General features: G+C 44.0%; 1 protein-coding gene and 2 long non-coding RNA genes across 9 annotated transcripts; 1 reads left to right on the top strand and 2 right to left on the bottom strand.

Annotated features, from left to right (window-relative positions):
* Positions 1-21,229: 21,229 nt before the first annotated feature.
* On the top strand, positions 21,230-21,969 carry LOC119349305. Its single transcript, XM_037617324.1, has 2 exons — positions 21,230-21,427; positions 21,612-21,969. The coding sequence occupies exons 1-2, from the start codon at positions 21,337-21,339 to the stop codon at positions 21,941-21,943; spliced, it is 423 nt and encodes a 140-aa protein (XP_037473221.1). The 5' UTR covers positions 21,230-21,336; the 3' UTR covers positions 21,944-21,969.
* Positions 21,970-22,066: 97 nt separating this feature from the next.
* LOC119349306 lies at positions 22,067-26,536 on the bottom strand. Of its 6 annotated transcripts, none has more exons than XR_005169343.1 (4): positions 24,747-26,536; positions 23,425-24,066; positions 22,502-22,904; positions 22,067-22,399 (listed from the first exon to the last, which is right to left on the bottom strand). It is a non-coding gene; the product is annotated as an uncharacterized LOC119349306 (long non-coding RNA). The 6 variants fall into 6 exon arrangements; XR_005169344.1 differs by having other exon boundaries at positions 22,502-23,461; positions 24,010-24,066; XR_005169345.1 differs by having other exon boundaries at positions 24,010-24,066.
* Positions 26,537-52,559: 26,023 nt separating this feature from the next.
* On the bottom strand, positions 52,560-54,284 carry LOC119349304. Of its 2 annotated transcripts, none has more exons than XR_005169338.1 (2): positions 53,376-54,284; positions 52,560-52,994 (listed from the first exon to the last, which is right to left on the bottom strand). It is a non-coding gene; the product is annotated as an uncharacterized LOC119349304 (long non-coding RNA). The 2 variants fall into 2 exon arrangements; XR_005169339.1 differs by having other exon boundaries at positions 53,534-54,284.
* Between the last annotated feature and the right edge of the window lie 17,805 nt (positions 54,285-72,089).

The raw sequence follows: 72,089 nt of genomic DNA, 5'->3' as shown, positions 1-72,089 counted from the left end.
AACTAACAATTTTTAAGCTTTTCTTTAACAATTTAAACCTTGCAACAAAATAGGTTGTCTAGATATGCAACTATGTGGACAACCTATATGATGCAATGACAACTAGCACACAAGCAAGCAATAGATGCAACACAAGTAAGATTGCAAAAGTAAAGGCACAAAATAACCAAGAGTGGAGCCGGTGGAGACGAGGATGTGTTACCGAAGTTCCTTCCTTTTAAGGGAAAGTACGTCTCCGTTAGAGCGGTGTGGAGGCACAATGCTCCCCAAGAAGCCACTAGGGCCACCGTAATCTCCTCACGCCCTCACACAATGCGAGATGTCGTGATTCCACTATTGGTGCCCTTGAAGGCAGCGATCGAACCTTTACAAACAAGGTTGGGGCTATCTCCACAACACTTGGAGGCTCCCAACAACACCACGAAGCTTCACCACAATGGAGTATGGCTTCGAGGTGACCTCAACCGTCTAGGGTGATCAAACACCCAAGAGTAACAAGATCCGCTAGGGATTAGTGGGGGAATCAAATTTATCTTGGTGGAAGTGTAGATCGGGGCCTTCTCAACCAATCCCGAGCAAATCAACAAGTTTGATTGGCTAGGGAGAGAGATCGGGTGAAAATGGAGCTTGGAGCAACAATGGAGCTTTTGGGGGAACATGTAAGTCAACTTTGGGGAAGAAGACACCTTTATATAGTGGGGGAAACAATCCAACGTTACCCCCCCCCCGCGCAAACAGCCACGCACAGAGCGGTACTACCGCTTGGGCAGGACGGTACTACCACTGATAAGCGGTACTACCGCTTCCTCCCAGCGGTACTGCCGCTCCGACGAGGGATGCAGGGTCCTGGCCCCAGAGCGGTACTACCGCGGAAGTATTGGCGGTACTACCACTTGGAGCGGTACTACCGCCACTACTGCCGCTACTAGTACCGTAAAACCCGACAAGAAAAACAACGGTCGAGAATCGAGGCGGTAGTAGCCCGGAACCACTGCGGTACTACGGCCGAAGACCGCAAGCGGTACTACCGCTCGGGGAGCGGTACTACCGCTTTGACGTGCTTCGGTGGTACTATCGATGAGGACCGCGGCACTACCGCTGGGACAGGACAGGCAGGCACAGATAGGAAAGATAGCTCCAATGAAGCGGAAAGAAGCATCGGGTGTGATAAGGATGTGTACGTGTTGAATCCACCCTAGCCTTACCAAAGCGGATCCCCTCTTGATAGTACGGTGACTCCTATGAAACTAGACCACCAGCAGAGAAACGAAGGAGCTACACCGTCTTGAATAAAACACCGAGGGGAAGTAATCGTCTCGTGCCAAAGGATGAATCTCTGAAAGAACTCAACGCACACGATTAGTCCGCAAAAGCATTGTCATCAATCACCAAAACATCTTGGGGATAAATATGCCCTTACAATCTCCCCCTTTTTGGTGGATTGATGACAATACGGGATTTGCACAAACAGGAAAGATATAGGATAGGCGCAAAGCCCCACCGTCCTAAAATGTAGATGGGCTCCCCCTGGATGTGTGCTGTCTAGATAAGTGCTTTGGACTGCACGGCATGACACAGATACCAGGATCAACGCTCCCCCTACATTTTAGAGACCAACTACCTAAGCAGGATATATGAGAGCAACATAGATAACAGGATAAGCATGCAACTCATAAGCTAGATAGCCATAGATGATGATACTCGAAAGATAAGGTAGCATATGTCTCACACCATATGACTGGAACTTAGGTCTCACTAACACAAACCAGACACAAACCAAACAAGGCAAACGGCGAGAAAACACAGAAGACGAAAGACACAACACAAATCCCTAAACTCTCTCCCCCTTTGGCATCGAGACACCAAAAAGGAGAGGGAGTGTTGCTACGGCTCCAGGTGATAGCAAGAGAGGGACTCAAATATCAGGTCTCAGCGGGATCGTCTGCGCCACCATCGTCGGTCGGGAAGTGCTCGGCATCAGAATCGGTCCACGGGCAGTGCTGCTGAATCCACTCCTCCTCCTCAGTAAGCTGGTCCTCAGATCCACTGTTAACGATGGCACCCAACTGACGCATGAGCTCCTTGTGACGACTACGGGCCTTCTTCTTAGCCACATGAGCCATGTACTGACCGTGAGACTCCATGCAGAACAACTTCTTCATCTTGAGCTTGAGCTTCTTTGCCCAAGAGGGCTCTGCCGCAGAAGGCACATAGTCATCATCATCCTCAGCCTCAGCCTCAGCCTCCTCCTCGGTCTCCATGGCAGTAGCAGACGAAGGACCTCCAGATTTAGGGACCTGAGTGCCCCAGTTGTCCTTCTTCCTCAGACGCTTGACGTCGTGAGAAACCAACTCTCCGGTATCTAGCATCACCTTGGGATAGACACGTTCCCAGGCCTTCTCAATAAGCAGCATGATGAACGGACCATAAATCGGGCACTTGCGCTCAGAGATAGCAGATAAAAGCTCAGACCACATAACATGAGATATATCCAGGGACTCTCCGGTGTTTTGTTCCTTCTCACGCTGGCAGAAGAGAATCATGTCCACGAGATAAGAATGAACCATATCCAGATTCCCGATGCGAGGGAAAAGAGTCTCACGGAAGACACGGTGAAGAATGTCCAGAAAGGCAGGCAGCTCATACGTTTCCTTCTTCATCTGAGGGTTGATCTTCAAAGTGCAGTAGGGCCATAGAGCTTGCTTGTGAGTGTAGGTGGTGTTGCGGTGTGGGCGAAAGCCAAAAAGAGACGCAAGCCCTTGATCTTCCACCCCAATCAATTCCATGAACGCCTTCCACTTGACTGAAAGCAACTTGCCATTGGTCATCCAAGTCAGTGTCCTGTCCTCATCAGTCCCGAGATGAACCGTGGCATAGAATTGGGCCACAATATCAACATCACAATCTTTGTTGAATTGCATGACACCAAGAATGTTCAGTTGAGTGCACATCTAAAGAGCTTCACCAAAGTATTCAGGATCCTTCTCCATATGGTCGGTGTCGATGGAGTGCACGTTAACAAAGAGGTTCTTCTTGGCCTTGAGTACACCAAAGAAATGGCAAACTGAAACCTGTTCCAGAAAGGACGGTTGACCAAAGTGGGATCTTGGTCTGCCTCATAGGGGTTGCGGCGACGTCTTGCCCAGAACTCCTTGGCTTGCATTTCTGGCACAGTTTGCCAGATTGCTTCGGCTTGACACCAGACTTCTTCTGGAGTTGGGGTGGAGGAGGAGCACTTGAGGAACCTCCTGCAGACTCAGTTGTGCGGTAACGCTTTGACGTGGCATGACCGGGGTTGATACGCTGAGCCTGATGCTCAGGAAGCTCATCACCTGGAACCACACACAAGAACACGCAAACAACTAGAAAGAACGAGCATAAGCCACCAAACACAACCAAAAAGGATCACTGATTAGTAAGAGTATGGTGGAACCTGGTAGGGAGCGGTAGTACCGCGACCTGTGAGCGGCAGTACCGCTCCAAGCGGTAGTACCGCTCTAGAGGGAGCGGTAGTACCGCTCGAGACGGGGAAACAACAGTTTCCTACTGCCGTGGTCAGATCCGGCACTACCGTCCTACCAAAATCAAAAATACTTCTACCAAACACCAATCCAAACTGCCTAGATGCCTTCTCCATCCTACTCAAGCCTAGATTTGGCCAAAAATCTAGAGATGCAACTACTATTGCCCCTAAGATGCTAGATTGGAAATCTAGACAAGAAGAGAGAGGGAACGGGGGCAATACCGGCATCCATGGCAAGAGGACAAGGTGGGGACCGTCTCCACCGAAGGAAATGGAGAGGAGCGCCCCGGAGAGGGAGATCCGCCGGAGCCCTCCCGCGGCGCCGGTTGCTAGAGAGACGAACAGAGTGTGGGGGCGAGCGAATGGGTATGGGGGAGAAGAAAACTCCCCCTGCCCCCGATATAACCCCCTGCCCCCCGCCTCGCGGCGGTAGTACCGCGCTAGTGGGCGGTAGTACCGCTTAGAGCAGTAGTACCGCACACCACCGGCGGTAGTACCGCTCAGCAACCAACAGGCCTCTAGACACACGGCTCAAGCTCAAAAAGGAACGGAAAAACACAGCCAAGAAGGAGGAAAGACCAACACGGCCACAAACACACTAACAACGGACCAGAACACACCTCTTCAAGAGAGGGCGGTGGCCGAGGCCACCTATGTTTGAGTCAAGAGGTATGGCGTCGCGGAGATTTTAACCTTGGACCCATGACCAAAACTCGTCCTTGAAGCACTAGTACCATAAAAATATGGTTAAAGTGAAAGACTAGATCAATTTATGCATAATGGGGGGAGGGAGAGTTCATTGAGAGAGCAACACTCCCCCTATGTCCATGCCTACATCTAGACTAGACAACAAGTAGAGTGAGGAGGGGTGTGCACGGGCTCAAGTCACATTGCTCGAATCAATGATATTTAGCTCATGCCTTAACTCGCAAAATCTTGCTTCATCCAAGGGCTTCGTGAAAATATCTGCAAGGTTATCATGAGTGTTGACATACTTGAGCTCGATCTCCCCTCGCCTAATATGATCCCGGATGAAGTGATACCGAATCTCAATATGCTTCGTCTTGAAATGTTGCACCGGGTTGAGAGAAATCTTGATGGCACTTTCATTGTCACACCAAAGAGGCACTTTGTCACAAATGACACCGTATGCCTTTAAAGTTTGCCTCATCCATAAGATTTGTGCACAACAACTACCGGCCGCCACATATTCCGCTTCGGTGGATGAGAGAGACACACAACTTTGCTTCTTGGAAGACCAACTCACCAAAGAGCAACCAAGAAATTGGCACCCTCCGGAAGTGGGCTTCCTATCCACATTGTCTCCCGCCCAATCAGAATTCATAAATCCTTCAAGCTTGAAGGTTGCTCCTCTTGGGTACCAAAGGCCAAAGTTTGGGGTATGAGCCAAATATCGAAAGATTCGCTTGACCGCCACAAAATGGCTTTCCTTTGGTGCGGCTTGAAACCGTGCACACATACCCACACTCAACATGATATCCGGTCTAGATGCACAAAGGTAAAGCAAGGATCCAATCATAGAGCGATATACCTTTTGATCCACCGCTTTACCATTGGGATCAATGTCAAGTTGGCACTTGGTAGGCATTGGAGTAGAAGCCGGCTTGACATCACTTAGCTTGAATCTCTTAAGCATGTCTTGAGTGTATTTGGCTTGGTTGATGAAGGTACCTTCTCTTCTTTGTTTGATATCAAAACCAAGGAAGAACTTCAACTCTCCCATCGAAGACATCTTGAACTTAGAGGTCATGAGAGCGGCAAATTCTTCATTGAAAGCTTTGTTAGGGGAACCAAAGATAATGTCATCAACATATAGTTGGCACACAAACAACTCCCCTTTGACCTTCTTAGTAAAAAAGTGGGATCTATTTGCCCAACTTCAAATCCACGATCTTGTAACAACTCAGTAAGGTGGTCATACCACGCACGTGGGGCTTGTTTAAGGCCATAGAGTGTCTTATGAGTTGATACACATGATCCGGGAAGTAAGGATCCTCGAACCCGGGGGGTTGCTTGACATAAACCAACTCATTAATAGGACCATTAAGAAAAGCACTTTTCACATCCATTTCTTGTAGCTTAAAGTTATGATGGGAAGCATAAGCAATCAACAAATGAATGGATTCAAGGTGAGCAAAGGGAGCAAAGGTTTCACCGTAGTCGACACCCTCGACTTGGGAGTAGCCTTGTGCTACCAATCTTGCCTTGTTGCGAATGATGTTCCCATGAGCATCTTGCTTGTTCTTGAAAATCCACTTGGTTCCAATGACGTTGTGGTTCCCTGATGGCCTTGGCACCAATCTCCAAACCATGTTGTACTCGAAGTTGTTGAGTTCTTCGTGCATGGCATTGAGCCAATCCGAGTCTTCGAGCGCCTCATAGACCTTGTGGGGTTCAACACAAGAGACAAACGCGTGATGTTCACAATAGTTTGCTAATTGTCTACGAGTGCTTACCCCCTTTCTTAGGCTTCCAACCACATTTCCATGAGGTGGCCTTTGGTGGTGAGCTTGGAAGCAATCTTTGCGACACGACGCTCTAATTCCTCCTCGGATGTGGAAGGAGGAGGGTTAACTTGATTATCTTGAGCGCCGTCTTGAGCTTGTTCTTGATCTTGAACTTGCTCAAGATCTTGAACTTGCTCGAGGGGGAGAACTTGACCTTGGGCATCATTTGGAGGTTCACCACCATCTTGAGATTGATCTCGCCCTTGGTCTTGTTCACGAGGTTGAGGGCCTATACTTTGTTCTTCGGAAGCGTGTGGGTCTTGAGTAGGTGAAGGCTCCACTTGAGTGGAGCATTGTCCTTCTCCTTCGGCCACAAGGGGTTCCTCAATGGGTAGAATATGACCAATACCCATTCTTCTTATGGCTTGGAGAGGAATTTCATCACCTACATCACAAGTACCACTTTGCTCCACTTGGGAGCCGTTATTTTCGTCAAACTCCATGTTACACGTCTCCTCAATGAGTCCGGTGAACTTGTTGAGAACACGGTAAGCATGAGAGTTTGTAGCATAACCAACAAATATGCCCTCATAAGCTCTAGCCTCAAATTTAGACAAATGAACACCTTTCTTGAGAATGAAACACTTACACCCGAACACCCGGAAGTACTTGAGATTGGGCTTGTTTCCGGTGAATATCTCATAAGGAGTCTTGTTCAAGCCTTTGCGGAGATAGAGCCGATTGGATGCATGACATGCAGTGTTGATGGCTTCGGCCCAAAAGTTGTATGGAGACTTGAACTCCGCCATCATGGTCCTTGCCGCATCCATCAACGTCCGGTTCTTCCTCTCCGCAACACCATTTTGTTGAGGGGTATATGGTGCGGAATATTGATGCTTGATCCCCTCATCACTAAGAAACTCATCCAAGGTGTAGTTCTTGAACTCGGTGCCGTTGTCACTTCTTATTGTCAAGATCTTTGCATTATGTTGACGTTGAGCTTCATTTGCAAAGTCGATGACGGTTTGTTGAGTCTCACCCTTCCTCTTGAAGAAGTATACCCAAGTGTATCTTGAATAATCATCCACAATCACCAAGCAATACTTTCTACCCCCAAGACTATCAAAGGATGGAGGTCCAAAGAGGTCCATGTGAAGGAGCTCCAAGGGTCTCTTCGAGTAGATGATAGTCGTGGGAGGGTGAGCCGTCTCATGTAGCTTTCCTTCGATACAAGCACTGCAAGAACGATCTTTGGCAAAACTAACATTTGTTAGTCCACGGACATGGTCCCCCTTGAGAAGACTTTGCAAAGATCTCATATTGATGTGGGCTAAACGGCAATGCCAAAGCCATCCCACATCAACTTTAGCCATTAGGCATGTCGCGGTCTTAGTGGGTTGCTCCGAAAAGTTAATCACATAGAGACCATTCTCGACATGGCCAACAAAGGCTACTTTAAGAGTGTTGCTCCACAAGAGGGCCATGGTATGAATATCAAAGAAGGTGGCAAAGTCCATGAGTGCAAGTTGATGAACAAAAAGTAAATTGAACATAAGGGACTCAACAAGCATGACTTTCTCGATCGTTAGATCATGAGAAATGGCAACCTTGCCAAGACCCAATACCTTAGAATGTGAGGCATCACCCCACTCGACATTGGTGGGCATAGATGGGATCTTTTGCACGTCCACCACCAAGTCCTTGCTCCCGGTCATATGATTTGTTGCTCCACTATCGAGCAACCATGATCCCCCACCGGAAGCAAACACCTACAAGAGATCAATACTTGGTTTTAGGTACCCATTTAGTAATGGGTCCTTTGATGTTAGTAACAAGGGTCTTAGGCACCCAAATAGACCATTCAATGTACTCATAAGAAGAACCAACAAATTTAGCATAAACATGCCCATCACTAGCACGGCACAACACATAAGAGGGGTTAAAGTCGCCGGCTTTGCTGGGAGATATGGCTTTGCCCTTTTTGGCATCACCACTCTTCGCATTGTTCTTCTTCTCCTTAGGAGCACCCTCTCCCTCCTTCACAAAAGTTTGCTTAAGCGGGGGAGGTCGTTTGGTCTTGTTCTTCTTCTTCTCGTTCTTGGACTTGGGTGAGAACCCAACTCCCTCCTTGCCCACAACTTCCTTTTGATTGCTCAAAAGGTCATTTAGGTTCTTCTCACCTTGTATGCATGACACAAGACCTTTCTCGAGTTGTTCCTTCAACTTGGCATTATCCTCCACAAGATGCACATGCTCACAACACGGGTTAGTAGCATTTGCATTATCAATTAAGACCATGTGAGGAAAAGTTGCCTTTTCCTTGGTTAGCTTAACTTGGAGTTGAGCATGAGACTCCTTGAGGTTTGCATGAGCACCTTTCAAGACCTTATGGGACTTGTCAAGTACATCAAACTCCTCCTTGAGTCTAGCATGATCAACCCCAAGTTTAGCCTTCTCGGAAGTTAGCACACGAGACACAACAAGAGCATGATCAATATCTTTCTTTAATTTGGCATGGTCATCGTTGTGTGACTCCTCAAGAGCCAAACGATGCCCACGCTCTTCCTCAAGAGCATTAGAGAGATCCGATATCTCATCGGCATAGTCACGACTATGACCTTCCATCTTAGAGATGGTTTCTTCGTGAGCCTCGATCATGTCATTGGCTTTACCAAGTTGTTCCAAGAGAGCAACGAAGTGCTTCTTGGATTTGCCCTTGAGCTTACTCATGAAGGACTCAAATTCATTTACCTCCTCATTAGACCCCTTACCACCATCAAAGCCAACGGTCAAAGAAGGATTAGGAATAATGGTGGTTTTGATGTTGGGGGTTACCTTGTTGGTGGCTTTGGCCATGAGGCACTTGGCGGTGATGTTCTCGTTGGGTGAGTCGAAGAGAGACACCCGGGGAGTTGTGGCAATGGCAACGGATGCCATAACCATTGCTTCACAATCTTCATCATCATCGTCATCCTCACGGTATTCTTCTTGAACCACCAACCCGCGAGTAGGAGTCTTCTTGGTGAAGTTGTTCTTGTTGGGGAAGGACTTGGCTTTGTCTTTTCGGATGAACTTGCCACCATTGTCTTCCCGCTTCTCGTAAGGACAATCTACAACGAAATGGCTCACATTGCCACAGTTGAAACAAGTTCTAACTCGTTGCTTGCCCTTGAGGCCACTTGAGTTGTTCTTGTTGAAGTTGGGTCTTGTATTCTTCTTGCTCCAAAATTGTCTTGAGGCAAGAGCCATGTGCTCATGATAATCATATTTTGTGTCTTCGGGGTTGCTCTCCTCATCTTCCTCTTCTTCATCTTCTTCCACACTAACCTTGGCCTTCAAAGCAAGGTTGGGCTTCTTTGCCCTCTGAGAATGGAGCACCGCATTGTCGGCGGTCTTGTCCAAGATGCTCATTGCAACGAACTCATCCAACACTTCACTTGAGGTCATGGAGTGGAAGTCCGGTCTTTGACGAATGACGGAGGACATGGCCTTGTTGTAGGGCATCATGGCCTTGAGGAACTTGCACTTGATCCAATTGTCATCCGTGTCCTTGCTCCCATGATCTCGAAGTGCGACCGCGAGTTTGGTCACTCTTCGAAAGAGCTCACAAGGTTCTTCATCTTCTTTCATTGCAAACTCATCGGCTTCATCTTGCACCACTTCATAGTTGGAGCGTTGAATGCTAGCACTTCCTCGATAGAGAGACACAACACATTGCCATGCGTCTTTAGCCATGGCATGAGGTCGAAGATGAGGGAGGTCTTCAGGAAGGATTGCATCTTGGATGATGAAGAGAGCACTCTCATTGAATTGATTATCCACGGCTTCTCGAGGGGTGAAGTTGCTTGGGTCATGTGGATAGAAACCTTCTTCTATAATTCTCCAAAGATTAGTATTCACATGTTTTAAATGATGCTTGAAACGATAAACCCAAGCATCAAAATCCTCATTTTTCACAATCTTAGGAGGAGGACCGACATGATTTAAATGAGTAGAGGGAATCGGTCCACCATAAGTAGGAGGTTCCACATGGGCAAAGATGCCGGTGCCATTTCTACGACTAGTAGGACCCTTTTCACTATTAGCTTCCCCCTTGTCGGAGTTGGCATCCGTCACCTTGTTAGTGGGATCACCCACTTTCATCGGCGAGGTGGATAGTTTAAGTCCTTCTAGGAAATCAGTAAACATGCTTTTAACCTCGGTCGTCATGGAGGTTTTCAATGTGTCTAAAGCCAAATTGAATTCCTCACGTGAGACCGAGGTTCCCCCATCGGCCGTAGACGAGATAGGATTCACACCGGAGTGCTCCTCCGCACCGTCGTTGGTGTCAACCATACTCTTCGGATGGCAAAGTCCTTAATAAAGAGACGAGGCTCTGATACCAATTGAAAGGATCGATATGGTTGACTAGATGGGGGGGGTGAATAGGCAACTAACATTTTTTAAGCTTTTCTTTAACAATTTAAACCTTGCAACAAAATAGGTTGTCTAGATATGCAACTATGTGGACAACCTATATGATGCAATGACAACTAGCACACAAGCAAGCAATAGATGCAACACAAGTAAGCTTGCAAAAGTAAAGGCACGAAATAACCAAGAGTGGAGCCGGTGGAGACGAGGATGTGTTACCGAAGTTCCTTCCTTTTAAGGGGAAGTACGTCTCTGTTAGAGCGGTGTGGAGGCACAATGCTCCCCAAGAAGCCACTAGGGCCACCGTAATCTCCTCACACCCTCACACAATGTGAGACGCCGTGATTCCACTATTGGTGCCCTTGAAGGCGGCGACCGAACCTTTACAAACAAGGTTGGGGCTATCTCCACAACACTTGGAGGCTCCCAACAACACCACGAAGCTTCACCACAATGGAGTATGGCTTCGAGGTGACCTCAACCGTCTAGGGTGCTCAAACACCCAAGAGTAAGAAGATCCGCTAGGGATTAGTGGGGGAAATCAAATTTCTCTTGGTGGAAGTGTAGATCGGGGCCTTCTCAACCAATTCCGAGCAAATCAACAAGTTTGATTGGCTAGGGAGAGAGATCGGGCAAAAATGGAGCTTGGAGAAACAATGGAGCTTTTGGGGGAAGAGGTAAGTCAACTTTGGGAAAGAAGACACCTTTATATAGTGGGGGAAACAATCCAACCATTACCCCCCCAAACAGCCACGCACAGAGCGGTACTACCGCTTGGGCAGGACGGTACTACCGCTCCCTCCCAGCGGTACTGCCGCTCTGACGAGGGATGCAGGGTCCTGGCCCCAGAGCGGTACTACCGTGGAAGTATTGGCAGTACTACCGCTTGGAGCGATACTACCGCCACCACTGCCGCTACTAGTACCGTAAAACCCGACACGAAAAACAGCGGTCGAGAATCGAGATGGTAGTAGCCCGGAACCACTACGGTACTACGGCCGAAGACCGCAAGCGGTACTACCGCTCGGGGAGTGGTACTACCGCTTTGACGTGCTTCGGTGGTACTACCGCTGAGGACCATGGTACTACAGCTGGGACAAGACAGGCAGGCACAGATAGGAAAGATAGCTCCAATGAAGTGGAAAGAAGCATCGGGTGTGATAAGGATGTGTAAGTGTTGAATCCACCCTAGCCTTACCAAAGCGGATCCTCTCTTGATAGTACGGTGACTCCTACGAAACTAGACCACCAGCAGAGAAACGAAGGAGCTACACCGTCTTGAATAAAACACCGAGGGGAAGTAATCGTCTCATGCCAAAGGATGAATCTCTGAAAGAACTCAACGCACACGATTAGTCCGCAAAAGCACTGTCATCAATCACCAAAACATCTTGGGGATAAATATGCCCTTACACTTAGGGTGTGGCCCACCCTACCCTACACCCTACTGGATCCGCCCCGACCAAAAGTGAGAGAAGCCTTTCTTTGGGCACCTACAAATCAGAAAATGCAAAGGCATTACAAGAAGTTATACTGAAATTATAGTCCTGAAAAGAGGAATGTGCCACATATTTATTACTCCCCCTATTCACTATTATAAGATGTTCTAACTTTTTATGATTCATATGTATATAGATGCATATTTGTGTGTTTGTTACCTCGTTCCAGTCCATATGTAGAGGGAGTACATTTTCATATATTCCACTAGTTTGTGAAGCTCTCAATAGAACATCCTCCATTCCTCTTACTTTATCAAGATTTGACCAAATCTATAAGGAAGACTGCCAAGAACTCATATATTTTAAACTACATGTTCCCCTTCAATTCCACCACTTTAAAGAGAACTAGGTAATTTACAGTGCGTTGCAAAGGGGACATAATCTGTACATTACTGGTGCTAAAATTTTAGTGAGTCTTTTATGTAGTCAATGTGATTTATGTGTCATTTACTGTTAAAGTGGTTGTGATTTATGGTAATCAAACCAATACCTATTGTTTTTTGCAACAAAATCAATACCTATTGACTAACCAAAGAAAACATGATTTTATTTAGTATAAGAAAATAAGACATGGGGTAGTTGATGTGATCCAATCCCCCCTCCTATTGGGCCTCTTAGGCCCATTAACTTCCCCTAATAGGCCTCTATCTATTTTATTTAGCCCATAGACCCTAAATAAATCCTAGAGGCCTCTCAGTCAATATAGAGCCCTCTATTATTTATATTAGGTCTTCGGAAACTTTTTCCGCCTATATATCATTACCTTGTATTCTCCAAAACCCTTCCGGTAACCCGAAAACGCTTGTGGTTTCTCTCAAAACTATTTATTTGATTCCCAAAACTATTCTGGTAATATTTTCTCATATTCCTCACTCCAATAGAACTCAACATATCATAATTTACTGAATCACAGTAAGGCATAGCCTAGTGGTGGAAAGGAGTTGATGCCTTCCCATTCACCCGGGTTCAAGGCATGGTACTTGTAATTTGGGTCTGTTACACAAAATATACTATAGGGGCCTCCCTTTACAGTCTTTCTGTCAAAAAAATCCTTAAGCGTGTTACCCTGCAGGTTCTTTAAAATATATACATGAACGAAAAACACCTTTCATTCAACGATCAACAATAGAACCATGCACATCCATATTGATCCCTATACTTACGCGAATATTCAAGTGAATTGTTGGTTATCATATATTGTCCCTTTCCCTTTGTGATACTTTACAAAACCTGAGGTGAGATGTACTCGTATCCCTATGAGATCAACACATGCTCACTATACTGGTCTTCCTCGTTATTGGTCTGGTTCCCTTTTCTCATTCTCATGTCCTTGCATCCCCATGATCAATTCACGGTTTGTTTGTCCAGACGATGATGGATGTTGTCACACCGAGAGGGCCCTAAGAATATCTCTCCATTGTCGAATGAGCAAATCCCAGTCTCAAACTATCTAGTCCGTCGTCATACATTTCTGGTGAACGTCACCCTATTACGGATGTCGTTGGAATAACCCCAAAGTGCAACGTCCGATGTGGGGTGACTCGATATTCTTATGGCCTAAGGAAACATACATATGTTAACTCCTGTGTTATGAATTATAGACTTCAGACGATATAATCTCAAAGTATAACAAACAAGTTGGCTCAATTCAACACGAGTGTTCTACCAACATCGTGCTCTAAATGTTGCTATTATTAAATTTATGCCCATGATCAAGAAAACAAAATCATCAAATTAACACTTGGGCTAGTCCTAGAGGAAAATACTAGGAATCTAGTTTTACAATTTATATCTCTACATGTGCTAATTAGTTTTTCTTCGAGTTGCATATTCAAGAACTATAGTAGTTATAGCATAGAATGTAAAGATTAACTGTAAACTTTGAAATAAATTGTCTCTGAGCATATTTCCAACATGTAGGGATGTTGGACAAAGAAAGGGCAAAAGAGGGGATATTGTTCCTTTTAAGTAGGGGGAGAAAGAGGGGGGCATTGTTCTTTTTTCAAGTAGGAGGGCGAGATAGTTACAATTAGCGTCATATTTATTTCAATAATGTACTACCAACAAGGAAACTACTTGCATAACCGCACATTTTTTTCTAAAACACTTGAAGGTTCCAAATTGTCTAGTGGTGGGTTGTTAAGTGACCTATCCCGTTAAGAAAAGCATGAACTTTGGCGCAATTTATTTTGTTGTAAATAATTTAAACCATTAATATAAATGTCATTAACATCATAGATAACCACTTTCCCAACCTACGACCCTCCCACTCTCTCCACATTTTCCCCTCACGATAACTTCCCTTCTTACCCTTAGGGATTTCTTTTCACTCCTCCAATGTCTAGGGTTTTCACAATCGCCACCGTTCTGGTCCATGTTGTTAGCCAACCGCCAACCTAATTGATGTCACAGAGAAGGTAACACCTATGTGGAATAGTCTAACACTACACAGTGATGACGTTATCGTCACTAGTGTCGCCTGTTCTTACTTCTGTTGCTCTGTCCTCCACCTCTTTGCGATTTTCACTCTGCTCGGTCCACTCCAGCATGATTGACATGATGGTTGAAGCTAATATGTCCACGGTAAAAGCCACACATGTTCCCAATAGGGGTGCAACAAAAAGCAGGTGCATGCCCACTGCCAGTATGCAAAGAACCCAAGTTTGGCCCCTATTTCCGAGAAGAGGGAGAATCATTATTTGTACTAAACTTTTTTACATTTTAAATACTCATCTTATCCCAAATGTATATTTATTATTTTATATACATAGTTCTATATATTATCGTCAATATGTTTTTAGATATAACTATCAGAATCAATGTTACAAACAAGTTCATACATATGAGGATACATATTTGCCATAGTGTTTTCATATTTGTACATTTTATAATGCTAAACAAAAACTCCTATCATTGCAATTGTTATTTCTTGAGTAAACAATGTTTATGAAACTTGCCTTTTATAGTAGGTTCACTGTAAATCTAAGCAACCTAATGTTATCACATTAAACATTTGTATGTAGCCAGTTTTATTGTTTTCTTGAATATCTATAAAAATAAAGGTAGTATATTTAAGAGAGTGTCAATCTATCTAACCACTTGGAGAGGTTTCTAGTATCAAGCTTAGGTGAAACTTAATACATAATTCTAGATTGCATGAAGTGTCAACTAGTAGTTTGTCCTCGAATCACGTGTTCCACTCTCATTTCGTTCGTGGGTGGGGGGTCAATAGTAAACCATAGGCACATGCATACTACTTTCTATCAAAACTCAAAGTTTGCACGTGCATGAGTACCTACAATTTGGCACTTTTAAAGTTGTAGTATTGTTCACACATTGCTTACATCAATTATCTCCAAAAAGAATGTTACATGTCCAAACTATGCAACCATTCTGGAGATACTATCAACTTGGCTTATGCAACTGGCTGAAGACCAATCTAGACATTGTTTTTGCTATTTTCTCAGCTTCATGATCTCAGACAACCGGAAATACTCTAGTCGGCTGAATCTACACAAAGTTTAGGTTCATGCAAGACATATGTTAGGAGGTCATAGATATGGTCTAGAGGGAGGGTTTATAGACCTATTACAAGAATCTACACAAAGTTTAGGTTTGTTATGTTTTAGAACAAGGTGCTATTTGATCCTTATACAATACACCAAGCATAGAGCAACACTAATGAGATAATTTGCATGAATTCAAAGGAAGTGGGTGGATAAAGCAAACATAGATGGACACGATGATGTTTTCCCTATATATGGCTCATATAGTTGGCACTCTCATATGATCATGTTGGTATAGGCTTCAAACCAAGGTTCTAGAATCACAAGGATCAAGATTGTGTTTCCCACCAGGCGTACCACCGAGCATAACTAGCTTATTTCATCACGGCTTTCACTAAGAAGCCTCACTAAGGATACATCTTCACTAAGTCGATGGGCTCCCAAGTAACTCTTGAGTCGTTCACACATAGAACTTGATAGGTTGTCAAGTAACTCCTAACTGTCTAGGATGCACACACCATCCAAGAGTAACAAGCAAAGTCGCTTGACAAGAACTCCATGAATGATCTTTGGCCAAATCTTCTTCAGAATCCAAGAGAACATTTCTCATGACAATAGGATTGTGGTAAAATAAGTGTACTTGGGGTGCAGGTACTTAAGAAAGGGTGTTTTGTCCTTCAAAGAATTAAAGAGGTGGACATGGAATCACCCATCACTTCTTTTATTATAATCTTGTCTTAGATCTCTCTTCTTCTATGTGCTAGATGCATGGAGTGGAATGGAGTGAGGTGAAGGGGGTGGTAGTGAATGGATAGGATGGTTATGATGGTTGCAACAACAAAAGGGTTCGAGGGTATATTTATAGAGAGGATCGCAATTCTAACTGTTATAAGAAAATTTACTAGATCAAAAGTGCCACAAAAAAACTCTGAGAATCATCCGAGATAATTTAAACAAATTTGAATAACCAGGGCAACATTAAGGAAGCGGATAGAAACAAAATACTAAGAAGTTCCAGTTGAAAGATGAATGGTGGTTCGAAAAAAACGTGTCTCTTCTTATATGAAGATATAACAACTCGAAATTACTAGACAAAACCAATATCTTGGTAGTACCATAGTAAACAAAGCATTTCCCAGAATGGAAATGTGCGAAAGAACGCCAGAGCAACTCGTAGGTTCTGGTGGAAAAAGAGCAGAGGTACATACCTAATGATACGTGGCAAACCGCATGGTGGCCTGATCTTCGTGGCTTGGAGGTGGATTTGAGGAAGAACACAAGGGAAATTACAAGTAAATGGATATAAAAGAAAAGATAAACACATGGATAACTAGTGACGCCAAGGCAACACCCTCTTGTAATCGTAGATCCACACCACATGGTTCATGTGGCTTCTTACAAATCCGAGGAAGAGCAAGAACAAGGTAGGAGGTTCTTCCCCAAGTCATGAACACGGCAAGGAGGGCCTTTGGCTAACCCTAGATCTAAGATGGGGAGGGATATATATAGTACATCCCACAAATGGGAAGTGGGAAGGGGTTTCATGGGCCTTTGGCCCGAAACTACATGCATGAGTAGTACAAACGAATAGTCTGATGCTAATGGACCAAACAAGCCATTAGTGGAGTCCACATGTGTATGGATGCGAGACCGAAAAGTGAGAACTGTGGACTAGATAGTCCGAGCCGTGGACCAGACACTCCGGTGGTGACCACCCAAAAGTACAGTCGCATGAACTTGGTGGCGTCGCTCCAATGTCTAGACAGTCCAGAGTCCTGGACCAAATAGTCTGGCAATGCACTTTCTGTAGCAGTTGGTACTTGTTTGTAGTGTAATTCTTCCTCTAGTTCCATGCTTCCCTCACGGATGGTGTGGGTGCTCTCTTATGTATGAACTCCTCCATGGTGTGTGTGATGCTCGGCTCAAACCTATAGGTGCACCTGGTAGGAGTATCAAGTAGTAAGCCATCCTTGAGTGGACCAAGTAGACACGCATAAAGGATAGAATCCACCTTTGTATAAAGTCATGTGCGTATCCCTTGGCAGTGGAGCCATAATGGTGATGACCTTAGGCTGCCTCGTATCACCACCAATACTTTGACCAACAAAGAAGTAAACTAAGATGACTCGGAAGTACTGACGGAAAATTTTATGCTCGAAGGAGCTGGAGTAAACAAAGAATATATCAACCGGGATTGGCTGAGTTCCGAAACAAAAGTCATTTGCTCTAATCTGAAACATAAACAAAGACAGGGGCAATCTTTAGAAAAAGAACTTTACTTTCTAAAAAGTAAAAAAACACGGGAATGTTCGAATTCCAAATAAAAATTTGAAATAATTGAATAAAGGTTTTTACCTTGAAACGGAAACAACGGTTCCAAACTATTGAAACTAGGTTTGTTCTGTGAGAAAGAGTAATTAAGTGGCCCGGTAGTCTCAAAAGATAAAATTCTTGGAAATAACGATGCTTCAAAAAACCCTAGAATAGGATGTCTAGAGACTGTATTTTAAGGACCCTAGTGCAAGATGTGTTGTTGGAGTTCAAACCAAATTACTTTGTGTCCCTCTTCATAGTACGGTTGTCATGCACTTAATGTGAATCTTGGATTCACAAAAATCCTAGAAATTGCATACTACAAGCTTGAAGAAGACAACAACTTGTAAAGTTGTAGGTAGAGGTCACCATTGAGTTACACTTATACCAAACCCGGCACACAATTAGTTCACATGTTGTACTTGAAATAAACTCATTGGAACATTAGTCCTCTGATTGATTTTATTATAAATCATCACCACTAGGTATATTTTAAGATATGCACTCTCAACATATCGTGTCATGTCGTTGATCTTTTTTAATCTTGATTAACAAAAAGAGCAACATTTCAAGTCCACTACAAGCACTTGCAGATATTGGCACATAGAAACAAGCATGATGTAGATGATGCAATTCAACATGCCTATCAACTAAAGAGGCATACACTACAACCCAACAACTAATGAGGTGGGCATCACATTGCACGCGTATGAGAAGAAGAACAACCCGCGAATGACGAATGATGACAAAATTGGCTAAATGTACCACAAAATCTGAGAAGTATCTTGAGAGTAAGGGAGTGGATTTAACACATCCAAATGTTTAATTGTTATCAATCGAAACCCCAAAATGTATTATGTTCATATACAACCCAAGATTCATCAAATAGTTTGTCAAGTTTTCATAGTTGTACTAATGTCGTGTCACCCATTCGCTCCAGTACCAGCTTGGTATACTCACATAGCAAGTTTTCCCATCTAGCTGTGTCATCATCACCAAAGATGCCCCCACACCTCGGAAATTGTTATGCAGATTGGAGGCAACACGGAAGTAACTCAATCTAGATTCTTAATCGGTCCACTTTGCTAAGTTTTGTGCATTAAATCATGGCTCTAGTCTCCAACCTCATGTTTTACAAATTTAAAGCTTCAAGGCTCATGTACATAGTATCTGAGACAAGAGCAGCCTCTTACGGTAATTGGCCGACCAGCGGGTCCGAAGGGTGTGGTAATGGACTTTTTTGTCCGATTGTTGCCAATAATAATTTCTTAAGCATGAGTTTGTATATGTTTCCCTCCATAATTAAATAAATAAATTTGAATTTGTTTGCTCAGGATCAGTAGGTACTACATTGGCTAGAAAACGAGGCTCAATCACACAAAAATTGCAACTGGCCATCCGAAACTTTGGTCAACCCAAATGTAAGAACATGTAATAACATTACTACATTTACAAAAATAAAATACAAGTGCAATGTTCTTGATGTTAAAATAAATGTCAGGTGTATGCAACAAATTTGGAAAACATATTTGACTGCATCATCACATAAAACATACATATCTAACATAAAAAAAGGGAACTGAAGACATCTATGGAGGCACATGCATATGAAGACATCTCAATGCTATCAAATTTAGTAGTTACAAACTAACATTGCACACAATGCTTAACATATTTTTCAACTACTCTCAATTTGATATATAGCATGTATGACATATTATACCAACATACTTTGGATCCAGTATTGCGTGAGTGTCTAGTTGCTACAGCCTTCCAGATGATATATTATTAATTTTTTCCAACCCAAACTACAAAGTGTTTTAGGATATTAATATAATCTTCAATATTCTATACTATATTAATTAATCTGTCTGCAAACATGTTGCCTCGCATAATAGTTATTATCTTGATGTTCTCAATGGTAGCATATTTTCATTACAGATGATTAACTTAGAAATGTTTGACCATCAGAAAACAAATTGGAAATGTTTGACTCGCGCAAATGCTAAAGGGGGCTATATTTTCAAGCCGGGATAATATCACAGTAATCTTTTTTTCTGACACGATACTAATCATCATTGGTTGTGTATGCAGTGTTGCTTCAGCTTCGAAAATCCAATTGCGAGTCGCTGAAAGTGGAGTGTGTGAGACACTTTCTTCTTTACGAGAGCTCCCGTGGTTTAGGAAAAAGGAAAAACAGTTCCAGCCCGCTGGCCATGAGCCCATGAGCCCATTTGCACGGTTGGTGGCGATAAGTATGCCAGTTAGAATAAGCTTCACATTGCATCAGATCCTATATTCTCAAATAGTGGCTACCCATTACCTATTTTCCTCGTCATGCAACTATGTCATGTCATCAAGTCATGCATGTGGTCACAAATTACAATTCGTGCACTAATCTATCCATGATTTGTTTCACTAATTATCGTGTGATGCTTGGAACAAATATATGTATGTCATGTTACAGATTTTTGTTATGTAGGCGCCCCGTTGATATCAATCCAATAGTTTTCTCTTTTTATACAATATTTTATCATATGCTTTACTGTTTTTAAAGACAAACTTACTGCAATCTTAAATTCGTTTTGTAATAGTTTTAATTATTTAGCACCTATTTATGCATTTGTTTTATTCGGGTTTCCGGTGCAACGCGCATGGCTTCATCTAATTGTTTCTGAAGTTGTAACCCATGCAACCAATCGGCGTCAAAAACAAAAGAAAAGGAGTGAGAACGATAGCTTACATGCATGAAGCTACAATCATTGCCCCCATCATGCAGAATACAAAACTCCAACGTAGGTAGTAATTATACGGACGCGGAGTTTTGGCTCCCGGGCTTATCTGCACCCACGCTCAGCAAAAAATTAAAAAAAAAATACTAGAAAAATTCAAAAAATTCCAATTTTTTTGTGGTGGTAGATAATTTGACGCGTGAGGTGCGCCCCAAAATTCAACTCATTTGAGCACCTGAGCAGCTCTCGGCAAAAAAGACAAAATCAGGGCCTGTAAAAATGTATACTGTTCACGCACTGTTTTGACCTGATTTGTTTTTTTTGCCGAGAGCTACTCAGATGTCCAAATAAGTTGAATTTTGGGGCGCACCTCACGCGTCAAATTATCTACCACCACAAAAAAAATTTGGAATTTTTTAAATTTTTCTAATATTTTTTTTTGAATTTTTTGCTGAGCGGGAGCAGATGAGCCCGGGCTCCAGGGTGAATTATCGGTATACATATTCTACGGTTACACACCCCGAACGACAGAAAAGGGTGAGCACATGCATTGCAACAGCAAACAGGGCAGGTTTAGCTTATTTTTATTTTGATGGAATAGGGCAGGTATAGCTAAAAACGTCCACTGGGACAAGTGGGCAACATGCTGATACTACTAGCTAGAAGACTGTTTGTATCTTTGGTCATAAAAGAGAAGCCCCTTTGACACTTTGACAGCAAGGGATCGGGTGAGAGACTCATACGTTGACTAGAGAGCTAGGCACATGGATGTCCACACGGGTGTGAGCACTCCGGCCTGCAGTACATATATGTTCGTTGCTCACAGCCTCAACCCACAGTTCTAGTACCGATCCACAGGAAGCTACTCTTAAGCCTTAACCCATGGAGAGATCATCTTCCCCTTCAAAGGTTCTCCTCGTCTTCCTCCTGCAGTTCCTCCTGCTCTCTGAACCTCTGGAAGCAAGGATACTAGGTGAGTAGTACTACATGAGTGCATACGCAATTTGTCCATTTTGTACACATGCGTGCATGCACGATTTATGGGTATAGTTTCTGTTCACAAGAATACACGATTCACAGATGTATTTTCTTGGTTTGTTGATTTTCCGTTTGGTACAGGACAATTTCTCTTATTTCTTACCTTTTCCCCACTTCAGGTGATGCATACGACCACAAGAACCTGCTCGCGTCGGGTGTCGATGGAGATGCCGCACTGCTGCCCGCATCACACCTGAACCTCGCCGATGTTGCAGGGGACAGGCGTCCCAAGTATACGCCGCCTTCTCCGGTGCGACCTCCGTCGCCGCACCATCTCCACGGAGATGGCGCGCATGAGCAGCAAAGGTCTCCGCCGGCGTCGTCCTCGACTGAACCTGCACCACTGCGTGATTACAGTCGCCAGCAGGCTGAAGCTGCAGGGCACCCACCCATGATGGATGTATCGCGCGCGTTTCTCCAAACGATCATGGGATATGTGACGAAAATGTAAACCACGCCCGCATATGGCCCTTTTTTTTCCGTGAATCTCGTAGAAATTGAATCGTTTTGTGTGAACTAGTAGTTGGGGCACGCCCGTGGCGCGCCGCTTGAGGGGCATCTGGGCGGTGCAAGGTAGATATACATGCAATTCTTGATGGAACTTGTTATATTGGAACATCACCTGAGGAAGAAACTGAAATGCCACGCCCACAACGATATACATCGACAAGAGATACATTAATAGAAATTGCACGCACGTCGGCCCCGGCAGCGGTGGCCGGCCCTTGATGCCTCCCTCTAACCGTGCGGCTGACAAAGTTACGACAGTAGCTTGTCGTCGCGGACGGTGACGACCCTGCGGGACACGGTGTTGATGGAGGCACGAGGGAGATGTTGAGCTTGGCCTAGTCCTCTCGATGGCAAACTGCTCCGCACCGTTGGCGTCCTGGTTCCTCAGCTTCCTTGCCTGCAAATGAGTTCCACTTCATATTTTTGGCATGACTGATTCTGAGCTTCTAATGATTATATATGAATTCTGAGAGAAGCGAGTGTGGTCGATCAAACATACACTGACTTCCGGATCACCTTGTGGCTCTGAAAGAGCTGGAATGGCTCCGGCGAAGCTTTACAGACACCGACTTGCTCGTGAAGATAGAAAACTTGCTTCCGGTTCTTCTTTTCTGCAAGGACTTTTCCTCAGCTAATATTTGTAACACTGGTTATATTTATTTCAGTTCTTAAAAAAGCTTGGGAGGAATAGGAGAAAATAGAGGAATATCAAGGTAAGATCCTAGGAAAGGATGCCTCAAATTAATTGAAGGCCCACTGAAAGGAGTCAGAAATATCATGCAATATGAAATAACATTCTTCAAATTGTGCAAAGGAACTGCCTTTGTTGTCCGATTGGCTCGATAGACATCAAAGTAGTGTGAAATGATTCAGTCTCCGTCTATCTACAACATTATTATATCCTGCCCAAAAAAAGCAAAACTAATTATACCACCATAAGTTTATACAAACCACATCAGACATATATTAGATCAAAACGGACAAGAAAGCATCAACGAAGTTTGAAGATTCCACCCTCTAGATTAACATTGGACTGTAGATTTGACAGCGAAATCAGTTATTTGTAGCTTCTTTCCACAAAGTTTGCAAAAGTTCCACAAAATAACCTTTTTTTAACATTGCCACTTTTTTTAGCAGAACTCAAATAACCTTGTTGTTCAAATATGAGAAAAGTTATAGCTTAATGATTAACCAAAGTTTGTTTTCTTGAAAAGTGTATCAAACTTTTACGAGAAGGCTATACAATATTTTACTAAACTAAATTCTTTCAGGCTGTTTTTTAAAATTAAGGTATCCCTCATCAAGTCATACTTTTCTAGTACCTCCTACAAATTCTTCAAAGAATAGTACAACATGATATAGTAATGCAATGCCTAGAGTTAAGCATAATCAACTTTGGCAAATACATAGTTGAATTTGCACCATTCTTCCTGCCATCTTCTGTCAGTGCACACTGTGTCTGCTTGAACAACCAACTTCAATTATAAGGATTGTACAACAGTAAACTTATTTGTAAATCAAAAGTGCTAAGGAATAAACACTGCAACATAGTTCCTGATATTTATTTAGCTACATAAAGCAGGAACATAAATTCCACCAACTAAGTTGCTATGTACACAAAGAGATAATAAGAGAACTTATATATGAACATGAAGAACAAAATCTGACTGAGACCAGTATTATATTATCTCTCTGCCAATGTATAGTGCTGTATTAGAAGGATCTGTTCGTTTAAATACGACAGGACATATTTTGGAAGAAAAAATTGCCCAGGGAATTAACATGCGATTTGGGCTTAGGCCTTTCGGGACAGTGTATAAACTTAGCTGATAAACTGAAGTAGAACATAGGATCAATCAAATTGGTGGAGGTGAATATCCATGCCGGTGGGCAGCATGATGTAGAGAAGTGGAAACAGAATGTCCGATCCGCCATATAGGTTTTACTTATTCGTGAATTTTGCAGAAAACAGTGAACATGCATGAGCTTAAAGATCATGGTTCGTACCTACGAAAGACCGATTCGAAGCAGAGGAAGAGGAAGCAGGTGCAGCATTGAAAGAACCTGAACGAACAACAAAAAAATTGGCAGCAATCCTTAGGATAGTAGGACCGCACAGTGACAGACCAAATCACACACAACAGCAAATTAGACAGGCACGCACACACAATATCAAATTAAAATTAGACAGGCACACACTTTGGAACAGAGCAATGCGCTGCATACCTGTGCATACATACAACTATCTGTTGGTGAAACAAACTTACGGCAAGCAGGCTAGCAAAATTTGGTTATATATAATAATCATCAAGTTTCCACAATTCACGATCACTACTAACATGTGGTTCAGTACATTCAGTAACGTACTTATAAACTGTCGTGATTTAGCAACACGTTCTGTAATAATGTGAGAATTTGTGTTTTTCAGAGTTTGAATTGCCAATTGTCAGCACCCTCTCCACGTGTCATACCCTGTACATCCCTAGCAGTCCTCGCACCCCTTCAGAGCACAAATTTTCTGGCAGTAAGCTGCCAGACCAACAACATATGTTATCTAGGATTAATTCATGTTCTTGTAACTGAATTTTGAAGCCTTGTATAGTTCCAGTAAAAAAATTGTAAGCTCATGGCACATCAAAACTGAAAAACATGTCTTTCCTTATCTTCTATGGGATGTAAAAAAAAGGTGAATCAAGAGGCACCTGGAGTCTACAGAGTAAGGAAATTGGATTGTATGGACTCACTGTATTCTCTTGTGTGCAGGGCCACATGCTCGACATCTTCGCATCCGTCTTCTGCAGCTGCATGAAAATATATAAGAATCAGGTACATGATTAATAGTACAAAAAAGTAAGCATCGCAGATAACAATTCAAAATTTTGGAAAGAAAGACAGCTCTGAAATTTGGCAAATAATTACCACATTAGATCCACCTACTTTTAGGCATAAGAAACAGAAACATGTTTAATAGGTAAGACTTAAGAATTGCAAGTAAAAATTCAAGTTTTGATTGTGCTTCCAAAAAATTGGAAAGAGAGAAAGCTAAACTGAAACTTTGTTAGTTAATTACCACATCCGTAGTATGCCTCCTTGAGGCCATAACGACCTTATTTTCTACATCTGCGGGCTCTCCACATCCAAACTCTTCTTTTTTTGAATAAAAAGGTATTATCACTTTCTACCTTATGCATTCAAAGCAGGCGTGAGCCTGGGTGACCGGAGTCAATTACATGAAGGTGATATTAGCGCCACATAAAACAGTGTGACCGGTTATCACCAGACCGCTGAACAGGATGCTTTACAAAGGCGAAAGGCGAAAGGCAAAAGAAAGAGAGAAAGAAATAAGGTTTGGTGATCAACAACTATCTCAGTGAATTTGCCCAAGACAGCATAGTATGTCTGTCTTCCTCTCTGACAGCACGCGAGCTCCAGAGTGTCATGAGTTCGGCCAACTCAGCAAGCATTCGAGCCGCAGACCAAAAACAGTTGTCAAACACTCTAGCGTTCCAACCCGTCCACAAAGAGACCGAGCATGCTGCGAAGAAGATGTGCCAAAGCTTACCAAATAAATTACAATCCGCAGCTGAGAGAAAAAACTCAAGAAGTACTCAGGATGATTTGGCCGATGCCCAAAGTCCAGCCTTCTGCCAAAAGTGCTTAAACTGAACAATTAATAGAATGATAGGTAGACAGACACAGCTTGTCAACATTCCACCACCATAATCAACCGTAAGTGGGTTCTGGCAGAAAATTCATCATGGATAGATCTGAAGATCAAATATTGCAACAGACTTTTCCCTCTTAGAATTAACATGGAGGCCTGAAACCTCCAATTAGTAAAAAATAACCTCCTATATCAAAAGAAATGCTAGATCGAGGAATCTGTTATGCTAAACCTGGAAATGACCAGATTTTGTGATTGTGGGGATCATCGAGAAATCAGTAAAAAAACATACTAAAGCAAAATCTGAAGAGGAATCAACCTGCAATTACCATACGGCAAGTTGGCTGAAATTACTCAATGTCCATACCTATCTTGAAGTATAGACGTATAAGTGATACAAAATACTCCCTCCGTTCTCTATTTTGGAATGGAGGGAGTATTTAAGAGAATTGCGCACACAATGACCACCAGGCAACTGGAATTCAATTGTGTAGAGAAAAATCAAGGACTACTGAGATGATTCTGTCGCGGTTGCTGGCGAATCCAACTCCTCCTCCAGCCGCCACCGCGCACAAGAGGTCCTCCTCCACGCCAGAGCTGACGAGCCAGGTCAAAGCACGGCCCGCTCCCGCTCCCGCCCCGGCCCTGCAAGGCGGAGCCGCTGCCGTGGGCGAAGGAGGAGCCCATCGCCGGTGCAGATCCCCAATCCACAGGTGGAAGCCCCTGCCGGCGTAGAGAAGGTGATGGGAGGGAGGAGAAGGCGGCGGGCGGCGGTGGGATAGAGGAGCGGCGAGGTCGGCGGCCGAATCGGGGGAGAGTGATGGAGACAAGGATTGGGAAGGAAACGAGACTTGCCTGCTCCCCCGCCGTGTGCCCATCCGTGCTCCCGCGTGCTCCCGCGTACGTGGCTTGTTTTGATTTGAACAAAATAAGGTCCGATCCCACCCCCTTAAAATTAAGGGGTGAGATGATTAAATTAGAAAAAGAAAAAAAAAGACAGTTGTAGGATGAAGTGAAAGCACGGATGAGAGCATGGGAAGGGAGCATGCAAGCCAGATCCGAAACATTATACCCCACCGAGCACTGCTTGCCATGTGGACAGCGCGAGAGTCCGCCCATTACACGACTGTTAAAATGGGTTGTATCTTTCGCATTAAAATGGACCATACAAGCTTTCAACTCAAACCCACCTTACTCTAATCATCGTTTGCTTGTCCATGATTTGCCTAAGCCAAGAGATTTTTATTTTGTTGACAATTTTCTGCAGTCACTTTTTGTAAATTTCAATGAACTGTAAATTATTATTATTTTTGCAGGTAAACTGTAACCCGCAAAAGGAATAAACTGTTAATTAATGGGAAATTATAGTCAATCGAGGATTATCAAAAGCTGAGCTTACGCTGCTTAACGAGAAAGGCTATGGCTGGAGTTGCTGACTAACAAACACATCCATTACAAAACACTAGTATAACGCCCGTGCGTTGCCACGGGCTTTTACAAAAAATTAAGATTCATAAAGCTAAAATAACCGAGAACAATGCCTCTAAAAGAACATGCTTCTCTTTTTTTACAATCAACTAACATAAATCATACTATCAAACGCAATAATATGTTACTGGCTGATAAACCAAATGTTATTGAAACCAGCCAATAGTTCAATGGTTAGGATAGTGATGATACCCATGTTGGGGAACGTAGCAGAATTTTTTTTCCTACGTGTCACCAAGATCTATCTATGGAGAAACCAGCAACGAGGGGAAGAAGAGTGCATCTACATACCCTTGTAGATCGCTAAGCGGAAGCGTTCAAGTGAACGGGGTTGATGGAGTCGTACTCGTCGTGATTCAAATCACCGATGATCAAGTGCCGAACGCACGGCACCTCCGCGTTCAACACACGTACAGCCCGATGACGTCTCCCATGCCTTGATCCAGCAAGGAGAGAGGGAGAGGTTGAGGAAGACTCCATCCAGCAGCAGCACAACGGCGTGGTGGTGGTGGAGGAGCGTGGCAATCCCGCAGGGCTTCGCCAAGCACCATGGGAGAAGGTGAGGAGGGAGAGAGGCAGGGCTGCACCAAGAGGGAGAGAACTCATGTGTTATGGGCAGCCCCAGGCCTCTATTTATATAGGGGAGAAGGGGGCTGCGCCCCCTTTAGGGTTTCCCACCCCAAGGGGTGCGGCCAGCCCTAGATTGGACTTGGGGAGGCGGCCAAGAGGGGGAGAGAGGGGAGGCGCCCACTAGGTGGGCCTTAAGGCCCATCTGGACTAGGGTTTGCCCCCTCCCACTCTCTCTTGCGCCTTGGACCACTTGTGGGGGGCGCACCAGCCCTCCTAGGGGCTGGTCCCCTCCCACACTTGGCCCACACAACCTTCTGGGGCAGGTGGCCCCACTTGGTGGACCCCCGGGACCTTCCCGGTGGTCCCGGTACATTACCGATATCGCCCGAAACTTTTCCGGTGACCAAAACAGGACTTCCCATATATAAATCTTTACCTCCGGACCATTCCGGAACTCCTCGTGACGTCCGGGATCTCATCCGGGACTCCGAACAACATTCGGTAACCACATACAAGCTTCCTTTATAACCCTAGCGTCACCGAACCTTAAGTGTGTAGACCCTACGGGTTCGGGAGACATGTAGACATGACCGAGACGTTCTCCGGTCAATAACCAACAACGGGATCTGGATACCCATGATGGCTCCCACATGTTCCACGATGATCTCATCGGATGAACCACGATGTCAAGGACTTAATCAATCCCGTATTCAATTCCCTTTGTCTATCGGTATGTTACTTGCCCGAGATTCGATCGTCGGTATCCAATACCTTGTTCAATCTCGTTACCGGCAAGTCACTTTACTCGTTCCGTAACACATCATCCCGTGATCAACTCCTTGGTCACATTGCGCATATGATGATGTCCTACCGAGTGGGCCCAGAGATACCTCTCCGTTTACACGGAGTGACAAATCCCAGTCTCGATCCGCATAAAACAATAGATACTTTCGGAGATACCTGTAGTGCACCTTTATAGTCACCCATTTACGTTGTGACGTTTGATACACCCAAAGCACTCCTACGGTATCCAGGAGTTACACGCTCTCATGGTCAAAGGAAGAGATACTTGACATTGGCAAAGCTCTAGCAAACGAACTACACGATCTTTGTGCTAGGCTTAGGATTGGGTCTTGTCCATCACATCATTCTCCTAATGATGTGATCCCGTTATCAACGACATCCAATGTCCATAGCCAGGAAACCATGACTATATGTTGATCACAACGAGCTAGTCAACTAGAGGCTCACTAGGGACATATTGTGGTCTATGTATTCACACGTGTATTACGATTTCCGGATAATACAGTTATAGCATGAATAAAAGACAATTATCATGAACAAGGAAATATAATAATAACACTTTTATTATTGCCTCTAGGGCATATTTCCAACAGTCTCCCACTTGCACTAGAGTCAATAATCTAGTTCACATCGCCATGTGATTAACACTCACAGGTCACATCGCCATGTGACTAATACCCAAGAGTTTTAGGTTTGATCATGTTGCTTGTGAGAGAGGTTTTAGTCAACGGGTCCGAACCTTTCAGATCCGTGTGTGCTTTACAAATCTCTATGTCATCTCCTAGATGTAGCTACCACGCTCTATTTGGAGCTATTCCAAATAACTGTTCTACTTGGAGCTATTCTAAATTGTTGCTCCATTATATGTATCCGGTCTCTCTACTCAGAGCTATCCGGATAGGTGTTTAGCTTGAATCGACGTAACCCTTTACGACGAACTCTTTTACCACCTCCATAACCGAGAAAAATTCCTTAGTCCGCTAGTTACTAAGGATAACTTTGACCGCTGTCCTATGATCCATTTTTGGATCACTCTTGTACCCCTTGACTGACTCATGGCAAGGCACACTTCAGGTGCGGTACACAGCATAGCATACTGTAGAACCTATGTCTTAAGCATAGGGGACGACCTTCGTCCTTTCTCTCTTTTCTGCCGAGGTCGAGATTTAAGTCTTAACTTCGTACCTTACAACTCAGGCAAGAACTTCTTCTTTGACTGATCCATCTTGAACACCTTCAAGATCATGTCAAGGTATGTGCTCATTTGAAAGTATTATTAAGCATTTTGATCTATCCTTATAGATCTTGATGCTCAATGTTCAAGTAGCTTAATCCAGGTTTTCTATTGAAAAACACCTTTCAAATAACCCTATATGCTTTCTAGAAATTCTACATCATCTCTGATCATCAATATGTCAACAACATATACTCATCAGAAATTCTATAGTGCTCCCACTCACTTCTTTGGAAATACAAGTTTCTCATAAACTTTGTATAAATCCAAAATCTTTGATCATCTCATCAAAGCGTACATTCCAACTCCGAGATGCTTACTCCAGTCCTTAGAAGGATCGCTGGAGCTAGCATACCTTTTAGCATCCTTAGGATCGACAAAACTTTTCTGATTGTATTGCATACAACCTTTCCTTACGAAAACTGGTAAGGAAACTTGTCTTGACATCCATCTGCCAGATTTCATAAATGCAGCTAATGCTAACATGATTCCGACGGACTTTAAGCATCGCTACGAGTGAGAAAATCTCATCGTAGTCAACTCCTTGAACTTGTCGGAAAACACTTCGCCACAAGTCGAGCTTCACAGATGGTGACATTACCATCCACGTCCGTCTTCTTCTTAAAAGATCCATTTATCTCAATGGATTGCCGATCATCGAGCAAGTCCATCAAAGTCCATACTTTGTTCTGATATATGGATACTATCTCGGATTTCATGGCCTCTAACCATTTGTCGGAATTCGGGCCCACCATCGCTTCTCCATAGCTCGTAGGTTCATTGTTGTCTAGTAACATGACCTTCAAGACAGGATTACGTACCACTCTGATGTAGTACGTATCCTTGTCATCCCACGAGGTTTGGTAGTGACTTGATCCGAAGTTTCATGATCAATATCATAAGCTTCCACTTCAATTGGTGTACGTGACACAGGAACAACTTCCTGTGCCCTGCTACACACTGGTTGAAGTGATGGTTCAATAACCATATCAAGTCTCCACCATCCTCCCACTCAACTCTTTCGAGAGAAACCTTTCCTCGAGAAAGGACCCGATTCAAGAAACAATCCATATTGCTTTTGGATCTGAATTAGGAGGTATACCCAACTGTTTTGGGTGTCTTATGAAGATGCATTTTATCCGCTTTGGGTTCGAGCTTATCAACCTGAAACTCTTTCACATAAGCATCGCAGCCCCAAACCTTTAAGAAACGACAACTTAGGTTTCTCTAAACCATAATTCATACGGTGTCATCTCAACGGAATTACGTGGTGCCCTATTTAAAGTGAATGTGGTTGTCTCTAATGCCTAACCCATGAACGATTGTGGTAATTCGATAAGAGACATCATGGTATGCATCATATCCAATATGGTGCAGTTATGATGTTCGAACACACCATCACACTATGGTGTTCCTGGCTGTATTAGTTGTGAAACAATTTCCACAATGTCTTAATTCCGTGCCAAACTCGTAATTCAGATATTCATCTCTATGATCATATCATAGATATTTTTATCCTCTTATCATGACGATCTTCCAACTTCACACTGAAATTATTTGAACCTTTCAATAATTCAGACTCGTGATTCATCAAGTAAATATACTCAACATCTACTCAAATCATCTGTGAAGTAAGAACATAACGATATTCACTGCATGCCTCAGCACTCATTGGACTGCACACATCAAAATGTGTTGCTTCCAACAAGTTGCTATCTTGTTCCATTTTACTGAAACCGAGGCTTTTCAGTCATCTTGCCTATGTGGTATGATTTGCATATCTCAAGTGATTCAAAATCAAGTGAGTCCAAATGATCCATCTGTATGGAGTTTCTTCATGCGTATACACCAATAGACATGGTTCGCATGTCTCAAACTTTTCAAAAACGAGTGAGTCCAAAGATCCATCAACATGGAGCTTCTTCATGCGTTTTATACCAATATGACTTACATGGCAGTGCCACAAGTAAGTGGTACTATCATTACTATCTTATATCTTTTGGTATGAAAATGTGTATCACTACGATCGAGATTCAATAAACCATTCCTTTAGGTGCAAGAGCACTTATTCAGGTTTAATACTAATCTTGATGGTAGAGGGAGCGTGCGATGTTAGATCACATCAACCTTGGAAACACTTCCAACACATATCGTCAGCTCACCTTTAGCTAGTCTCCGTTTCATTCCGTAGCTTTTATTTCGAGTTACTAACACTTAGCAACCGAACCGGTATCTAATACCCTGGTGCTACTAGGAGTACTAGTAAAGTACACATTAACATAATGTATATCCAATATACTTCTATCGACCTTGCCAGCCTTCTCATCTACCAAGTATCTAGGGTAATGCTGCTCCAGTGGTTGTTCCCCTTATTACAGAAGCACTTAGTCTCGGGTTTGGGTTCAACCTCGGGTTTCTTCATTGGTGCAGCAGCTGATTTGCCGTTTCATGAAGTATCCCTTCTTGCCCTTGCCCTTCTTGAAACTAGTGGTTTCACCAACCATCAACAATTGATGCTCCTTCTTGATTTCTACTTTCGCGGTGTCAAACATCACGAATATTTCAAGGATCATCATATCTATCCCTGATATGTTATAGTTCATCACGAAGCTCTAGCAGCTTGGTGGCAATGACTTTGGGGAAACATCACTATCTTATCTGGAAGATCAACTCCCACTCGATTCAAGTGATTGTTGCACTCAGACAATCTGAGCACAAGCTCAACGATTGAGCTTTTCTCCCTTAGTTTGCAGGCTAAGAAAATCGTCGGAGGTCTCATACCTCTTGACGTGGGCACGAGCCTGAAATCCCAATTTCAGCCCTCGAAACATCTCATATGTTCCGTGACGTTTCGAAAACGTCTTTAGTGCCTCAACTCTAAACCGTTTAACTGAACTATCACGTAGTTATCAAAACGTGTATGTCCGATGTTCGCAACATCCACAAACGACGTTTGGGTTTCAGCACACTGAGCAGTGCATTAAGGACATAAGCTTTCTACTGTCCGCATAATTGCTACTATCAACTTTCAACTATATTTTCTCTAGGAACATGTCTAAAACAGTAGAACTAAAGCGCGAGCTACGACATAATTTGCAAAAGGTCTTTTGACTATGTTCAAGATAATTAAGTTCATCTTATGAACTCCCACTCAGATAGACATCCCTCTGGTCATCTAAGTGATTACATGATCCGAGTCAACTAGGCCGTGTCCGATCATCACGTGAGACGGACTAGTCATCATCGGTGAACATCTTCATGTTGATCGTATCTACTATACGACTCATGCTCGACCTTTCGGTCTCCGTGTTCCGAGGCCATGTCTGTACATGCTAGGCTCGTCAAGTTAACCCTAAGTGTTTTCGCTGTGTAAAACTGTCTTACACCCATTGTATGTGAACGTAAGAATCCATCACACCCGATCATCACGTGGTGCTTAGAAGCGACGAACTGTAGCAACGGTGCACAGTTAGGGGAGAACACTTCTTGAAATTTTGTAAGGGATCATCTTATTTACTACCGTCGTCCTAAGTAAACAAGATGCATAATCATAATAAACATCACATGCAATTATATAGTTGTGACATGATATGGCCAATATCATATAGCTCCATTGATCTCCATCTTCGGGGCTCCATGATCATCTTGTCACCGGCTTGACACCATGATCTCCATCATCATGATCTCCATCATCGTGTCTTCATGAAGTTGTCACGCCAATGACTACTTCTACTTCTATGACTAACGCGTTTAGCAATAAAGTAAAGTAGTTTACATGGCGTTCTTCAATGACAGGCAGGTCATAATAATAAATAAAGACAACTCCTATGGCTCCTGCCGGTTGTCATACTCATCGACATGCAAGTCGTGAATCCTATTACAAGAACATGATCAATCTCATACATCACATATATCATTCATCACATCCTTTTGGCCATATCACATCACATAGCATACCCTGCAAAAACAAGTTAGACGTCCTCTAATTGTTGTTTGCATGTTTTACGTGGCTGCTATGGGTTTCTAGCAAGAACGTTTCTTACCTACGCAACACCACAACGTGATATGCCAATTGCTATTTACCCTTCATAAGGACCCTTTTCATCGAATCCGTTCCGACTAAAGTGGGAGAGACTGGCACCCGCTAGCCACCTTATGCACCAAGTGCATGTCAATCGGTGGAACCTGTCTCACGTAAGAGTACGTGTAAGGTCGGTCCGGGCCGCTTCATCCCACAATACCGTCGAAACAAGATTGGACTAGTAACGGTAAGCATATTGAACAACATCAACGCCCACAACTACTTTGTGTTCTACTCGTGCAAAGAATCTACGCAATAGACCTAGCTCATGATGCCACTGTTGGGGAACGTAGCAGAAATTCAAAATTTTCCTACGTGTCACCAAGATCTATCTATGGAGAAACCAGCAACGAGGGGAAGGAGAGTGCATCTACATACCCTTGTAGATCGCTAAGCGGAAACGTTCAAGTGAACGGGGTTGATGGAGTCGTACTCGTCGTGATTCAAATCACCGATGATCAAGTGCCGAACGCACAGCACCTCCGCGTTCAACACACGTACAACCCGATGACGTCTCCCATGCCTTGATCCAGCAAGGAGAGAGGGAGAGGTTGAGGAAGACTCCATCCAGCAGCAGCACAACGGCGTGGTGGTGGTGGAGGAGCGTGGCAATCCCGCAGGGCTTCGCCAAGCACCATGGGAGAAGGTGAGGAGGGAGAGAGGCAGGGCTGCACCAAGAGGGAGAGAACTCATGTGTTATGGGCAGCCCCAGGCCTCTATTTATATAGGGGAGAAGGGGGCTGCGCCCCCTTTAGGGTTTCCCACCCCAAGGGGTGTGGCCAGCCCTAGATTGGACTTGGGGAGGCGGCCAAGAGGGGGAGAGAGGGGAGGCGCCCACTAGGTGGGCCTTAAGGCCCATCTGGACTAGGGTTTGCCCCCTCCCACTCTCTCTTGCGCCTTGGACCCCTTGTGGGGGGCGCACCAGCCCTCCTAGGGGCTGGTCCCCTCCCACACTTGGCCCACACAACCTTCTGGGGCAGGTGGCCCCACTTGGTGGACCCCCGGGACCTTCCCGGTGGTCCCGGTACATTACCGATATCGCCCGAAACTTTTCCGGTGACCAAAACAGGACTTCCTATATATAAATCTTTACCTCCGGACCATTCCGGAACTCCTCGTGACGTCCGGGATCTCATCCGGGACTCCGAACAACATTCGGTGACCACATACAAGCTTCCTTTATAACCCTAGCGTCACCGAACCTTAAGTGTGTAGACCCTACGGGTTCGGGAGACATGTAGACATGACCGAGACGTTCTCCGGTCAATAACCAACAGCGGGATCTGGATACCCATGATGGCTCCCACATGTTCCACGATGATCTCATCGGATGAACCACGATGTCAAGGACTTAATCAATCCCGTATTCAATTCCCTTTGTCTATCGGTATGTTACTTGCCCGAGATTCGATCGTCGGTATCCAATACCTTGTTCAATCTCGTTACCGGCAAGTCACTTTACTCGTTCCGTAACACATCATCCCGTGATCAACTCCTTGGTCACATTGCGCATATGATGATGTCCTACCGAGTGGGCCCAGAGATACCTCTCCGTTTACACGGAGTGACAAATCCCAGTCTCGATCCGCATAAAACAATAGATACTTTCGGAGATACCTGTAGTGCACCTTTATAGTCACCCAGTTACGTTGTGACGTTTGATACACCCAAAGCACTCCTATGGTATCCAGGAGTTACACGCTCTCATGGTCAAAGGAAGAGATACTTGACATTGGCAAAGCTCTAGCAAACGAACTACATGATCTTTGTGCTAGGCTTAGGATTGGGTCTTGTCCATCACATCATTCTCCTAATGATGTGATCCCGTTATCAACGACATCCAATGTCCATAGCCAGGAAACCATGACTATCTGTTGATCACAACGAGCTAGTCAACTAGAGGCTCATTAGGGACATATTGTGGTCTATGTATTCACACGTGTATTACGATTTCCGGATAATACAGTTATAGCATGAATAAAAGACAATTATCATGAACAAGGAAATATAATAATAACACTTTTATTATTGCCTCTAGGGCATATTTCCAACAACCCATCCATGTATGTGAGTGCATGTGTGTATCGATAGTGTGCAGACATTGTTATCCGTAGTTTCTTAAACCTTTATGAAAGCATACATCAATATTTATTATCTTGCTCTTATCTTGTTTTAAATACAAACACATCAAAAATCTGGATTTCGTGTCGCTATTCTCATTCCCTAGCTGGGCGATTTTCCATCGGAAGAATTAATGCACACTTCCTAATATCTAAAAGTTCCAACCTTCTACACATGGGGACTGCCCAAAGATTTTTTTTATCATTATCACTTCTTTATCTAGTAGAAGATGCCATTTTTTACAGAGTTATGACATAATATTTTAAGCACATACAATGATATTATTTTCATTATGAATAACACGTTTGTACATCAAGTCATACAAATGAATTCTCAAGATTCAGTTATAGACCAAGTATGACATGACATGGGAAAACCCAACAATGATGTGTGCCTGAGCATCTTTCATCATGTAGGCGACCCCTAAAAAAATCAAACTGGTGTCATGCTTATTTTGACCTCAGCACACTGGTTGTTCGGCCCACCTAAACTGGCAACCTTCAAATACACCTGACGACGTTCCATTATATTAATCTGGCAGCTGAGGTGAACATTTACAATGTTCTAAATCAAAATGAGAAAATCTACTATTCATGCAGATAAATCTAAGAAGCTGGCCAAATGTTGCTGCTAGGAAACTATACAGTGCTACCCATCTTGGTAACGAATTACAACAAAACCTTATGCAAAAGTTATCTTAATTTATTGTTAAGTAAAGTGCTCGGGGTTTGCTTTGGTTTGGTTTGGAGCCTGATGGCATCCCAACTAAGAGCATTGTCATCAGAAAAGTTCAGGGACAAACCACAAGATGAACTCGGCACATATGTCAGTCTACAGAAATTCTATGTGGGTTGGTCTGGAGTCATGGCATCGAGGTTCTGTCCATGGGCAGATTTGTTAAAATTAACATCACACCTCATGAATACATGGGTTTCAGATGATGGTGCATGGATCTGGTCCAAGCAATTACTACTCCATGTGTGTCAAAATATAAGATGAATTAAATTTCCAAAAGTCAAAGTTTCCTATGTTTGATCAAGTCTGTAGCAAAATACATCTAACACCTACAATACTAAATAAATCAAATATGGAAATATACTTCATCATGAATCTAATGATAATGATTTTCTATAGTAGATATTTATGTTTTATTCTATAAAATTGGTGAAAATTAGGTAAGTTTGAATTTAAAAAAAATTAATACACCTTACAAGTTCAAACTGAGGGGGAATTGAACATTTCTGTAAAGATATGACCTTTTGTTGAATTATCAAATGATGCATCATCCTAACCATTAGATCATTATCAATGTATGGTCCATAATCATTTGGGCAAATCATAAAATTTCTCAACAAAACAATATCTGCATTTCGTGTTTCTACATGTAGATGGATTAAATACCAATTACGAAAAGTGGTTAAAGTAAGTAGATATTCCTATAATATTTTGGATTAGAGCATCATATCTTGGTGGTCTACACTACCACTAAGACATTACACTCTGGTCATCTGCTTCTCTTTCTTCTTGCTGCTAGATGTGAGCATAACAAGAATCTACCTAAATGGCTGCGAGCTCAAATTTACTGGGAGCAAGGCATGGTTACTATTAGAGTAGCAGATGTACAATGGGTGACCCAAGGAATTGGCTTCTGCGTGCCCGTGTAAGTGCATCTAGTGCCACCCCTAGTTGGTTTTGGAGTATTGACGACAAAGTTGGTTGAGGGACTAATGCGTTTGTGAGAATTGCAGGATAACGCAGGAAGTGTCCCTCATTGATTCGGTTTATCTACCAGAGATGACCCCTAAAAATGTATGAAGACATTGAAGACAATGGTGGTGTGTGAAGATATTCACACTGAAGTCTATGACATGAGAAGACATTGAGTGAAGACTATGGAGCGCGAAGACTGAGTTGTTTTGTTGTTTCCTTTTCTTCTGTGTTGAGTCATAGGAACCACCGTACTGTTAAGTGGGGTCCAAGTGAACTAAGTCAGAGTGACTGAAGTGATGCTCAACCCAAATCCTATGTCTTCGAGCGAAGACAATGAGAGCAAATCTTATCCAGAGCTGGATGAGTCAGCTTTGCTTGTAGCCCAAGTAAAGTTGCCGTGTGTGTTTGAAACTTGACCGTTGGAACACGTGTCAGTTCTTGAGTGACCCAGGGTCATTTCGGACATATCAGGTCGGGTTGCCTTGTGGCTATAAATAGCCCACCCCCTACACCATAAATTGGTGGCTGCTCAGAGTTAGTTTACGGCTTTTGTCGTTTTGAGAGCAACCCACCTCAAAGCCTTTGAGAGAGAAATCCTTGTGAGGACAAAGCCCAAACACCCAGAGCCAAAGAGTGTTAGGCATCACTAAAGTCTTTCTGTCTGTGTGACCTGAAGACTTATTACACTTGAGGACTGTGTATCCTCCAGCCGGTTAGGCGTCGCGTTCTGAGCATTCAAGAGTCATTGTGGATTGCCGGTGAACGAAGTCTGTGAAGGTTCGGAAGTCTACCTTGAAGACTTACCAGAGTGATTGGGCGAGGACTGTGTGTCCTTAGCTCAAGGGGAATAAGGTGAAGACACGGTCTTCTGAGTTGAATCTCAGCCTTCCTAACCAGACGTACAGTTGTCACAACAACTGAAACTGGTCCAACAAATCCTGTGTCTTCAACAAGTGACTGGTTCTATCCCTTCCCTCCTTTACTTTGAGGTTGTCTTTGTGAAGTCATTGCTTATCTGTCTTATCTGTTTGACTTCAATGTTTGACTATTATTGTTGATTGGCTGCATACTATCTTCCATCCCGATCCTTACTACCTACCTGCTATTAGTCTTCGTACGTTAACACTATTGCATACTTGACTATGGCTTGCTTGTTGTAGTTTATCTTCCGTTGCATATCAATTAGGTCATTTCTATTGTTTGTCTTCGAAACTTCCACGTTTTGAAGACTTTGATAAAAATCGCCTATTCACCCCCCCTCTAGTCGATAACTAGCACTTTCAATTAGTATCAGAGCAAGGTACTCCCTTGTTCTGTGTGATTCGGTTTAACCACCTGGAGTTTAGCTATCTCGACTGTAGGATTGAGGAATGTATCTTGCCACACCTTTGACGGTCATGAATATCCTCGGTGGAAAGCCATGATGAAGAAGCGACTCATGGCTATGGACAACGAACTGTGGACCGTCACTGAGATTGGTCTTACCGATCTATGCAAGATGGCGGAGGCTGATGACATTCGCAAGTACACTCTACTGAACCTCACAGCGAAGGATGTCATCTGCTCCTGCCTCTCCCGAAATCAGTTCAGGAACGTCATGCACCTCAATCACGCGAAGCTAATCTGGGACCGGCTTTCTGAGGTCTATGAAAGTCATCTTAATCGTCATGATCCTTGGCTTGATGACTACAAGGAGTCTCTTAAAGAGATGACCTTTCCACCTGAATCGTCTTCATCTTCACCATGCCTCATGGCAGGGGGTGCTAAGGTAACTGAATGCTACCTCTCTGAAACCAGTGATGATGAATCAGGTGATGAATTTGGCCCCAGCTATGTCAAACTTGCTTCCCTTGCCACTAAACAACAAAGAGCTTTGGAAAAGATTCAAAACATGCTTAATAAGAGCGATGATATGTTGGACGAAGAAATGGATCAGTCAAAAGCTTTGGCTGAGAGTCTTCAGAGACTTCATTCCAAGTTTGACGCCCTTCAAGATCAACATAATGCTCTCTTATCTGATCATGAGAAACTTTCTTCTGAATGTCTTCAAAGAGAGCAAGATCTTGAAAAGATAAGAGTGGATTATGAAGATCTTCTGAAGAAGCACGATTCATTATTTGCTCAACAAATCAGCGTTACACAGAATGGATTTGAACCACCATGTTTAAAATGCATTGAGCGTGATAACGCTGCCTCTGTTGCTGAATGTTCTAATGCTGCTACTGTTGCTTTGTCTTCAACTACTGATGTGGAAACTAACCCCTCTACTGAGGATACCTCTACGATTGCTGATGAAAATGCTAGGTTGAAGACATTGCTTGAAACAGGGATGTATAAAAGTCTTAAAGGGCATCAGACACTTTGTGATGTCCTCAAAAAGCAGATTCTGAACCGAAACCCTAAGAAAGAGGGTGTTGGGTTCGAGAGGAAAATGAATGCTGATGGTTCCTACTGGAAGCTTGAGTAGTATCCCAAAACCACATGGGTTGCTGCAAAGGAACCTTCAGTGGATCCATCCACTTTATCTGGCTTTACCTGTGCTAATCCTATTATCATTGACGAATCCTTTGATGCAAACTATAAACTGTTCAAAAATCAAAATGGTGAAGTGTTTGCCAGGTATATTGGTACTAACTGCAGGAATGGACCGCCAATGAAGAAGATCTGGATTCCCAAAAGCTGTCTTGAGAATCTTCCTGTGAATGTTGTCATGACACCACCAGGGAAGAAGACAAACCCCAGACCAAAGGCATCACATGGTCCAACGGCTTCATACGGAAACAAGACTCACCTGAGTCACCCTAACGCCAATGTTTTGCAGGGAAATCATACTCAAACTTATGAATATGAGCATGTGTCTTCAAACCGCTATGTTCATAGGACTACGAACTTTTCTGCTTATTCATATGAGTATCATTCATCTCCTGCAAGGCTATTTGCTAGGGCTCCAAAGCCGAAATTCTCAGATGCTGCACTTAGACTCATTGCTTCTAAGCCACCCCTAAAGATGTGGGTGGTGAAGAAGAACTAACTCTCTTTTGCAGAACATGGTCTCCAGCCAGCAATCAAAGGCGTCCTATATTATTGCTGGAGACCTAAAACACTATAAGGGACGCATGATAAAATGATCATATTGTGTATTCCACATATGAATCGCTTACCTGTCATACTGTATGCTAACTTTCATCTAAGCTGTGGTAATCCAAGTGTGCGTCAAACGCTTATGCTTCACAACATACCTTGTGAAGCCTATCCTCCTAACTGCACTGTAGGGTATGACACCTCGTGCTTCAGAATGGATTATGGACAGCGGATGCACTAATCATATGACTGGTGATCGAAGTCTTCTCATGGACTCAACCTTACGTCCATCCGACAAGAGTCAAATCACATTTGCTGACACTGGTAAAGGCAAGGTATTGGGTCTAGGTAGAGTTGCAATTTCAAAGGATCAACACATGGATAAAGTGATGCTTGTTGAATCCCTTGGATTCAACTTAATGTCTGTCTCAATGCTTTGTGACTTAAACATAATTGTGATATTTGGAAAATATCATTGCCTTATACTAATGGAATCTGACAAGTCTCTAGTCTTTGAAGGGTATAGGAAAGGTGATCTATACATGGTAGATTTCTCAGCAGGTCCACATCTTGCCGTATGTCTTCTTGCAAAAGCTTCAGAATGCTGGCTCTGGCATCGGAGGCTGGGACATGCTGGCATGAGGAACTTACACACTCTCGTCAAGAAGAAGCATGTCATAGGCATCGAAGGTGTCAAGTTCAAGAAAGATCATTTGTGTGGTGCTTGCAAAGCTGGGAAGATGACCAGGGCCAAGCACCCCTCGAAGACAATCATGACAACATCTCAACCCTTCGAGCTGTTGCACATGGACTTATTTGGCCCTACTCACTACTCCACCCTCACAACAACGGCGTGTCTCTATGGCTTCATCATTGTTGATGACTACTCAAGATATACATGGGTGCACATAATTCTCTACAAGACTAAAGTACAAGATGTCTTCAGACGATTCGCCAATCGAGCAATGAACAATTATGGCGTCAAGATCAAGCATATCAGAAGTGATAACGGCACTGAATTCAAGAACACCGGGCTTGATCTTTATCTGGATACAATGGGAATCACTCATGAATTTTCTGCTCCATACACACCTCAGCAAAATGGCATTGTTGAGCGCAAGAACAGAACCCTCATTGAGATGGCTCGAACAATGCTCGACGAGTACAAGACACCAAGAAAATACTGGCCTGAAGCTATTGATATAGCCTGTCACATCATCAACCGTGTCTACATCCATAAGCTTCTGAACAAAACATCCTATGAGCTCCTTACTGGCAAGAAGCCAAATGTCAGTTACTTCAGAGTATTTAGAGCTAGATGCTGGATCAAGGATCCCCATCACAAGTCAAAATTTGCACCTAAGGCTCACGAAGGCTTCATGCTTGGCTACGGAAAGGACTCACACTCCTACAGAGTTTTCAACCTCTTTCTCTACAAGATCGTTGAAACTGTGGATGTGAGATTTGATGAAACCAATGGTTCACAAAGAGAACTCCTGCCAAGTACACTAGATGAAGTTCCTCCAAGCGAATCTATCAAGCCGATGGGAACTGGTGAAATCATGCCTTCTGAAGCACAGCCTGAAGAGGAACTTATCATCTCTGCATCAAATCAACCTGAAGACAATGCTCAGACCGAAGACAATCCTTCCAATGATGACAATGATCAGCAAGAGCAAAGTCTTTGTCCTGTTCATCCTCGTGTTGCAAATGAAGTACAAATCGAGAAGATAATTGACAGCATCAATGCGCCTGGTTCACTTACTCGCTCAAGAGCAACACAGTTAGCAAACTTCTGTGGGCACTTTTCATTTGTGTCAATATCAGAACCCAAGAAAGTTGCTGAAGCTTTTATGGAACCTGAATGGATTCAAGCCATGCAAGAAGAACTTCAACAGTTCAAACTGAATAATGTTTGGGAACTTGTCAAGCGACCTGACCCTCGCAAGCATAACATTATTGGAACAAAATGGATATATCGAAACAAGCAAGATGAGCATGGTCAAGTCGTCGGAAACAAAGCACGTCTTGTGGCTCAAGGATATACTCAAGTTGAAGGAATTGACTTCGATGAGACATTTGCTCCTGTTGCTAGGCTCGAAGCTATTCACATACTGCTAGCCTATGCTAATCATCACAACATCTTGCTATATCAAATGGATGTGAAGAGTACATTTCTCAATGGCAAGATTGAAGAAGAAGTATATGTCGCTCAACCACCTGGCTTTGAAGATCCAAAACATCCTGATATGGTGTACAAGCTAAACAAAGCACTGTATGGCCTCAAACAAGCTCCTCACGCATGGTATGATACGATCAAAAACTTCCTGAAGAGCAAAGGCTTCAAACCAGGATCCCTCGATCCCACACTCTTCACGAAGACATATGATGGCGAACTGTTTGTGTGCCAAATATATGTGGATGACATTATCTTCGGCTGCACCAACCAGAAGTATAGTGATGAATTTAGATACATGATGCAAGAGCAATATCAGATGTCCATGATGGGTGAGTTGAAGTTCTTCCTTGGTCTTCAAATTCGTCAGCAAAGGAATGGCATCTTCATATCTCAAGAAAAATATCTCAAAGACTGTCTGAAGAAGTTCGGCATGCAAGATTGCAAAGGTTACACGACGCCAATGCCAGCCAAACACCATCTTGGTCCCGACGACAATGGTAAAGAGTTCGATCAAAAGGTATATCGCTCCATGATTGGTTCCTTACTTTACCTATGTGCATCTAGGCCAGATATTATGCTTAGTGTTTGCATGTGTGCTCGATTCCAAGCGGCACCAAAGGAATCACATCACTTAGCTGTGAAGCGAATTCTTAGATATTTGGCTTACACTCCAACACTCGGATTATGGTATCCAAAGGGCTCAAGATTTGATCTGGTTAGATTCTCGGATGCTGACTATGCTGGTGACAAGGTGGATCGCAAGTCTACATCTGAAACATGTCACTTTCTGGGACGATCACTTGTCTGTTGGTCTTCAAAGAAGCAAAACTGTGTATCACTCTTAACTGCTGAATCTGAATACATTGCTGCTGGATCTTGTTGTGCTCAGCTTCTGTGGATGAAGCAAACTCTCAAGGACTATGACATCAATCGGAAGCAAGTCCCTCTCTTCTGCGACAACAAAAGCGCCATCAAGATTGCCAACAATCCAGTTCAGCACTCGAAGACAAAGCACATTGAAATTCGTCATCATTTTCTCAGAGATCATGTCATGAAGAAAGATATTGACATCATTCACGTCAACACTGAAGAGCAACTGGCAGATATCTTCACAAAGCCCTTGGATGAGAAAAGGTTTTGCAAGTTACGGTGTAAGCTAAATATCTTGGAATCCTCAAATGTCCTGTGATCAGGCACACATCCTAACACTTATGCATGTTGATGACTTAGATGTGCAACACACGAAGTAATGTATATATTCAATCAATGAAGACTTACATTCTGAGTGTGAATACATTAACGTGGAATTTGACTTCGAAGCGCCACGATAATTGTGCGCCGTGTTTGGGTCTAATACTTCCTATACGGTGGGTAACGCCACCACCAAATTTCTTGGTTTGAAGTGTTTCACTCACGACGTTATTGTTGAATATCTTCGCATATTGATTTGTCTTCAACTTTCAACTTATCTTCATGATTTACTTCACTATGTTGAGTTGATTGCTTTCTCATATATATATATATATATATATATATATATATATATATATATATATATATATATATATATATATATATAGACAAACACACACATACACTAGTATTCTGTCCTCTACAGCATTCACTTATAGCTATGTCTTCATTGTTGAATCTTTTGAACTAAGTGAATGTGATCGGACTCTAATCTCTCTATGCTTACTATCTCAAACTCTATCTGTCCAAATCATATGCATTCTGTTGAAACTGTCAAATGTCTTCTCTGTATCCTTGTCAGCGGAAGACACAGAGACAAACATCAAGTCCTCTTTAAATGATTCATTTTTATTGTCGATATCCGGAGAAGCCGGAACAACCATCCGACAAACTTGGCGGGCGTGAGAACGTGGGACAACTCTGAGTATGTTGCATGCTTGCCACGTGTCCCACGGATGTGAACAGACAGGGGCACCTGCGTAATTGTGCTGTGCCGCACACCTACTTATAAATACGTGTCCCCTGCGGTCAAGAAAACCTTCTTCCACCTCTCCACCTCGTCAAAACCCTAGCGCCACCGCTAGCTCTCGACGACGCCGGCGACGAAGCGCTTAGCTGCCGCGACTTCTCCGACGTCATCCTCACGCCGGCCGCGGGCATCGTCCTCTCCGCTGCCGCCGTAGGTGTCCTCCGTCGCCAAGTTAGGGCATGGTGGATTGAACTGCTCGGTCTCCTATTCATCCCATCTAGCAGTTCATCGTGTGGTAAATATAACTCTATTTTTACCAGCTTTTTGATCCTCAATGATTCATCCAATTTACCAAAATTGGTTTCTGTCTATACAAAGTTAGATCTATTCTGTCTGCATCTCATACTGCCTAATATATTCACTTAAGCTTCACATCTAGTTAGATTTCTCACTTGTACTTATTCACGGATTCATACAAATCTGGAACCGAATCTCAACATATAAGTGAATGTCTTCGCAACATGAGGTCAATGTCTTCAAACTGATTTATCTTCAAAATCTTCTGAGAATGCATATGACGTCTTCCCCTTCCCTCGCATCTCTAATGCTGTCACAGGTACATGTCCGTGGGAGAATCCCTAGGTTCTCATAGTCTGCATTCGTTTGCAGAATTCTTACAGCAACACATTGAATCTCCCGAAGCCAGTTCTTGTCTGACCAGCAAGCGAAAGCCTTTGAAGCCTGTGAACATATTGAAACCGTTCAGTTTGAAGTTCATGGCTACGGAGAAATCTGTCAGGAAGGGTGGCAGACAGCGTCGCGGGGGAACTTCAAAGGATCTGCCTGATGATCTTGCAGAAATCTACAAAACAGATCCTGAAGAGGATTATAATCAGCGCAAGACTCGAATCCAATGGATTCGACGCTATTGGGCTGAACAATGGTTCAAGTACAAGTTCGTGACCCAGGAGTACGCTGAGAAGAATGCTATCAAGAGTCCTTGGGGTGATATTCTCTATCGAGGCCTTCCCCCCAAGAACAAAGCTGAAGCCATTGCGCAAGAATTCTATCCTTGCATGGTCCATGGACCACAGCCTGAAGAAGCCGACCCATCATCATTGCTCTGGTGTCGTGACGACAATCTCTTCAAGCGCAACTTCCAGTATGCTAAGGCTTCAGCAAAGGAAAACAAGAAGTCATGGGGATTAGACTTCAATCCTGGTCCCTCTGCTCCCCGTGATGATGGCACACGTGAAGCTGAAGAAAATAGAATCGGCCCCTTTGCAAACCTTGATGGCCTCATCTCTTACATCTTGGTGCAAGGTGCCAAAGTGGATCATTCTGACAATGATGCTGATTCTGATGAAGCCCCAGCTCCTCCTCCAAGGCCGCAGAAGCCAAAGAAGATTAAGGCTTCATCATCAGCTGCACCTCCAAAAGTTTTTCGTGTGAAGCCACTGGCCACTGCACCTCCTGAAGCCAGTGTGCAATTTGAAGATCTTTCACGCATCTCCAAAAAGACGGAGAAGAAAAAGAAAATCGTTAAGAGTACTGATCAGGCTTTGACTCCTGCTGCTATTCTGTGTGAAGAGCACATTGATCTGTCCAGCGATGACGACATTGCAGATGATGCTCTTGAGCAACTGATCAAGAGCGAGGAAGAAGCAGAGATCTTCAACAACTTGCCTCTCTTTGACGTGGCAATCATCCATAACTTCATTGATGAGTGGTTTGACACACCAAATCTCAGCTTTGATGATCTGCAACTTTCAATTGGCCTCAGCGTCGCCTTCAATGGCGCCATTGCTTCTGAGCTAGCTATTGCTCAGCGCATCGTCGAACTGAAGCACAAGATTGACTATGAAAAGGCTCAGTTCAAGAAGCATGTGGCCACGCTCAATGTGCAAGATGTCAAGAACTTCAAGATCATGCTGCACGAGCTAAAAGAAGCCTTTCACAAGAAGCGTGAAGAAGCTCGAGGCTCCGGAGAGCGCATGAAAAATCTGGCTGACAAGTGTGTGCTTGCCTACAATGAGGCTGAGAAGCGCAAGGCTCTTGGTCGTCCTGGCATCGACCTCAGGATGGCTGCAAAGAAGAAGAAATTGACTGTCCAATCTGCACCTTCAAGGCTAGATGAACCTCGTATTGTCTTCCCAAGCAGCATGACTGGCTCGAAACCAAAGGTCTCGTCAACTGCTTCAGAACAGAAGAAGACGAGGGCTGCAGAGGCTGAAGCCAGAAAAAGGAAAACCTCAGAAGCCTCTGATGCTGCTCCCTCCAAGAAGAAGCGCAAGACCAAGAAGAATCGGGCTGCTCCCACAGAGCCCCTTGTTGTTGAACCCATCTCAGTGGTTCGTCCTGCATCTGCAACCCAAGAACTTCGAATGACTGTTCATGAGCCTGCTTCCACAGAGGCTCCTGAAGACATTCCAACAGTTGATCCCATCACTGCTGAAGACATTGGTCATCATGACAATGTTGAAGATGATGAAGTTCTTCCTCAAATTGAATACAATGTGGTATCATCGCCTGTTCGAACGAACAGCGAAATCATCAGCATTGGTCGTCCTCTGACGCCAATTGCTCAGGATGCTTCATGGGCTGATCACCCGTAAAAACAAGACTCCCCCAGTACTCCCCAACAACAAGCCACACCATCCGTGCAAGTTAAAGAGGATGAGGACCTGCCCACTCCATCTCCAAAGGCGTCGCCTGTACTACAAAGGCTTCACAAAGGACCAAGGCCTCAAGTCCCTCTTCCGAGCGTTTCAGAAGGAGAAGTGCACCATCAACCTATTGCACGTTAAGTGTTTTCATAAGCCACTCCTGCTGTGAATGTCTCCGAGTCTGAAGCACCAGCTGCTGAAGATAATCCGGCTGCATCAGCCGATGACGAACGTCAAGAAGAACGTGTCTCTACTCCCCCCATTCCTGAAGAAGCTGTTCATGAAGTGAACATGTCTGTGCCTGACCCTCCAGCTCAGCAAGCGAAGGTTGAAAACCTTGAGGCTGCCACCACCAACACCAATGAGGCCAATGACATAGTCATGGCTGAAGCTAATGTGGAGCCTGTACCAAGCACTGAACCAGAAGTCAATGCTGAAAATGCTCCTGAAGCTTCTGTTGTGCAGCCCGAAGCCACTGTTGCTGCCACTGCTCCTGTTCCGCCACCAAGGCCCTATACAATCGAGCAAGCATACAACCATGACGAGCTAATCACAGTCAGATGGCCCGTTCTGGTCCCTCCGCCTACTGTCTCTGGTCCTTAGTTTGACTATCACATTGAGCATAGGCCTCAGGTCCAGAAGCCAAAGCCAAGACTGACAAGGTTTCCAGGTACTGCCACATCTGTCGGGTCTTTCAATGCAAATGGCTTCAAAAGCCACAACACATTCTTTGACAGCTCAAAGAACCCCTACACAAAGCCAAGAATATTATCAGATCGGTTCTGGAGTCATCAGCAGCGAAGCTATTACTCCTGCGTTCTGTATGATCAAGGGCGCATTTTCTCTCATATGCGCCTCGACACTGAAGCCATTGCTGGACTGCCATGCTTAGAAGAAGCACTTGACTACTTTCGTGATGCTGGTCTGCTCAGCTTTGTGACAGACAAAGAACATTGGAATGAAGAGCTATTGCTTCAATTCTATGTTACGCTCCACATTCGCGGTTATAACAGAGATACGAAGACATGGGTTCTCGAGTGAATGACAGGAAATGTTCATCATGAAGCCAAAGCTCTTGACATCATTGAGCTTACAGGCCTATCCACTCCCGGAGAGCTATATGAACCTGGTTGCCAAAACCACCGCAATGCACTGGAGATCATCTTCCATAAGCCTGAACCCAATATGAGCCAGATGTTGAGCATGATGAAGCCTTTGCCACGTGATGCTGAATATCCAAAGGAGTTCTTTGTTGATGACCTTGAGTATCTGCCGCGCACTATATATCATATCATCAGGCGGACTCTATGGCCGATCAAAGGACATTCATCAGCTGCAAAACTTGAAGGAGCCATGAAGACATTGGTCTTTTACATCCTCAATGGCATCAGCTTCAATGCGCAAGATTTCTTCATCAGGCAACTGGCTGCATATGGATCTGACCTTTTCGGACTGAAGTTCTATGCTCCATGGGTCATGCGCCTCATCAAGCAACACTCTGCTGTCAACTATCAACCATCTACTCGCAATCATGTGATCTTCCTACCAGAGGTTGATATGTCAGTTGAAGCCATATACCCTGAACCTGCCAAGAAGCCTCTTTGTCTTCAAAATACTGAACATCAAAGCTTCACTCAGCCTATGGAAGGAGTCCAAGCTGTCACGCGTGTCTATCCGAGGGCTGGAAATACTCGTCCGCCTCATCATGCGCCAACTGAAGCTACTGAGAGCACCATTGCTCAAAGGCCTCGGAAGCGCTCTCGGGTCCTCAATGACCGAGAACTTCTGGTGGCCCTGCATCAGAAGCAAGATAAGCATCATTTTTGGCTCAAGCGTCAGATGCAAAGCCTCTTGGTGGATGTAAATCGCATTCGAAACCTTGCCACCAAAAATGCATTTGTCACTCACGAAACTTGTCGGCGATCATGGAAGAGTTTGACCCTGCTCAGTGCTGAAGCTGATCTTCAAGACGATGGCTTCACTGAAAGATTCAAGTTTGACTCCACTCCTCCACGAAATGCTGTCCTACGAAGAACTCCATCTCTTGAAGACTCTGACTATTCTTCCTCCGCGGCAACAGTCAATGCAAATGTGATCGATGATGAAGACGATGCTACTTCACCGCCCCCTACTTCTGCACGCATCGACACTGCACCAAGCTCGTTTGCACCGCCAACCAACAACGACAACCCTGCTGCTTCACCTACTCCTCAAGAAGACGAGTAGATGCTCTATGTCTTCAAACCTTTTTGGTCATTACTGACAAAAGGGGAAAAAGCATATGAGTTGATAGTCTTCAAGCGGGTTCATAAGGGCGGTTGCTTTATATTTTTGCCTAGTGCTTACAACTCTTGCTTTTGATACACTTCGCTCTTTGAGTTGTAACACTTAAACTTAATGGCCGTCTGCTCTTATTTGCGTTTCCACGTGCGATGATAACTTCCGCACTTAGATCATTCTGCAGACGTCCATTTTTCATTATGCATGTCATTCTCTTAGCTATATCATTTCATGCATGATGAATTATCTTTATAAGTTGAAGAGGATCTCCACAAGTACAACCTTCCATGTGCATTTGCATTCCAAAAGCAAATTATTTATATGCACATCTTCAGGGGGAGCCCTTGCCACTTATGAAAACAATACACTATCCTTTACAATTTCACATACTTCTTTCCCGTTGAAAACTTCAACCCGTTTGTCATTAATCACCAAAAAGGAGGAGATTGTAAGTGCATCTACTGCCACCCCTAGTTGGTTTTGGAGTATTGACGACAAAGTTGGTTGAGGGACTAACACGTTTGTGAGAATTGCAGGATAACGCAGGAAGTGTCCCTCATTGATTCGGTTTACCTACCGGAGATGACCCCTAAAAATGTATGAAGACATTGAAGACAATGGTGGTGTGTGAAGATATTCACACTGAAGTCTATGACATGAGAAGACATTGAGTGAAGACTATGAAGCGCGAAGACTGAGTTGTTTCGTTGTTTCCTTTTCTTCTGTGTTGAGTCATAGGAACCACCGTACTGTTAAGTAGGGTCTAAGTGAACTAAGTCAGAGTGACTGAAGTGATGCTCAACCCAAATCCTATGTCTTCGAGCGAAGACAATGAGAGCAAATCTTATCCAGAGCTGGATGAGTCAGCTTTGCTTGTAGCCCAAGTAAAGTTGCCATGTGTGTTTGAAATCTGACCGTTGGAACACATGTCAGTTCCTGAGTGACCCAGGGTCATTTCGGACATATCAGGTCGGGTTGCCTTGTGGCTATAAATAGCCCACCCCCTACACCATAAATTGGTGGCTGCTCAGAGTTAGTTTAAGGCTTTTATCGTTTTGAGAGCAACCCACCTCGAAGCCTTTGAGAGAGAAATCCTTGCGAGGACAAAGCCCAAACACCCAGAGCCAAAGAGTGTTAGGCATCACTGAAGTCTTTCTGTCTGTGTGAGCTGAAGACTTATTACACTTGAGGACTGTGTATTCTCCAGCCAGTTAGGCGTCACGTTCTGAGCATCCAAGAGTCATTGTGGATTGCCGGTGAACGAAGTCTATGAAGGTTCGAAAGTCTACCTTGAAGACTTACCAGAGTGATTGGGCGAGGACTGTGTGTCCTTAGCTCAAGGGGAATAAGGTGAAGACACGGTCTTCTGAGTTGAATCTCAGCCTCCCTAACCAGACGTACAGTTGTCACAGCAACTGAAACTGGTCCAACAAATTCTGTGTCTTCAACAAGTGACTGGTTCTATCCCTTCCCTCCTTTATTTTGAGTTTGTCTTCGTGAAGTCATTGCTTATCTGTTTGACTTCAATGTTTGACTACTATTGTTGATTGGCTTCATACTATCTTTCATCCTGATCCTTACTACCTAGCTGCTATTAGTCTTCGTACGTTAACACTATTGCATACTTGACTATGGCTTGCTTGTTGTAGTTTATCTTCCGTTGCATATCAATTAGGTCATTTCTATTGTTTGTCTTTGAAACTTCCACTTTTGAAGACTTTGATAAAAATCGTCTATTCACCCCCCTCTAGTCGATAACTAGCATTGTTTTATACTCATTTAGAATGTTGGCTGTTGGCTGCAACAACTGTCCAAAAAGATCTAAACTTCTCCTGAAACATAATAGAAACATCATGTTGGCAGCGGCCTGATATTTACATAAAATATTCTAAATATTTTTGGGTGGAACCTGCGGCGTTATAGTTCCGCATGTAGTATGGTGCAAATTATTGTTCCTCATTGCAAAATAATTTGTATCTTGCTATGGTATCTTGCTAGGACTGGGTCATAAATAGTATGTTGATCATTTATAAAAAAAACAGTCAACTAAATACTAAATATTTGATCAATGGACTGTGCTAGTACTGTACCGACATTACCGGTGTGTATAACAGTCTACAAGTGTTCGTACTAACTAAAAGTAAGTGATTAACTGATTACGAGCAGACTAATATCGACTGTAAATGTATCAATGCAAAACAACATAAACTGAGATGAGATGTGGAATAGAGAGCAGGTTTATGGAGAGAGTTCTAGAGATTTAGGAGCTCCTCACTCCACACCTCCTAACTAAATATATTTCTTATTTGCAAAAAAAAAACTAAACACATTTCTAGATATCCATGTATACATTCAGAAATATAACAGTTTTGATGAATCTGTCCTTCTACTTGTGTTGGACCTTTGGATGATACATTTAGAGATATAAAAACTACAGATTCAATGCAGCAATCAAGCAAATCACATTTCTCTTGTGAAAGATGTTTAATACTTGATCAGCCTGTTCCTTTGATCCGAGTCTGGAGAATTGTGCTGCCTGGATCACACATACAGACACGGAACGCGAATCACACATAACTGGCCTTAACCAGTATGCAGCTCACCTGTTCTGCAGACCAATCGCATACAAAATACTCTATTACTTCCGTCCGTCTCAAATTAGTTGTCTTAGATTTGTCTAGGCACGTATGTATCTAACACTAAAACATGTCTATCTAGACAAGTCTGAGTCAACTAATTTGGGACGGAGGGAGTAAATCTTTTTAGCAATGGTATATTGATGCAGTCTGCTGAACACTACTGCTACAACCAAATATGTGGCGACAGATGTGCTGCATCCAAATTAGTCGCCTGGATTACATAGTAGAGTACAGGCGCACAGCTCGAAATCCAAACTTTTTTATTTATTCAAATTATCTCCATTATCTTGCTCTCCCTTTACCTAACCACAAATCCCTAACGAACAAGCAGAGCTGAAAATCACACAAATCCAGATCCGAGTTGCGCACAGGTTTAATTTGTGCGCAAAGAAGGGGGAAGACGCGATCGACCTGGCGGGGGTAAAGTGCTCACTTTTGTCGTCCTCGCGGCGGTGCTTGCGGCTGGCGGCATCGTCGCTGCCGACGACCTCGACCCGCAGCCTCCTTGTCGGAGAAGGCCTCCTTAGATGTACCTTATGCAGATATATTGGCAATGAGACAAAACTGCAGTTAACAGTAAGGTAAATTTCTCATGTTCAGTTCCATGTTGAGAATAGAAAGACAATTCTTGATATATTAGACAAATCTTCCAGGTTCAGGTCGATGTTCATAATAGAAAGCCAATTCTTCATATATTAGATAGAGGCCTCAGACAAATCTTCCAGGTTCAGTATATTAGATAGAGACATCAGACTTAATTTGAATTCACTACCAGTAGAAAAAGTAGCAGGTTGTCACTTAAAATCCCTTCAAACTAATAAACCGACCCATACCATAGTCCACCCAATTGCAGTTGTAGAAAAAAGCTTGGAATTGCTACAATTTGAGTTCTAGTTCAATTGAGATAGACTCACCATAGTGCTTTATATGGTTTTCCTGCACCTTTTTTTGTCGAGGTAATATAACTTGATGGAGGAACTCAAGATTAGCCCATCCAGTTTACTTCAATATGCAATGCACTCAGAACAAATAGCATTATGAAAGAAACTTGAGCTGCCCCTATGGGATGCACCTGAACCGCTGCACGAGCTCGCCTTTGGCCGCGACCTGTATGACACGAAGCACATGCTCACGACAGAGCAGATGTGTTGGTCACTAATCGCAGGGGAGCGCATGCACGTCAGGAGTGCCTGCAACATCTGCGTCAAGATGGCCTCCTCGGTGGCAGCTTCAACCCCGGCCTCAAAGCGGCACCCTGCGATGGCGTCGACGGCCTCCGCAGGCGGAGCCGTGGAGTGAGGGCCTGTTGAGCGCGATGCCCTCTTGGACAGAGGCCGGCGTGATGGCGCCGCCAGACTCTTCGAAGCTCACGACATGGAGAAAGGTCATAGCGGTAGCGGCTATTCTAGGGTCGCGGGTAGATGCAGGGACTCCTTGATTCACACATCTTGGTCCTGCCAACGTTGGCACATCGCCACCGCGGTCCTCTTTGCTCTCCCTCCCCTTCTTCCTCCCCTCTTCCATGGCTGGCACAAGGGACGCGATGAGAGGAACGGGAGGCAACACCTCATCCAGATCCAGATCGGGCAGGGGTGAGTGTAGGGGAGGGGGCGAGGCAGGCGGAGGGACGGGCAACAACGGAGCAGGGCGGCGGGGGGCGGCGGCGGCGGGAGGCGAACCCTAGAGCAGGGGCGAGGTAGGTGGAGGGAGGGGCGACAGCGGAGCAGGACGGCGAGGGACGACGGCGGGCGGCGAACCCTAGAGAGGATCGAGCGACATCGCGCGATAGGAGAGGCGAGACCGAGGGAGAGGGAGGATTTGGATCGAGCGATGCGGAGGGGGAAAGGGAGCACGGAGGTGGGAGGATGACGAAAAAAAACGGAGGTGGGAGGATGACAAAAAAAACCTAGCGAAATTAAACCGCGAAGACTATTCATCAAGTCGTCTATTAGAAATAGAGATATATAAGTGCATTTTCAACGCCATACTCAAAAATAACCACAAGACCTAAAAACTGATTATTATTATTATTTTTGAGTCTTTTGGCCCCCAAAACGGCCCAAACAGCACACCTAAAACTTTATGGGATAAGAAAATAACCACCTAAATTTTGCTATTGTCTAAAAAAATTAATTCTACTACCAAGGGACAATATTTGGGACCTCCCTACCAGGCTATAAAAAAACAAAAACGGTGGCATTAAGCATAATCACCATCCCGTGAAACTTCCCTGTCGTTGTGACGCCCCACCCCGCCTCCATGCTAGCTGATTTCGGACGTCGGCCACCCGAGCGCTGCCACACCACCCCACCACCCAATCTCGCCGCACCCCCCCAGCTAGCCCCGTCATCGGTCATCGAGCTCAAATAGGAGACATGCGATGCGCGTGAGGCCGGCAACGATCGGTGCACCGCCGCGGCCCGGGCCAAGCTCTCGGTATGCGGGCGAGGTCCTGTCGCCGGAATTGGCCGTCGGCCGGGGGCCCTTGGCCTCCAGGCTCCAGCCTCCCTCTGGTCACCATCCCTCGCCGTCCGGCCTCCCTCCGATCGCCGTTGAATTCCATTGGGCGGAAGTCACCCCAACACACCCAACGTGTTCGGCAAATGCTGCAAAGGAAAATTAATATTTATTATTGAATATGATGTAGTAGTGGTGTTAGTGAATATAATAGTTAAAATGGATAGTTTTCTAGTTAAAATGGATTGTTTAACATTGAGTTATAAGCTTCCATAAATGCGAGCCAACATTGACATATTGTTTCATTTACGAGTATCTAGTTTTGGGCTGATGCTAAAAAAAAAGAGTATCTAGTTTTGGGTATGTGGTAAAGCATGAAAAAAAATTGGTTGTATACTGGTTGCGTCATGTACGGTGGTTGTGGGGCTAGCCATGGGGCACCCTCCGTGACGTACCACCTCGTCCTGGTTTATTGATCTCCTTCGCATTTTATGCTAAATTTTGACGTTAGATTTAACTAACAAAATGTTAATGCATGTAACCGAAATAATATCATTGAAAACTATGTTTAAATACGAATTCAACATGTAATTTTTGGTGACATGTATTATTATTTTCTTAGTTAAATCTATGGTCAAAGTTTGGCACAAAATATTAAGGAGATCAATAAACCAGGACGAAGGTAGTATGGGGCAAGAGAACGCCCAACATGGTGCTGGAATTTTATCTATTTATGGGCCAGCCTAATAACAATTTCATAAATTCCTAATAAATCCTAGAAGCCCACTTAGCCCATTCGTGCAAGGCAAGGGGCATTACTAAAGTTTAGTCACACATTCCTAGTTTAGAGGAAGTTCCTCTTTATAAGCGAGGTTCTTTCTCCACACGTATGAGCATGAGAACAAGAGGGACATCCACGTGCGCTCCTCCTCCGCCGCCCACCTCACCACGCCATGCCTCGCCATGACGCGCCGCGGGTTGCGGGAATGAGCTGATATCTAAATTTTTTCCACGCACGACGGGTATACGAAAGGTCACGCGGGAGCTGAAACATTTTCTGTAGTGGACACTGAATCCGAACGGCACGCCTCTTTGGCTGAAGTCTATTCACGTCATCTCCATCTTTTGCTTCACCTCCCGTCGCTGGCCTCTTGCCTCCTTCTCTTGCGCCTATAAAAGGAAGGTCGCTCCTCTCAAAGAGACGCACCAGAACTTCTTCTTCCTGGTTTATTGATCTAGTGCCAATCTAGTGCCAATCTGGTACAGAAGAAAAACTTCCAGCCCCACAAGTTCAAGAACAAGGGCAAGTTTTATGGGAAGAACAAGGTTGAACAACCCACGAACTTTAAGAAGAAGAATGACAAGAAGAAAGGTGTTTGTCATGTGTGTGGAGATCCTGATCATTGGGCTCCTAGTTGCCCTAATCGCTATGACAAGCATCATCTTGGAAAAGGCAGCAAGACCGATAATGTTGTCATTGGAGACACCGACATGAAGGATGTTGGGTATGGTATATTTCCCACTATTCTTTCAGTATGTCATGCTCCTGATTGGTTGATTGACACAGGTGCTAATGTGTATGTATGTGGTGATATTTCCATGTTTTTGTCTTATCAGACCATAGGGACTTCCACCGTGCTGATGGGTAACGGTTCAAGTGCTTCTGCTCGTGGTGTTCGCAGGTCGATCTGAAGTTTACTTCAGGGAAGATCGTGCGGCTGAAGAACGTGCATTATGTCCCCTCCGTCAATAAAAATCTTGTTAGCGTATCTCTTTTGTGTAGAGATGGCTACAAGCTTGTCTTTGAGTCAAATAAATTTGTAATATTCAAGTATGGAACTTTTGTTGGTAAAGGCTATGAGTCAGGAGGTATGTTTCGTTTATCCTTATCAGATGTTTGCAATAAAATTGTTAATCATGTTTGCAACAATAGTGAATCAAATGTGTGGCATTCGCGTCTCTGTCATGTTAATTTTGGTTGCATGTTGCGACTAGCCAAATTGAACTTAATACCTAGGTTCACCACTGTCAAGGGATCTAAGTGTCAAGTTTGTGTGCAAGCTAAGCAACCTCATCAGTCTCACACAACTGCGGAAACGAGAAATCTTGCACCACTATAGCTCATACATTCAGATCTATGTGAAATGAATGGTATTTTGACAAAAGGTGAAAAAATATATTTCATGACTTTAATTGATGACTCCACTAGATACTGCCATGTGTATCTTCTGAAATCTAAGAATGAGGCTTTGAACTATTTCAAGATCTATAAAGCCGAAGCGGAAAACCAACTTGAAAGTGCAACTATCCCTAGGTGGATTTGGTCATTCATAACAACATATAGCTCATTGAGGTAATGCTATTCCAAGACATATATTTCAGGAAAGCTCAATGAATGGCATGGCATGGATGATGAAAGTGGATCCCTCAAAATATCAAGGACAAAGGATTGGCTCAATCTCAAAAGCTCAAGACTCTTCATTTTATATTTCAGTGATCCAAGATCACATTGAGTCTATAGGAAAAGCCAATACTATCAAGGAGGGATGAGGTGTTGCTTAATGAGCCTCTTGCTTCATGTGCTTAGTGATATGCTCCAAAACCCTCAACTACTTTCTCACATCCACATATGACCTAAACCTAAAGCCAAAATTGGTCACACCGATTCTTTCTATCTGGCGCCACCGAGTTCAAATGTCATAGCCACTGCCACAAACCCTAGGCAAATCGGTCTCACCGATAAGGATCTCGGTCTCACCGAGATGGGATTGTAATCTCTCTGTTTCCCTTCGTAACGTTTCGGTCTAACCGAAGTGAGCGATCGGTCCCACCGAGATTGCAATGTAAACTCTCTGTTTCCCTTTTGTAACATTTCGGTCTCACCGAAAAGAGCAAATCGGTCCCACCAAGTTTACCTGACCAACTCTCTGGTTAGCTAATTACCAAAATCGGTCCTACCGAGTTTGTGTAATCGGTCTCACCAAGATTACGTTATGCCCTAACCCTAATCATATCGGTCCTACCAAGTTGCATGTCGGTCCCACCGAAAATCCTAACGGTCACTAGGTTTACTAAATCGGTCTGACCGAGTTTGTTGATTCGGTCCCACCGAGATTGGTAAATTGTGTGTAACAGTTAGATTTTGTGTGGAGGCTATATATACCCCTCCACCTCCTCTTCATTCGTGGAGAGAGCCATCAGAACAAACCTACACTTCCAACTTACCAGTTCTGAGAGAGAACCACCTACTCATGTGTTGAGGCCAAGATATTCCATTCCTACCATATGAATCTTGATCTTTAGCCTTCCCCAAGTTGCTTTCCACTCAAATCTTCTTTCCACCAGATCCAAATCCTATGAGAGAGAGTTGAGTGTTGGGGAGACTATCATTTGAAGCACAAGAGCAAGGAGTTCATCATCAACACACCATTTGTTACTTCTTGGAGAGTGGTGTCTCCTAGATTGGCTAGGTGTCACTTGGGAGCCTCCGACAAAGATTGTGGAGTTGAACCAAGGAGTTTGTAAGGGCAAGGAGATCGCCTACTTCGTGAAGATCTACCGCTAGTGAGGCAAGTCCTTCGTGGGCGATGGTCATGGTGGGATAGACAAGGTTGCTTCTTCGTGGACCCTTCTTGGGTGGAGCCCTCCGTGGACTCGCGCAACCGTTACCCTTCGTGGGTTGAAGTCTCCATCAACGTGGATGTACGATAGCACCACCTATCGGAACCACGCCAAAAACATCCGTGTCTCCAACTGCGTTTGAATCCTCCAAACCCTTCCCTTTACTTTCTTGCAAGTTGCATGTTTTAATTTCTACTGCCTATATACTCTTTGCATGCTTGCTTGATTTGTGTGATGATTGATTGACTTGTCCAAAGTTGCTAAAATCTGTCAAACTCTAAAATTGGGAAAAGGTTAAGTTTTTAATTGGTCAAGTAGTCTAATCACCCCCCTCTAGACATACTTCAAGGTCCTACAAGTGGTATCAGAGCCTTGGTATCCATTTGCTTTGATTTCCATAGCTTTTGGTGGTCATAGCCTTGGTTTCACAACCTAGGAGAGTATGGCGTCTAGCGAGGGAAATTATCACCGTAGAGGTCCTTACTTTGATGGAACTAATTTTGCTAGTTGGAAGCATAAGATGAAAATGCATATTCTCGGACATAACCCCGCTGTTTGGGCTATTATTTGTATTGGCTTGCAAGGTGAATTCTTTGATGGGAGAGAGCCGAACCGTGAAGCTAATGCGGAAGAATTGAAGATGCTGCAATACAACGCTCAAGCTTGTGATATCATCTTCAACGGATTGTGCCCTGAAGAATTCAACAAAATCAGTCGTCTTAAGAATGCAAAGGAAATTTGGGTCACTTTGATTGATATGCATGAAGGTACTTACTCCGTCAAGGAATCCAAGTTGGATGTGCTCCAAAGTCAGCTTGACAAGTTCAAAATGAAGGATGGTGAAGGTGTCGCTGAAATGTACTCTAGGCTTGCTCTTATCACAAATGAGATTGCCGGCTTAGGGAGTGAAGAGATGACCGACAGATTCATCATCAAGAAGATCCTAAGAGCATTGGATGGAAAATATGATACTGTGTGCACATTGATTCAAATGATGCCCAATTACAAGAATCTCAAGCCAACGGAGGTCATTGGTAGAATTGTTGCTCATGAGATGTCACTCAAGGATAAGGAGGAACTTCACAACAAGTCAAGTGGTGCTTACAAAGCCTCATGTGAAGCCCCCACATCATCAAGTGAGAAACAAACCTTCAATGAAGAATTGAGCTTAATGGTGAAAAATTTCAACAAATTCTACAAGAGTAGAAGCAAAGAAAGAAGCTCTAAGTCAAGGTCCTACAATGACAAAAGATCTTCCAATCGAGAGCGCATCTGCTACAATTGTGGGAGACCCGGACACTATTCCAATGAGTGTACGGCACCCTACAAAAGAAGAGAAGATTCTCCAAAAAGAAGAAGTAGAAGAGAAGAATCACCACCAAGAGAGAGAAGGAGTAGAGATGATCGTTATGAACGAAGACCCTCACAGAGAAGCAAAGATTCGGAAAGGAAGGACAAGTCACCAAAGATCTACACAAAACAAAGACATCAAGCTCATGTTGGTGAATGGGTATCTGGTTCCGAAACTGAACATCACTCCGAGAGAAGCTATCACTCTGACTCTGAACATACTCAAGATGTAGGTGTTGCTGGTCTAGCACTTGTGTCAACCAACTCCTATGACATATTTGACTCACCAAATGAAGGAATTGGAAGATGCTTCATGGCCAAAGGTCCAAAGGTAACACATCCCAAGTATGTTGATTTCAATAGTGATGAAGATGACTTGCTAGGTGATGATGATTTACTTATTGACAACTCTAGTGATGAATACTATGATGAAACGTCAATTAATCATGCTAAACAAGATAAAACGAATGACAATGATAAGGAGAAGATTGAGCTTCTAACTAAAGAACTAAACACTCTTAAGTTAGCTCATGAAACTATCTTCGAAAATCATCGAGAACTTTTAAGGGCTCATGAGAAGTTACGCTTTGAAAAGCTCAATCTTGAGCAAGAGCATGAGTTCTTAAAGGCAATCAATGATGATATTCACAAGAAAAGTTCTTCTTATATTGCCAAGCGTTTACTCTTATCTACTTACATGCCTCAAGTCAAGTCTAGTAACAAGAACAAGAAAGATTCTTCCTCTAGTAGTAACAATAACTATGCTAAATCCAATATTGTTGCTTCTAGTAGTTCTCTTGATTCCACTAATGATTCTCTTAGCCAAGTTACACTAGAGCAAGAAAATAGCTTATTGAAGGGAATTATAGAGAAAGGTGTATACAAGAGCCTTGCCGGGAGTAAGCAATTCGAGGAAATTGTACGCAAGCAAGGAAGGCACCGGAAGAATCAAGGTGTTGGTTTTGAACGAAAGTTCAATGCCAATGGAGTTGAGTGGGAAGAAGATCAATACCCCAAGACGAAGTTTGTTCCTCAACAAGAGAAGTATGATCCTACTTCTTTCAAAGGAACACAAGCTCAAGATGATCTTCCACCACAAGACCATAAAGGCAAGGACAAGCTTCAAGAGGAGATTGATGCATTTGAAGAAGCACCTAAGGCCTTGGTCAAGTGGGTTCCCAAGACTACATCAAGTTCTACTTCATCAAGTACAACTACAACTCCAAGGATTCCCATCAAGATGAAGTGGATCCCAAAGAAGAAGAACTAGAGAGTTCTTGAGGGTGACTCCACCAACATTCTTCACTCATATCCTTATGGCAAGAACAAGTGCAATCAACCTCCACATATTGCACTAGTTCAAGGAGTCACAAACCCTCATGTTGGTAAGGCAAGGGACAAGGTAATCAAATGATTTCATGGACATCATCTTGTGTGTGCATCACTCTATGTCTATGGATATTCTTGTTTTGTTCCTTGTGGGACTAACCCGTGTAGGTATTGAAAGTACAACTCACTCCAAAGGATTGCTCCATAAGATCTATATCAACATTGAGCATCCACATCTTCAACACCTACATGAAGTCATCATCGACAAAACCCAAGGTTAGTTCATCCCTCTAAGGGGGGATCTCACATCTAGGGGGAGCTTAACTCTAAGAATTGAGTCAAAGCAACTCTAATGGTGTGAACACATCAATGCATTATGTAAAAGTGGTAACCCCACTTGAGCTTAAACGATGAGTATGACCTATGATCAAATGTTCTCATTTGACTCCTAAGTCAATATACTCATATATAGATGACCTAGTCATCACCAATTGTTTGATAGATGCTAGAACTGGTTGTGCATGCTTTGCCACATATTTCATTTGTCACCTTATTGTGTGAGCATGCTGGTTGCATATTTTACTCATTCGAGGACATCCACTTGTTGTTTTGATTGATTGGTTTCCTTTTTCTTTGGCCAAGTGGATGGACAAGAATGCCTAAGAACCTTCTCTAGCTATCTATGCTTTTCTCGTCTCAAACTCTATTCATGCTACATCACAAAATTTGATCAAGTCAGATTCGAACCACTCTGTGTGAGGAGCACTCGGAGTCCCCGATTCGTCATAGACTTAAACTTCCAAAACTTCTTTGTGATTCTCGGTTTGACCGATTCCTCCATTTCGGTCCAACCGAGATCACTAAGTCGATCTAGGTTTTCATTCTCGGTGCAATCGATATGAACTTTTCGGTCACACCGAGTTGCTGTAACTGTTAACAGTTATGCATCTCGGTGCCACTGAGTTGTTCAACTCGGTCACACTGATAGTGTCGGGCTATATATAGACACGGGAAATTTTTTGGAAATTCCTCCAAACCCCTTCGCCCGCGCGTAGCTCGCTCTGCCTACTAGGTCTACGGATCGTCGACTTCGCCGCTAGCCTCCTCCTGTCGCTGGTCTCCGCCGCTGTCAACGGATTTCTTCTCCGCCGTTGCCGCCGTAGCGAGTTCACCATCGAACTAGGGTATGAACTCAACCACAGTGCTTTCCTCATCTGATTCTCAGCACATTGTGTTCATAATGCATCTTGCCACGATTGAAACACTCCTATCTAGCCAATGTGATCCTTAGAATAGATGTGATTCGAAAATTTAGGGTTAGGTTTCCGCTGAAACCATCTCGGACCCACCGAGTTGAAAAACTCGGCCCCACCAATTTGGCTAACGCCATTGCACTAGTAAGTCTCGGTCTGACCGAGAATTACAAATCGGTGTGACCGATTTTAGAACTTTGTGAAACCCTAGCAGTCTTGGTGCCACCGAACTATGACTCGGTCTGACCGAGATCACTAGTTTAGGTTCCAAAACTGCTTCGGTATCACCGAGTTTGAAAATCGGTAGATCCGAAATGCTTTCTGTGGAAACTAAAACTAAGTTTTGAAATCATTCTTTTGCAAAAATCTCTGCATATTGTGATGCTCATCCACTCTGTCTCAACTATAACTATTCACAGGGTCAGCAGTCAGTGATTTGCAGCATGTCAGACCATAGTGGCAGTCAGAACAGGGAAGAAGAGCAAATTCACATGAGTGAGGGCACTAGTCCCTCAAGTTCTTTAGATGAAGGCAGCAGAAGCACTCCAAGCAACTTTCCTAAAGCAGCCACAAGAGCTAGAAGGAAGAGAACCTCAGACTCAGAGGATGAGGACTATGTGGCAGCAGAAGATGAGGCTACTTCCAAGAAGGTAGTGCTCAAGAAGGAGTATGGCTCAGCAAAGAACATAAAGCTAGGCATGAAGATCAAAAGGCCAGCAGGGAGACAGCCAATGTCCAAAGCCAGAGGATCAACTCAAATACCTGAGATGCCTGAAGAGCCAACTGCAGAAGGAAAGAAAAGGAAGGAAAGGGTCAAGAAGACCATTGCCAGAGTTGTTGGACAACCTTCCATGATGGAAGAGGAAGAAGAGGTTGCTGCACCAACACCAAAGGCATAGAAGCTTATGGGTGATGCACTAAAGTCAGGGGCTGCAACATCAAAGCCCAAAGAAGCACCCAAAGCTGCCCCCAAGCCCAAGATTGCACCAAAGAGAAATACCAGGAGTATACCAGCAGCTGAGAAGAACAAGGCCCTAATGCCTGAGGCAGCTGCTGAGGAAGATGAAGAAGGGCAGGTCCTAAGAAAGCTCAAACCTAAGATTCTAGACCACAATGATGCTCATGCTGTGGCTGAGAACATGAAGATCAGGAAAGACTCAGGGTTGAGGCTATGGAGATTTTCTGATCCATATGCCACCAGGAGAAGGACTGCTATAGATTATAGGTTCCACACCAAGGAGCAGCAGGACTTCTATGAGACAATCTTGTTGGACAAGAAGCCAATAGTGTGTGATATGAGATGGGTCGACTGGACCTACATAAAGGAAAATGAAGAACACTATCTTGGAGTGCAAGACAGTTTAATTGCTTGTGGAGTTGCAGATTTTGTTGGGCAGAAGCTCACGAACTAGAATGATGAACTCATTATGCAATTCTACTCCACAACACACTTCTATCCAGATGGCAGGATAGTTTGGATGTCTGAAGGAACAAGATATCAGTCAACCATAGAGGAATGGGCAAAACTGATCAATGCCCCAAAAGAGAGTGAAGATGATTTGGATATATATGCCAAGAAGAAGATGGGACACAATTCTATGTCACATATGTACAAAGAGATCCCAGACAAAGCCCTTGAGACTTTCTCATTTGGGTCAGTCCATTTTCTTCTGTCAGGGCTGCCTATGATCAACTGGATCTTAAGGCACACTCTTTTGCCCAAATCAGATGACCACAACATGATAAGAGGGCATGCAATTAACATGCTTCACATTTTTGATGTGCCCCAAAAATTCAAGGTCATGAGCCTTATGGTAGAAACCATTAAGAGGACTACAGCAGATCAGAAGAGAAGATGTGGATATTCCCCACAGATTCAGGAGTTGATTAACTCAAAGATGGGCACAGGAAAGTATCAGTTGGATAAGGAACATTTTCCTCTCTATCCAGACTTTGAGGACAATCAAGTTGTCATGAATGAGAATGATCCATCATCAGTGCAAGCTCAAGAGAAGAAGAGGAAAGCAAGGAAAGAGAAGGCTGCCAAGATGCCAACTCAAGAGGAGGCATCTAAGTATTTCTTGAAGACCAAACAAGAGCAGCTTGGTTACTTGATAGCATCAACACTGAGGATTGGGAAGGGGTTGGCCACCCTAACTCAAAACCAGGAGAGCCTGGAAAGGATCAGGGAAAAAAATTCTATGATCTTGATGTCAAAGTAACTGAGATTCAGTCAGTTGTGGAGCAGCTGCAGGATGACATGCAGGAGAGAAAGGGCAAGACAACCACAGATGCATTTGCAAGAGTGTCTAGAGCTCAGAGGTCAGCTACAGTGCCTGTGTCAGACACAAGAGCTACATCATCTGCACCAGCTACAGCTCCTACAGCTCCAGGGCAACCAGCTCCAACACCAACTCCTCCAGCTCCCTCTACATCAACTGAAGCCTTCGTCCAAGGAGCCATCTCTACACCACCAACTGAAGACTAAGCCTGAGAGACAATCTAGCACTATGCATTTTCTATGAACTTTTTGGTAACTTGTTGCCAAAGGGGGAGAAAAATGTATAGATCATAGGCTTCGAGAGAGAGAGATTTGTTGTTTTTTTTCTCTCTTGTCTTTTTTGGTAACTTGTTTGCTTTTGATTGCTTGAGATACTATGCATTACCTGTGAGACATTGATGATCATGTGTTTGATCATAAGCTACACTTGCTTGATTATATGTTATTATCTTATCTATCCTTATATGATCATTCACTTTGCTTGGTGATGAGTGCATGTATTCAATCTTTATTATTTTGAGCGCTCCACCAAGATGTATGTGACATGGAAGAGTAACCCATGAGCCTAATTCCTTGTGCATTTGCAGTCCAAAGCAAATCTTAAACCATGCACAAATTTAGGGGGAGCTCTTGCTTATCACATACTTCTCAAAGCGACGATCATATGTCGAAGCTTTTATCTATATGTTGTCATCAATTACCAAAAAGGGGGAGATTGAAAGTGCAACTATCCCTAGGTGGTTTTGGTAATTCATAACAACATATAACTCATTGAGGTAATGCTATTCCAAGACATATATTTCAGGAAAGCTCAATGAATGGCATGGCATGGATGATGAAAGTGGATCCCTCAAAATATCAAGGACAAAGGATTGGCTCAAGCTCAAAAGCTCAAGACTCTTCATTTTATATTTCAGTGATCCAAGATCACATTGAGTCTATAGGAAAAGCCAATACTATCAAGGAGGGATGAGGTGTTGCTTAATGAGCCTCTTGCTTCATGTGCTTAGTGATATGCTCCAAAACCCTCAACTACTTTCTCACATCCACATATGACCTAAACCTAAAGCCAAAATCGGTCACACCGATTCTTTCTATCTGGCGCCACCGAGTTCAAATGTCATAGCCACTGCCACAAACCCTAGGAAAATCGGTCTCACCGATAGGGATCTCGGTCTCACCGAGATGGGATTGTAATCTCTCTGTTTCCCTTCATAACGTTTCGGTCTAACCGAAGTGAGCGATCGGTCCCACCGAGATTGCAATGTAAACTCTCTGTTTCCCTTTTGTAACATTTCGGTCTCACCGAAAAGAGCAAATCGGTCCCACCGAGTTTACCTGACCAACTCTCTGGTTAGCTAATTACCAAAATTGGTCCTACCGAGTTTGTGTAATCGGTCTCAACAAGATTACGTTATGCCATAACCCTAATCATATCGATCCTACCGAGTTGCATGTCGGTCCCACCAAAAATCCTAACAGTCACTAGGTTTACTAAATCGGTCTGACCGAGTTTGTTGATTCGGTCCCACCGAGATTGGTAAATTGTGTGTAACGGTTAGATTTTGTGTGGAGGCTATATATACCCCTCCACCTCCTCTTCATTCGTGGAGAGAGCCATCAGAACAAACCTACACTTCCAACTTACCAGTTTTGAGAGAGAACCACCTACTCATGTGTTGAGGCCAAGATATTCCATTCCTACCATATGAATCTTGATCTTTAGCCTTCCCCAAGTTGCTTTCCACTCAAATCTTCTTTCCACCAGATCCAAGTCCTATGAGAGAGAGTTGAGTGTTGGGGAGACTATCATTTGAAGCACAAGAGCAAGGAGTTCATCATCAACGCACCATTTGTTACTTCTTGGAGAGTGGTGTCTCCTAGATTGGCTAGGTGTCACTTGGGAGCCTCCGACAAAGATTGTGGAGTTGAACCAAGGAGTTTGTAAGGGCAAGGAGATCGCCTACTTCGTGAAGATCTACCGCTAGTGAGGCAAGTCCTTCGTGGGCGATGACCATGGTGGGATAGACAAGGTTGCTTCTTCGTGGACCCTTCTTGGGTGGAGCCCTCCGTGGACTCGCGCAACCGTTACCTTTCGTGGTTTGAAGTCTCCATCAACGTGGATGTACGATAGCACCACCTATCGGAACCACGCCAAAAACATCCGTGTCTCCAACTGCGTTTGAATCCTCCAAACCCTTCCCTTTACTTTCTTTCAAGTTGCATGCTTTAATTTCCGCTGCCTATATACTCTTTGCATGCTTGCTTGATTTGTGTGATGATTGCTTGACTTGTCCAAAGTTGCTAAAATCTGTCAAACTCTAAAATTGGGAAAAGGTTAAGTTTTTAATTGGTCAAGTAGTCTAATCACCCCTCCTCTAGACATACTTCAAGGTCCTACACAACTTGATCGAAAGATCAAGAGGCTTAGGTCCGATCGTGGTGGAGAGTATTTCTCAAATGAATTTGATTCCTTTTGTGCGGAACATGGTATAATCCATGAGAGGACGCCTCCCTATTCACCTCAGTCAAATGGGGTAGCCGAAAGAAAGAACTGTACTCTAACTGATTTGGTTAACGCCATGTTAGACACATCGGGCCTCTCCAAGGCATGGTGGGGGAGGAGATATTGACTGCATGTCATGTTCTAAACCAAGTTCCCACAAAGAACAAAGAGATAATTCCATTCGAGGAATGGGAGAATAAAAGGTTAAAACTCTCTTATGTATGAACCTGGGGTTGTTTGGCGAAAGTCAATGTGCCAATTCCAAAGAAGCGCAAGCTTGGGCCAAAGACTGTGGATTGTGTTTTCCTAGGATATGCTTTTCATAGCATTGGTTATAGATTCTTGGTTGTAAAATCATAGGTACCTGACATGCATGTCGGTACGATCATGGAGTCGAATGATGTGACTTTCTTTGAAGATATCTTTCCCATGAAGGATATGGCTACCTCATCTAATTAGGAGATGCCTAGTTCATCGAATCAGGAACCATTTACAATTATAGAACCTGCCATTTCGATGGAACACTTTGAAAATCCTATGGATGAGAACAATGAAGTTCCTACTAGGAGCAAGAGACAAAGGACTGCAAAGTCCTTTGGTGATGATTTTCTTGTCTATCTAATAGATGACACTCCCAGTTCTATTTCTGAGGCATATGCATGTGAAGATGCTGACTATTGGAAGGAACCGGTCTGTAGTGAGATGGATTCCATCTTGGCAAATGAAACTTGGGAGATAACTGATCGTCTTTATGGGTGCAAATCTATAGGGTGCAAATGGGTATTCAAGAAGAAACTTAGGCCTGATGGTACTACTGAGAAATACAAGGCATGGCTCGTGGCCAAGGGTTACACTACAAAAAAAAGACACATCCGTGACATTTTGGGTCGAGCGATTTTTTTTCCTGTCATACTTATGACACTTCTATGACGATGATTGTGACAAAACCCGGTATCATCGTATATGTGGTGGGCTCCTACTTCTATGACAAAAAATCATGACAGAAAATGGGCTTTTCGTCCTGGGCGGGCCGGAGACGCAGCTGCATGACATTATTTGGGCCGTCCATGACGGAAAAAACTATGGTAGAAGCGAGTGCGAGGAAAATATTGGGGAGTTCCCGGTTACGTTGGGTGGTCGAGGGCCGAGCGATGTGTGTTTCTCTCATACTGTACGCGCGTGGGTGCGAGGCGTTGGGCTCTAACTGAACCCAAGCGAGGCGTCACCTAACTGAACCCGAGCGATTGCACTATAGGCTACGCGTTACTGGACCCGAGTGATCGAGCGATTCCTTTGCTACTGCTGCTAACTGAAGCCGGTAGATGCTGCCTCTGGATGAACAGTGAGTGTTGCTCGGGGGTTGGATGAACAGTTCCCGGTGGGGGTTGGATGAACAGGACCCCATGGTGTTGCCGCTGGATGAACAGGACCCCGATTGATCGAGTCGGTTGGGCGTGGATGAACAGGACCGTGTGGAGGGAAGGTTGAACAGTAGCCGGTGGAGGGCTGGATGAACAGTAGCCCATGGAGGGATGGTTGAACGGGAGCCCGTGGAGAGGGCTGGTTGAACAGTAGCTGGTGGAGTAGCGAGCGGTGGAGGCTGGATGAATAGGAGCCCGTGGATGAACAGTCGCAGGTGGAGGCTGAAGGAGGTCGACGGTGGATGAACAGTAGCTCGTGGAGGCTGGAGGAGGTCGACGGTGGAGATGAACAATATCCCGTGGAGTCCCGTTTTGTGGTACGCCACACCCGTCCCGATGAACAGGACCCTCGTTTCGACCATAGCGCTCCAATGATACGTCTCCAACGTATCTACTTTTCCAAACACTTTTGCCCTTGTTTTGGACTCTAACTTGCATGATTTGAATGAAACTAACCCGGACTGAGGCTGTTTTCAGCAGAACTGCCATGATGTTGTTTTATGTGTAGAAAAGAAAAGTTACGGAATGTCCTGAAAATCCACGGAGGCACTTTTTGGAATTAATAAGAATTTCTGGGTGAAAGAAATATACCAGGGGACCAGGGCCTGTCCACGAGACAGGGGGGCGCCGCCCCCTGTAGGGCGCGCCCACCTATCTCGTGGCCCCCCTGGACCTCCACCGACCTCAACTCCAACTCCATATATTCCGTCTTGGGGAGAAAAAATCAGAGAGAAAGTTTCATCACGTTTTACGACATGGAGCCGCCGCCAAGCCCTAATCTCTCTCGGGAGGGCTGATCTGGAGTCCGTTCGGGGCTCCGAAGAGGGGGATTCGTCGCCGTCGTCATCATCAACCATCCTCCATCACCAATTTCATGATGCTCACCGCCGTGTGTGAGTAATTCCATCGTAGGCTTGCTGGACGGTGATGGGTTGGATGAGATTTACCATGTAATCAAGTTAGTTTTGTTAGGGTTTGATCCCTAGTATCCAATATGTTCTGAGATTGATGTTGCTATGACTTTGCTATGCTTAATGCTTGTCACTAGGGCCCGAGTGCCATGATCTCAGATCTGAACCTATTATGTTTTCATGAATATATGTGTGTTCTTGATCCTATCTTGCAAGTCTATAGTCACCTATTATGTGTTATGATCCGACAACCCCGAAGTGACAATAATCGGTATACTTCTCGGTGATGACCGTAGTTTGAGGAGTTCATGTATTCACTATGTGTTAATGCTTTGGTCCGGTTCTCTATTAAAAGGAGGCCTTAATATCCCTTAGTTTCCACTAGGACCCCGCTGCCACGGGAGGGTAGGACAAAAGATGTCATGCAAGTTCTTTTCCATAAGCACGTATGACTATTTACGGAATACATGCCTACATATTACATTGATGAATTGGAGCTAGTTTTGTGTCACCCTATGTTATAGCTATTACATGAGGAATCGCATCCGGCATAATTATCCATCACTGATCCATTGCCTACGAGCTTTTCATATATTGTTCTTCGCTTATTTACTTTTCCGTTGCTACTGTTACAACTACTACAAAAACCCAAAAACATTTATCTTTACTTTTACCACTATTACCATTACTATCATACTACTTTGCTGTTGGAAATATGCCCTAGAGGCAATAATAAAATGGTTATTATTATATTTTGTTGTTCATGATAATTGTCTATTGTTCATGCTATAATTGTGTTATCCAGAAATCGTAATACATGTGTGAATATATAGACCACAACACGTCCCTAGTGAGCCTCTAGTTGACTAGCTCGTTGATCAACAAATAGTCATGGTTTCCTTACTATGGACATTGGATGTCATTGATAACGGGATCACATCATTAGGAGAATGATGTGATGGACAAGACCCAATCCTAAGCATAGCACAAGATCGTGTAGTTCGTTTTGCTAGAGCTTTTCCAAATGTCAAGTATCATTTCCTTAGACCATGAGATTGTGCAACTCCCGGATACCATAGGAGTGCTTTGGGTGTGCCAAACGTCACTACGTAACTGGGTGACTATAAAGGTGCACTACGGGTATCTCCAAAAGTGTCTATTGGGTTGGCACGAATCGAGACTAGGATTTGTCACTCCGTATGACGGAGAGGTATCTCTGGGCCCACTCGGTAATGCATCATCATAATGAGCTCAATGTGACCAAGTGTCTGGTCACGGGATCATGCATTACGGTACGAGTAAAGTGACTTGCCGGTAACGAGATTAAACAAGGTATTGGGATACCAACGATCGAATCTCGGGCAAGTAACTTACCGATTGACAAAGGGAATTGTATACGGGATTGATTGAATCCTCGACATCGTGGTTCATCCGATGAGATCATCGAGGAGCATGTGGGAGCCAACATGGGTATCCAGATCCTGCTGTTGGTTATTGACTGGAGAGTCGTCTCGGTCATGTCTGCATGTCTCCCGAACCCGTAGGGTCTACACACTTAAGGTTCGGTGACGCTAGGATTGTTGAGATATTAGTATGCAGTAACCCGAAAGTTGTTCAGAGTCCCGGATGAGATCCCGGATGTCACGAGGAGTTCCGGAATGGTCCGGAGGTGAAGATTTATATATAGGAAGTCCAGTTTCGGCCATCGGGAAAGTTTCGGGGGTCACCGGTATTGTACCGGGACCACCGGAAGGGTCCCGGAGGTCCACCGGGTGGGGCCACCTATCCCGGAGGGCCCCATGGGCTGAAGAGGGAGGGGAACCAGCCCCTGGTGGGCTGGTGCGCCCCCTCTTGGGCCTCCCCCTGCGCCTAGGATTGGAAACCCTAGGGGTGGGGGGCCCCACTTGGCTTGGGGGCAAGCCACCCCCTTGGCCGCCGCCCCCCATCTAGATGGGATCTAGAGGGGCCGACGCCCCCCTGGACCCCTATATAAAGAGGGGGGAGGGAGGGCTGTGCACCCTAGCCCCTGGCGCCTCCCTCTCCCTCCCGTGACACCTCTCCCTCTCGCTGTGCTTGGCGAAGCCCTACCGAGATCGCTGCTGCATCCACCACCACGCCGTCGTGCTGCTGGATCCCCATCAACCTCTCCTTCCCCCTTGCTGGATCAAGAAGGATGAGACGTCTTCCCAACCGTACGTGTGTTGAACGCGGAGGTGCCATCCGTTCGAAGCTAGGATCTCCGGTGATTTGGATCACGACAAGTATGACTCCCTCAACCCCGTTCTCTTGAACACTTCCGCGCGCGATCTACAAGGGTATGTAGATGCACCCCTCTCTCTCGTTGCTAGATGACTCCATAGATTGATCTTGGTGAAGCGTAGATATTTTTTATTTTCTGCAACGTTCCCCAACATTTGCTACTAAACACTTTGCTGCAGATACTAAGTTATCCAGGTGTGGTTGAATTGACAACTCAACTGCTAATACTCAAGAATATTC

This window comes from Triticum dicoccoides, chromosome 1B, assembly GCF_002162155.2.
Source record: "Triticum dicoccoides isolate Atlit2015 ecotype Zavitan chromosome 1B, WEW_v2.0, whole genome shotgun sequence".
In the NCBI taxonomy this organism is placed as follows: Eukaryota; Viridiplantae; Streptophyta; class Magnoliopsida; order Poales; family Poaceae; genus Triticum; species Triticum dicoccoides.
The sequence above is the reverse complement of the archived record's forward strand: the minus strand, read 5'-3'. Positions and strand labels throughout refer to the sequence as shown.

Bases quoted from the DNA above. Each gene is read 5' to 3' on its own strand.
- LOC119349305 (XM_037617324.1), top strand. From the start codon at position 21,337: ATGGAGAGATCATCTTCCCCTTCAAAGGTTCTCCTCGTCTTCCTCCTG. The intron at 21,428-21,611 runs GTGAGTAGTACT...TCCCCACTTCAG, and splicing joins TCTGGAAGCAAGGATACTAG to GTGATGCATACGACCACAAG.